The sequence below is a fragment of the Beta vulgaris genome, chromosome 5 (assembly GCF_026745355.1).
Source record: "Beta vulgaris subsp. vulgaris cultivar EL10 chromosome 5, EL10.2, whole genome shotgun sequence".
Lineage (NCBI taxonomy): Eukaryota > Viridiplantae > Streptophyta > Magnoliopsida > Caryophyllales > Amaranthaceae > Beta > Beta vulgaris.
The window spans coordinates 66052662-66111796 of NC_079206.1; the positions used below are offsets into that span (position 1 = coordinate 66052662).

A 59135-nucleotide genomic window follows, 5' to 3' on the forward strand; every position below is an offset into this window, starting at 1 on the left:
GCAACAAAAATGTGTGTTTCCTTCATAAGCAATGTAATATATAGTTTTTCAAGTTGTTTAAGAGAAAGCGTATATGTGCCAAGGTATGCACTCGAGTGAGTGTATTCGTGATCTTGAAATCAAGAAGTTTTCACTTCCTCCAGATGAAATTGAAGACAACAAACAAGCCTTAGATGCTGCCATTCGATTTGAAGTTGCAATTATGGACTCGCTGCTTGATGAAATTCGTAACCGGAATCGATTTACGGTAACGAATTTCGAAGAATTCGGCTTTCTACAGCAATGTACTACATCCGAAATCGGTGTAAGAATTGGATATGGAACTACAAGATCAGATATGGACTTGATATACAGCAATCTAGAGGAGGGTCGAGAATGTATTGTGGAGGAGGTATAGGAAGGAGTGATTGAGAAGAATGAAGAGAAAAGGGAGGATGTTTGATGGATGTATATAGATAGATTTTAAACAATTGTTGATTCTTGAGATTTTTTCCCCAAATTTTAGGGTTCTTCGAAAAATCGCAAATCTGATTCAATCACTTGATTAGATCAATTAGATTGGTTTGTTGATAATTGAAGACTTAAATACAATTTTCGTGTTCAATTTTGTGGGTATTCAAGATTCAAGATTCAAGATTCTCCAATTCAAGACTTTCGTTTTTTGCAAATTTTTTTCTGGGTTGTACGTCATTTGGTTCATGCTTGTGTTTTTCGGTATTCGTGTTAGTTTTCGGCTTCGATCAAGTTGGACAAAAGATTTTCTGAGGTGGTTTTCTTGAATTTTCGCTCATATACTCTTCTTTGATTAGTTCACCTGTAAATTGTAATGCTTAGAAAGAGGAAATTTAGCTTACATGGAAACATTTTTGAAGACATGAAACATGAGTTGATGAGTAGTATAAATGTTACATAGTTCGCGGTACAAAGAATGGGTATGGCCATGATTTGCTATCCAATTTTGTTAACCACTGTAATATAGGAGTGTATCACTTGCACTCATCGATTTGCCTTTTTCTAGAATCTGGATTGCGGTTGGAAACACCAATGTGCGTAACTGTAAGTGACAACATAAGCTGTTTTCTTGATATATAGTTTCTTTTTTTCCTCGAAATCATCTATCTAGCTGTTTTGTCATTTCTATGTTTGATTAGTTAATGTGGACTTGTGGACTGTGGTAGACTTGTTTATGTTGTTCATGTTTGAATAGGATATTGAGTTGTTGATAGACTTGTACGTGCATGAACGCAAAGTTCATGCATTATCAATTAATGCGGTGCAAATGTTAATTATATCTAATCTTCTAAAAAAGGACAAAGAAATAGAGATATTATATTCACAAATTCTTGAAAAAGACAGTCTCACGTTAATCTTAACGCGAGATCTGTCTAAATTCAAGAGATATATGTTTTTCATCTAAGAGGTAAGATGGTAGGAGAAGTTAGTCTGCAACCACTCTAAACAAGATGCCACTCGAAACAAGATGCTTTTAGTGAGGAAGGATTAATGATTTAAAAAACTACGTTTACCATTATTTTTGTTCTTCCTATTTGATATTTTGACATTACTCACTAAAAATAATTTTCTAAATTATTCTCATATATAAGAAAAAATTATAGTCATGTGAAATCTTGTTTGATTTGTTTTGATGAGTCAGTATAATAAATTTTTATAGTTTTTACAATTTCATTAGCAAAGAATTGCATTAGCAAATGCACACAATCACACAAGAAAAACAAAAGGAAACAAACGGAGACTAAAACAACCACCATTATTTTAATGCTTTACTTTTTTTTAACGCAAAATGAGGCATATATTACTTAATAAATTAGTACATTACAATATCCTCCATTAGTAAATACTTCAAAATAAGGATAATAAAGCAAACTACAACTTCTTGCCCAAAAAACCATCCGTATATTCATACACATTGTCCATGAGATGTTCTACGCCATTGGATTCACCAGCTCCTGCATATACTCCTTCATCACACATTGCGGTGGAGCTGTCTGCGTGCGTGGTCTTATCAACATCCATGACCATTCCAAATCTTGCTAAGTTATGAGCAACCATGTTGGCATCCCTCTTTGCATGAAGGAAGATCACTACCCAGTTGGTTTTGATAAGTTTAACAATATCACATATTATTGCACTAAGCTGATGATGAGGATGATGTTCCGCCCTATCCAGCATGATCTTCAGTGCTTGAGCATCAGTCTCGATCTCCAATCTTGAAATATTATGATCCTTGGCCATAGAAAGTCCCTCCCTTATGGTAATAAGTTATGCTGCTTCCGGATTGACAGCCCGAAACTTAATGGAGAAGCCCATAAACCAAGATCCATCAGTTATTCTAATCACCCCTCCACCACTAGCTTTATCATTTGCTTTCCAAGATCCATCAGTGTTGAGCTTTAAATATCCATGAACAGGTGGTTTCCAAATAGAGATTCGATGCGCATTCGGAGCTACTTTGTCTTGATTTTGAAAAGCATTTTTGTTATGTATATAATCAAGGAAGAAATGATTAAATTGAGATGAAGATCGTGCCATTGCTCTTTCAAATACCACCTTATTTCGGTTTTTCCAAATATGTCATAATGCTATTACAAACATTTGTAACCATTCCAAGGGTTGATCAAGATTCAAAGTGATCCAATCTTCCCAATCATTATTGAAAAAACGATGCACATCTAATGCCTTAGCTAAATGGCAATTTTGAAAAATTCTTTTCCAAAGTATATTAGCATGAAAACAGTTCCTGAACAAATGAAGATGTGTTTCAGAAGCAAGAAGACAACATTGACAAGTTGTATCAAAAGCGTGGATTATTTTTTTTGAAGATTGAAAGCAGTTGGTAAAATTTCATGCACTACATTCCAAAAAAGCATTCTATACTTAAAAGGAACTTTAATCCTCCAAAGTTTAGACCATTTTTTGGGAGAATGAGTTCTTCTAGTGTTAGAAGGATTAAGATTTCTATAAGCAGATTTGATCGTAAAGTCCCCTTCTGGAGTGAAGATCCATCTTAACCCATCCTTACAACATCAAATTTGGTTAATGGAATGGCACGGATTTCATCAATAATCTCCTGAGGAAGCAAGTTAGCTATATGAGTAAGATTCCATTCCTTATTTCGAATAATGTGTGCTACCCTCCAATGCGCTATTGCTTCTGGAATCACTAGATCCTTGAGTTTATACAGAGGCTCTTTACCAACCCAATGGTGAAACCAAAGAGATATGTCTTCCCCATTACCAACATTTAAAATTAAACCCTGCCCAAACAAATCCCTCCCCTTTAAGAATGTCTCGCCAGATAGTGGAGTGGGAAACATTAGGAATGGCATCCATAAAATTAGAACCTTTACAGTATTTATTTTTTAAAATTTTAACCCAAAGCTTTGAAGGTTGCGTTAAAAAAGTCCAACCTAATTTAGCCATAAAACAAAGATTCCAATGTCTAAGATCCCTAATACCAAGTCCTCCTTCTATCATTGGTTTACACACTTGGTCCCATGAAGGTCTTGAGATGTAATGACGTTGACCTACTTTATTCCAAAGGAAACGTTTAACATTTTTCTGAAGATCATTAAGAACCCCTATTGGCAAAATATTAGTCTGCATGACATGCAATGGATAGGAGTTCAAAACTGATTTAATTAGTGTACATCTACCAGCCATGTTCAATAATTTTGCTTGCCAGCCTCTAATCCTATCAGTGGTCTTATCCAATAAATCCAAATAATCTGACTTTCTAAGCTTATTGGGAGAAATGTGAACTCCTAAGTACTTCCCAAAATCCGAAGAGATAGCCAAACCACTAAAAGAAGAGAGAGATTGACGAACATTATGATCCATTTTTTTTAGGACAATAATAGTAAATTTAAGTCTGTTAAGAAACAATCCTAATTGCAAGCCAAAATCATTAAGAACGTCCATCATTAAAGCTAAATTATCACAAGAGGCTTTCCCAAATAAAAAAACATCATCAGCATAGAATAAGTGAGATAAGCCAATATCTTTAGTTATCATAAGAGGCTTCCACAATTTTAAATCAAGTTTTTGTTGTATAAGTAAGGAGAGTCGTTCCATACATATAAGACAAAGATATATGGAGACAACGGATCACCCTGTCTTATACCTCTCGAGGGATTAAATTCTGGAGTTATCTCACCATTCCAAAGGACCGAGATGGAAGGAGTGGTGATAACACTCATAATTACCTCTACCAATTTTTTTGGGAATTTGAATCCAATGAGAGTTTCCCTAATAAAAGACCATTCTAGGCAATCAAAAGCTTTTGTAAGGTCAATTTTAAGGGACATTATGCTTTTTTTCCTTTTAATCCGTTTAAACAAGTGTGCCACCTCTTTTAAAATAATGATATTTTCATCAATGGTTCGATCTTTGACAAAACTGGTTTGAAGAGGGCTAGTCAGATTTATCATGTAAGGTCTTAGGCGCATCGCAATGGTTTTAGTTAAAATTTTCAGAATAGTGTTGCATAACCCAATAGGCCTAAAATCATTGATGGTAATTGGAGCAGTCTTTTTCGGGATCAAACAAATGAAAGATTTGTTAATACTCTCGGGGATAAAACCATCCGCAAGACATTTATTAACAAAAGCATCAATGGAATGATGAAGATCAGCCCAACATTGTTGATAAAAAACCGGTTGAATACCATCAGGGCCAGGGCTTTTGATGGGGGACATGGATTTAACTACAATGCTTAACTCCTCAATCAAAACAGGAGAGACTAAAGACATTGCTTCCTCAGTTGATAAAGTCATTAAAGGATCAAAGGAACAAATCAACAAAGAAAAGGAATGATTAATAGAGAGAATATTCCTAAAAGTTAAGCGAGCCAAATCCTTTAAAACCAGATCATCAAACTCAAAAGTATTTTGTAGGTAAAATGTGTTATTTTTGGATAATACAATTTCTGAAGAAAATATATTCTTTATTTTTGTTTTTCTATTACAACAATTAAATTTTCACGCTTTTCAAACACAACTTTAAAAGTTAACATCTTTAATTAATTTTTAATAAAAAATATAAAATTTGATGTTTTAGAAGTATATATTGAGATGAATCTAACAAGATCTCACATGATTACAGTTTTCATTGCGTAAAAATCACAAGAGATAGTGAAAGGATGACAGATGAATAGTGTAGTGTAAAAATCCAATTGTTGCAATAAGAAAACAGAGGTACTAATTTGGATGTTCTTCATGAATATAGATTGTTGCATTCGATTAACTCCGATGAATTTTTTTGGTGAAAACTGTGTTGTTGGATGTGAACTAAGTTGGGACGATTTATAAGTTGGATTGGATAAAAGATTCTCTGTGACTATTTTCTTGAAAAGATTTATTATCAATGTCACTCATATTAACAGTGATAATATTTTGTTGGTTCATTTGGTTGTATTTTTTGGATGAAATTGTTGTAGTTGATGATAATTGGTGATGGTTATTGTTGTGTTGGTTGTATTGGTTAATGATAGTGGAGGATGGTTAATGATTTGGATCACTTTATTGGTGATGTTTGGTGCTGAATTTGTTCTTAACCAATTATTTTTTTCTTCAGTGCACTTTTTCGTGAAATCTTTACGGCCTTCTTCTATAAACACATTCATTCTTTTGTTCCTTTTCGAAATCTCAATCATTTTTTCCCCTCTAATTTCTAAGCCTTCATTGTTAGGTTCCTAAAATTCTGATCTCTTGAATGTAAATTTCAGACAAGTTGAAAGTAGAGTAAAAAAACTAGCACATGACATCACCAATAAATGAACTCACTTGACACAGGAAATCATGTAGCTCTTGTAGCTATCATAGGAGAAAATCTAACCAAGGATGTCTTGGCCTAGTGGTTAAGATTGAGGTGCTGTGAACAATAGATCACACACGTGTTCGAATTCTCTTACCCTTCTTTGTACTTTGTACTGCTTTCGTGGCTCATATGACTAAAAAAATAGGAGAAAATCTAAAGACAAGATACATAACTTATTGTGCGAATAGGTATTGCATTATTATAAATAGAAAATCTACAATTAGCAACAAAGTTGGGATATTCTAGTAAATTTACTTGACAATTAACCTTGCACCTCGAGGTAGCTTCGTTTTCAGCTCCACAAGATGTTCTTGCACACCTTTGTGATGTGGTGGTGCGAAGTCAATAATCACCTCTTCAAGAGCAATAGCATTCTCAAGCACAAAAGTTGCAAACTCAAGGTCAATCGGCTGTCCTATAAAGCCAACAAGCTCTAGCGTCTTCAAGCATTTGAGAGGGCACGCGCTGTGTTTGACAATGGGCCTTGCACGTTTGATGTCATACACGAGTAACTGCAAGAAGAACAGATACCTACTAGTGTTAACAGCAGCGTAGGAAAATCCCTTTTAAGATAAAATTACGAAAGCAAAAGGATTGTTTAGAAGAATTAAAAGAAGCAGGGGTGCTTGCCTTCAGTGTCAGCTTCTGCATAACTGGCGCTGCCACAATCAAGGACGTCCATCCAAGGAGTGTTTTATTGCGAGATGCAACAACACACAGTTCTAGATGCTTAAGATTTGTCAAAGCAGGAGGATTAATCATCTGGATATTCGACTGCATGAGAGAAGACATTATCAAACATACACATCTGAAATTTGATTGATAAAAGTACCAATTATCAGTAATGATTTGGAAAGAGGTAACTTACACAAAAACCTCACATGTTAAGTTCATCGTCAAACTTAGATACTCCAATTGCGAAGAATATTGTATAAGTGAGTCAAATGCATAGGATATGGAGGCATTGTAATCTCGTGAACCAACAGCAACCTTCTAGAGCGAAGAGGCATGCCTGATATGCAGCTCTATAGCTCGGCCACAATGTGTAAAAGATGCAAGATTCGGGGTAGAAATATCAATAACTTTCAAGTGCAGGCAAGAAGTTACCTTCAAATTTTTCAGCCGTTGTAATGAACTAGAGACTATGAGTTTGGTAAGATAGGCCGAATTTACTATGCACAGGTTCTCAAGGAATATGCAGGAACAAAGAAGGCAATCAATGAATTCATCAGTGACATCGACGGATATAAGACTCAAAGATGTTAAGGAAGACTTGATGCTAGCCACTTTAAGAGGCAAAGTACAGTGTGCAGTCTCTGTATTTTCGAGATTCAATTTTGAAGTAAAGTCGAGGTCAAGTGTTTTGACTTGTTTTTCTGATGCAAAAACCACCCACTTATCTACATGAGATTGAAAAGTTCTGGTGAGACAAAACTTGATTCTAAGTTCATCTATAGCTGCACCAAAATGCTGGTCGACAACACGACTAATTCATGTCACAAAGTCGGATCTTTCACGAAACATTACTTTGGGACTTTCGAATATCCTTTCCATTGCCCTCGAATCTTCAAAGTGCAAGCGCGGAAAAGTTTCCCATATGTATTTCCATCGGTGCGAAACAACACTAAGCCTAGCGACTTCCTTCATGGTGAAGGAGGACAGGATTGAAAACAGAATTTCATCTGGCAACGCACACAACCCACTAGTCACTCCCTCTTTCCGCTGGCACTGGCAAACGCAACACATATCAAATTCAGTAATTGATTCATCAAACATACACAAGATTACTGGTTAAAGCTAGCTAAATGAAGCAAGATCAAACCTATACCTTAACCTTGTCATCGCAAGATTTTAGAGCAGGCCATGACTTCGTCATCATTAATACTTCCTCCGTGTCTTTTTACTTGCAACGGTTTGACTTTTACACTATTCACCAACTCTACTTAGTTTATGTTTGGTGATTTATAGTTAAGGAAAAACATATTCATGTGAGATCTTGTTAGATTCGTCTAAATGTATACTTTTCGAATATATACTTTTATAATTTTATTTATCGGTAATTAAACTTATTGATGGTTGAAATTATACATTGGCAAGCGTGAAAGTCAAACCGTTGCAAGTAAAAAGAAACCGAGCAAGTATTACATATCAAATTCAGTAAATCTAGCTTAATCAACACATAACTAGTGATGTTGTGTACTCATCAAAAATACACAACATCACTAATTAAATCTAGCTCAGGAATCAAGAATTCAAGATCAAAACTTTTACCTTAACCTTGTTATTGCAAGATTGTAGAGCAGGCCATGACTTCGTCATCATTAATTTATTAATATTAGTCTAAACCTGGAAAAATCCGCTGAGTATGTTAAAACAATAGTTTTGGGGAACACAGTCACTACTATTGAATGATAACAACCATACATATAACTTGGTTAATTCATGAGTTTATATAGGAAACAGTAACCTAAGTATACTACGGAAAAAATTTGGTTAACCCACAGGGTAGACTACCCACCCCATAATATAAGATTGTGGTAATTATGACAGTGGAATCTAACTAGACTTAAATACTAATATTTTAATTGTCTATTAGTAGCGGGTAGTCTACCCGGTGGATTACTCAAGCAATGTCCGTATACTACAAATATGACACTAAAACATTAATTATCTGAACTCAAACATACTTTAGTTTCCTAAACATTCTCAAATTCTAAACAGCACATAATTCTATCTTATCTCTAACTTACTGGTAATTAATTTAGATGGAAGATATTGAAACATAAGAATTCACTTAACTCACCCAAATAATTAGATCTTCAAAATCGAAAAGATACCATATTGCACAAGAGAAAATAGGAGTAGTATACCTTCAAAATCGAAAAAGCTGCAATCTTTGTAATTTACATATGCCCTTCAAATTTCAGAATCTTATTCTAACAAAAAGAGCTAACGGGGCGTTTGGTATGAGGGATTGGGAATTTGGGGATTAGAAGATGGGATTGAGAATGGGAGTTAGAAGGTGGGAATTCATTAAATATATCTCAATCCCTTGTTTGGTATGTTAGTGGGATTAAGTAGGGAATATATTGCTAAATTACAAATTTACCCATTTTAATGAAGGATAGCAAAAGAAGAGCAAGCAATATTGGTGAAGTATATTTTAATGAAGGGTAAATTTGTCTTTAACATAACAAAAATAATCCCCCTCCCTAATACCTGCCCCCCTGTCTTATTTTGGTGGGATTAGAGGGGGTTTAATCCCATTCCCCTTCTCATGGGAATTTAGATATCCCCTCAAACAAACATGGGATATCTACCCATAGGGATATAATATCCCATTTCCACCCCCTAATCCCCCTAAACAAACACCCCGTAAGTTTCCTTATCTCAATTTAATTTCCTGAACTCATCGGATTTATTTGAAGGGAAGAGGGAACACAAGGGATGGGTAATATAAGATTTATTTGGGCTCGAGTGTTGGCTCGACTCTCGAGTTGGTATTCTGTTTCCGAACTTGATATGTATTTTTTTTCATTCTCACTAAAATGTACTCCCTCTGTTTTTTTTTTTATCTTTCCTACTTTCTATTTACACATCTTCCAATGCACATTTTTGAACTTAAATATCTTTCATCATATATTAGTAAAAATTATAATGATTGAATATTAATAATATACTAATTGAGACGAATCAAACAAGATCCCACATGATTATATTTTTTCTTATAAATTGAAAAAAATTGAGAAGATTCTCTCTAAGTATGAATAGTGTCAAGATTCTAAGTGAGAACGATAAAAAAAAACAGAGGGAGTATTAAGGAAAACTCAATATTTAAAAGGTACTCCCTCTGTTTTTTTTTATCATTCCTACTTTGACTTTGCACGTTTGCCAATGCACGTTTTAAAACTTAAATATCTTTCATTATATATTAGTAAAAATTATAACGATTGAATATTAATAAAGTACTAATTGAGACGAATCAAACAAGACCCCACATAACTATGTTTTTTCTTATAAATTGAGAACATTTGAGAAGATTCTCTCTATGCATGAATAGTGTCAAGATTCTAAGTGAGAAAGATAAAAAAAAACAGAGGGAGTACAAATATAATAATGTGGATGCTTAGAGCATGATTAAAAGTTAGACAATTCTTTACCTCAAAAAAAAAAAGTTGAACAATTCTAGTGAAATAACGGAGGTGTCGCGTGGAGTGTATTCATTGTCACGCACGTCAATATATTTGTATAGATGTTTATGGTAATCTAAGTGAAGTAAAGCTTTTTTTTTATGATAAGAAAGTAATACAATCTTTTGTATTATATTAATGATGTTTTTCTTTCTTTTAATAAGAATTTAAGAATATGTAATATCTAACACATAATTAAGCTCTACACAATTTGTTATCTACGGAGTACAAAGTTAAATAGTAGATGGGGTAGAAAGAATTTTTGAAGGACAAATAAGATTAACAACTTAGTTCTCCTTAAAAAAAGATTAACAACTTAGTTCTATAAAATTAGGGGATCATTTTTTGGACCCTTTTTTAAAAACATTTCATTAGTAGTATTCAATTAATCTATAAACTAGTTATTAGGCCCGAGCTATGTTCCGGGTAAAATAAAATTTCATTTATTAATATACTACTTTATGATAATAACACTGAATACAACTTAGCTTAGTGGTTGAAACTTTAGTAAATGTACTTGAGGTCCTAGGATCAAATCCTATACTATGCAATTTCTTAATTTTTTTATTGTACATGGATTGCATGAACTAAAACTCCCTAGGAAGAGCGCCACGTGGCACATTTTCTTGTTTTCGCACGCCTTTTAATATATTAGTATAGATTATGTATTAGTTTCACTAATTTGAGATTCTAAATTATATCCGTATATTTGTACTAAGGACGATTAAAAGTGAGTGATATAATTTATCTATCTCTATTTGTCTGGTTTTCATGTGAATTTCTTAAAAAATGTGCCATAGGGTCGGGTATGTTGCAATAAACACACCATGTTCTAATATATTAATGTAAAGACAAACCAGGTCAAATAAATGCAGTTCAATTAAAAAAAAGGTTTGACACACTCACAAAATAAGGTATAATAAGTTCAATAAAATTTAGATAAGTTCAAAATAATTCAAATAGTTATAGATAAGTTGACAAAAAACAGGGCCAAATTATACATACCACAAGGATTTAAACTCTATAAAGGTTATTCAGAAACAACTAAAATTCCAAGTCTATATATAGGAGTAATAAAATAATGTGGGTAATGGGTAGTGATTGTACATTCAAATCTATTACTCCTATTATTATTTGGGTAACGGGGTAATCGGAGTAACATGTAATTTCAACCGTACTTACATCGCAATTCGCAAGTGTATAATAGGAGTAATTCGCAAGTATATCGTACTTAATTAGATGTTTACATTTTTTTTGATATAAAATGTACAAAGGGAGATGTTGTACATGAAATTGCAAGTGTTAGTACATAACAACTCATCATCTTACATAACTAAGTAGCTTGCTTTTGGATTAATTTAAGTTTTTGTTTAAAAAGTAGTTTGCTTTTGGATTTGTGCAAAATGAACGGAAAATTTTTATTTTATCAATATCAAGTGGTATGTGTTAAATTTTCAATTTATATGACGGTAAGTGCTAAGTATATGCCGATTAGTATTACTAATATTATGTTGTATGGGTTAAAAATAATAAGCCATGATTTTCCTTATTTTAACATTTTTTTAACAAAATATATTACGACTTAATATTTGACACCCACAACTTAATATGAGTAACATGTAATCTATGATATAACTATTTCATATAAATACTTTTCGATAAGTTCACGATTTGAAAATATAAAAAAATTACATATAAGTACTTTATGAGAAAATTTCTATGAATTTATGATTTTATAGTACGTCCCTTGAAATATGAGTGCTTTTCAATATTCTAAATTTTTCGTATAATTATAGATATTAGCAGATTCTGTAGATAAAGTAGGAGATACATAATAGATCGTTTGGGTAACATTATATGTATTACATATGAACTCATAATAATTATTTTAAATTCATGATAGAATAATGTATAAACAACCGAGTATACTTAAATCGGTACGCTCTATACGATGTAGGGAGATATTTGCAATATTTTCAGAAATAAAATATAATAAGATTTTAAAATTAGGAGCAAAATTGACAATAAATTAGCCTTAATTCATGTTAGGCATTAGGACATAATATGACTTTCTACTTATATGATTAAAAACTAAATCTAACAAAAAGTAATAATCTTAGTTATATTATTATACACGAGATCTCGCTTATAGTACTTGGGGTAAATTATTCAAAATTATGTTATAATTTATATAATGACTAGGACGTAGCATATTAGTTAATAAAATACTCAAGAATCAAAATGTACTACTTAATGGGAGGATTCAAGTGTGGACGGATGTATATACATACAAGGCATTGCTAAAGACATGTTTCAAATCTGGGAGGATGCAAAGTCATGTGGCAGCCACAAATCAAAAATTGTTTCAGCATATTCCTAATAGCGTGTATTTTAGCATATCCTTAAAAGTGCATGTCATATCTTAGCAGAAAAACTATTACTTTCCGCTATTTTTTAAAATGAGAATATGAGAATTATCATTAATAAAACGTGACTGCATCTACAACAATACTAACCCCTACATTAAAGATAATCTAAACCATTAATGTGAATGTTCAGTTAAACTAGTAATATAGATGCTTCGCGAGCGTTGTCGTCATATGATAATATTCCTTATAGTTCTTTTCTGAGAAGATAAGGGGAGTAGGGGAGGGAGTAAGTGCGAACCAAACAAAGGGTGAATCAAAATCGAGCAAGTGAGAAAGGGGATTTACAAAAAATAAAAGAATAAACTCACCTTAAAGAATGAATTAAGTGCCATATAATGTTTTTGTTAAATAGATTTTTTTAAGTCATTGGATCAATTTTTGTTAATAAAAGAACGAAAAATAAAGATCAATAGTCAACACGAGTTCCATATGGCCATCTGGGTGTACCATAAACCATGTGCATATGGTACACCTAAGACAATTTCTTGATAAATTGAAGCTTTTCCTAATACGTGAATTGTGTTCATTTGAAGATTTCAAACGAGTAGTGATCTAATATTAGCCTTGGATATACTATACTCATAGTACATTCGAGACTCGAGTGTATAATAAAAATTTTATTAACTTAAGCGGCACTTATTAAACACCAATCCAACCACATGAACTCGAATCGACCCAACTCTCAATGATCCACTTGTCATACCATTGACAAGGAGATCACATTAGGAGTAGAGCTGATCATTTTGGCCCGACCCGGATCAATTTTTTTTGGCTTTAGGCAACAAAACAACTTTCTAGTATATTTTTTTAGACCCGACCCAATTTTGATCTGAAATAGTGGGTTTTGGGCACACAAATCGATCCGATCCGACCAATGAGCATTTTTTTTGCCGTGGCCCTGCCCGGCCATGATCACCTCTAATTAGAGACTAAACCATAACATGGATTAGTTGATTAAGGAAGACCAAAGTTCACTAGGGTAAAACAAAATTTCCTAGAAGAACTCTCTGAACGTGAAAAGGTAAAGTGCTGTGTAAAACCCCACTTCCTTCAAATCGGCAGGAACATAGTTACTGTAACAACGTTTCCTCTTTTCTTCTAGTTAGAGAACTTTGGAATTTTTGTTCAACTCATCAACTATATTAGAAGAAAAAAAAAAGGAGAAAGATAAGAACAATTTCATCAATTAAAAAATCCCCATTAAAATAAAACTCTTTCTTCCTCAAAGTTTTGAAGAAGGAGAGAAGAAAAAAGAGAATAACCCATTATTCCTTCATCTTCTTCATTACTTCCACGCAATCCAAATTTCTCTCTTTCCAAATTCTTCTTCTTTGTACTTCTTTTACCCTCTTATTTTCGCCCTTTTGCAAAGTTCCTTTTTCCTGTGTTGGTTTAATCGGTTGATTTTTACTGTACTTTTGTTGTTCTGTTTCATCAATTGATCATTACAATTGCTGGGTTTCAGGTAATTTTGTTGTTAAATATGGAAATTATTGTTTCTTGTTTAATTTCTAAATTTGGTTTGGGGGTAGAAGAATATGGTAATTATTGGGTGGAATTTGGAAGTATTGTTTGATTACCCTTTTGTTGGGATTTTTTTAGTGGGATGTTAAATGGACTAGATTAGTAATTGTTTTGAGAATATTTGATGATTGATAGTAAAGATTGCAACATGTATGATTAATATGCTTGATGGGTGTCTTTATGTTGCATTTGGCAGCCCTTTTTTTGGGTTATCAAATGTTTTCAATTTTCATATGTGTGATTTTGATTTTTGGTTTTATGGGTCATCTTATTGTAATTTGGGTGGGTTCTATGATTTTGATGTCATTTTATAATGCAATTTGGGGAAGTAGGTCTGTTGATTTTGGCATTGTGGGTCTTTGTTTTGATGCAGGAATTCAGTCAGCTTTAATTGGTTGTTGCTGAAACAGATTCATTTTGGCAGAACTCAAAAGTTGTAGTTGTTTCCTTATGCCAATTTGGTAAAGTAGAACTCAAAATTGTAGTTTTCAATGTTTGTTTTATGGTGGAAATTTTGGAATGATGATTGATGATACCATATTTTTGCTTACTTTGACTAATGAGATGAAGGAAGAGGGGTATGACTTGATGTGTTGAAAGTGTTGACTAGGATGAAAAAGCTTTAACTTTGATAGCCTTGAACAGCTTGGATAAAGGGATAACATGCTATGTTCAGCAAATAGTAGAATTATTTTTTGCTACTGGTTGCATGAAGACTTTGGTTTCTTGGTTCTGTTTCTTTTTTCGCTCTCTATGAGATCCTTACACGGATTCTGCTCAGTGAGCACTTATTAGCTTTGCTCCACTTCTAGACAATGAACATAGGTCACACCATTGCTTTCTCTATATGGCTTATAATTTAGGGCCACAAAAAATTTCCGATTCCATGGTTTAGTCTTAAATGTAAATGTTATAGCTTCAATTATAGCTCTTTTGTACACTAATAGATGGTTGGTTACGTAGTTTGCTGCTGTAGAAAGTTAGTGAAAATGTCAAAATTGGACTGTATTGGGAGTTTATTTTTGAAGACCTAGAATATTAAATGGAACTTTAAAGTTCTGCCTCATAGTGTTGCAAATAAGGTCAGTAGTTGTGTTAGTACCCTGACAAACTATATACAGTTGGTTTTCCTGGCTGCTATGCCTTCACATACATCTTTGTTTTGCCTCTATACGCCCTGGGATTTGTCTGAAATTTACTGTCTTATCTATGTCCATATTGACCCAACAACCTCATTTGAGCGAGTTTGGGTTTCCTTCAATGCTCTTACTGTTGTGACCTTAATTTTTTCCTCTTTTGTTTCCTTGTAGGTTCTGTGGCCTTAATTTCTACAAGTCAAACTCTTTCTTTTGTCCTTCTCTTCTTTAATCTTCTCTTATCTTGTGCTGACCCTTGCTCTACCTTTCTTCCATCATGTGTTGTAACTTTCTCTTGCTCAGACTGAAATTGGAAGTTTTCACAATGCTTTTATCTTCATATCGATTTTCCTTTGGTAAACTCAATTTTCATTGGTGTCGGCTCTCTGTTCCCTTATTTTGCTCATGTATTCGTATAAAATTCCAAATTGGGCAAATGCCAGCCATTATATGTAATTAAGTCATATTGCGTGATTGCAGCCTGCCTGACTAGAAAATGTAGTGTGTCTAGATCTTTGTGGTTTTAGCTTGGGTATTGAGATAAGTATTGCTGCTTTTGTTCCCAGGACCTTCATATGATCAGCTAAGCATCTTTGGGGAATGGACTTACCATATAAGCCTACTGCAGTTGCTTGCAAATAATGTCCAGTTGGCAAGGGGGTAGAAATGCTCTGAGCATATTCAAGTGGAGAAGACCTGGTGATCCTTCTCTATCCACAGGCCTACTTAATGATGTTCCTCCCGAGATCGAATTATCTGGCTATGGAAGGGTACCGAGTCCTGGTAGCGAAAGCCCCTCTGGGCTACTTAATGGGGAGAGCCTGAAAGTTGAACCTATTTCTGATTTGGATCTGTTTTTTGAAAGGCTTTACAGCTACTATTGCGAAAAAGGGATTTGGTGTATTATAGTGAAGTGGATATGCGAACTCCTTACTCTTGCTTTCACAATATGCTTTGCCGGATTTCTCTTACTATTTGTTGACTGGAATGGGCTTCTCAATGCTAAGTGTGGAATGGATGCTGTTGAATCTGGCACCAAGCTGTGTGACCTAGGAAAAGAAGCTTTCCGTGATCACCCTTTAACCCAGCTTACAACTCTCAAAGCGACTTTTCTTGGGTATTTGGGACTATTTTCCATATATTGGGTCTTCTGTTTTTTGAGATTTTTCACGCAGCTGAAAGAGACACTCAGGATACGACACTTCTATTACAACTGGTAAGCCTATAAATACCACTCTCTCTTTTTTTATATATATATATATATATATATATATATATATATTACATTCTTTCTTTGATCTTCCTCGCCCTTGCTCCTTTTTGTTGGGATTTGATGGTGATGTGCTAGTGCCTCAAAGAACGGCTTGGCATTTTAGAAACACTCTAATATAGAAGTGATGTTCTTTGCAGTCTCCATGTTACAGATAATGAGTTGAAGACTATGCCATGGCCATCTATTCTTGAGAAAGTGGTTCGTGCTCAGAATTCACAGAAGCTATGTGTGGTTAAGGATCTGTCTGCTCATGATATTGTAATGCGATTGATGCGGAAGGAAAATTACTTGATTGGCATGATCAACAAGGGGATTCTTTCTTTTGAAATCTCTAAGTGGTTCCCTGGTGCTGGTCCAACTGTGAAGTTTGGCCTTAATAGGGGTCGTGAACGCCTCATATTGACAAGGACGCTTGAGTGGACCTTAAATTGGTGCATATTGCATAGCATGTTTGACAGGTGCATTGTCCCTAGATCTAGTTTTATTTTTACTCTAGTTTCCATTTTTTTGTGTGTGGAACACTATGTTATTATGCCTGTTACTTTTCCACTTGATTTCCCTTGATTATCGTAGGATCTTCTTCTTGTTGCCTGGTATAGAAGTTCGTCTATTAGTCACAGATCATTCTTATGTATGTTGGTCCTAGTCGATGATGATTTTACTTTTTTTTGGGTGTTAATGAGGGGATTGCGCCAAACGATGAATGACTTCAATTCTACCTTAGAGTGGACAATTTTGATTGCCCTCCTCCTATCAGAGTTTTCATTCCCCCATTTCTCTACTTTGTGCTAGTTGGTGGTGATTTATTGTTGTTTTAGACTTTGGTCATCTTCCTCATCTTCTTTGTTCTAGTACAGCATCAAGCCTTAAGTTTATGACAAATGTGACTAATGAGCGTGCAAGCCGTGCAATTGATTGTTAATTTTTTTAGTTGCTATGATAAGCTGTTTCCAGGATATCAGTACTAACTTGGAGCCTGAAAACTTTACTCATACTGTTTCTATTTTGCTCATGATAGCAGTTTGCTTTTGTGAAAATTATAGATGATACGAGAGCATAACTAAGAGTGAAATTCAAAAGATTTTTATTAAAAGATGGATACTGTGCAAATATAAGTAGAATTGTATATGCTTCTATTAATGTTTTCCTTTACGGGGGATGCTTTTGACTAGGTTGCTCTTAGTTGTTCAGTGGCTGATATATCTTTTATGCCTGCAGAAAATTCTGTATCAGGGAGGATTTTGTCTCGAATCCTGGTACATTGAGGAAAAGACTCGTAATAGTTGGAATTGTGATGCTTCTTCTAGCTCCATGTTCAGTGATATTCATGCTGTTTTTTCTCTTCTTGAGACATGCTGAACAGTTCTATAACCACCCGACAACAGCATCATCTCGAAGATGGTCAAATTTGTCAAAGTGGATGTTTAGGGAATACAATGAGGCAAGTCCTTCATTTTGTGGCTTTTGCTTTGTGGCATGGTTTTCTTGTCTCCTTTTATGAACTTAAGTTTGATTCTGCTACTAGCTTAGCACATACTTGCTCCATCCTATATTAATTGTCAACTTTAGGGAAAGAGAAATAACAAGGGAACATTGTTTAATATATTGCTTCCCTGAAACTTCCTTAATAAAAACTCCTCCGAGTTGCATTTAACTTTACAGAAGTTTCATCTAAATAACTGTGTAATAATGGAAACTTCCACCAGGTTAGCATTTATGTTTATGGAAGTTTCAAATACATCACTCTGTAATAACAGAAACTTGGATTTATTTTTGGGACAATCTGAATGACAAATAGTATAGGACAGAGGGAGTACTAACCAAGAACCAAGGGGAGCAGTTTGAAGCAATCCATCCAGCAATAAACACCCACAGCATCACAGTTTTCATTTGCAAATAGCTGATACTTATTTTCGTTTGTTTCTTTCAATTTATATATATCAATCTTTAGCGTACCTTCATGGTACAGTAACTTGATTGTTGTTGATCGAATTCTTGTTGGATCTATGCTATTTTGAGAGTATGTAGTGAGGGCTAATGGCAAGCATAGGTGGGTTTGATATCTCACTTGCTATCCTTCTATAGTTTTTTTTTTGGAGGGGAAAAGACTATCTTTTTATAGTTAATTATAAACTGAAATGCAGTTACAGAACTGCAGATTGTTCAGTACATAAAGTGTGGTGTGGGATGGGGTTTTATGGTAAAACAAAAAATATTCCATTTCCTTTGGGCTACAGGTTTTTGTCGGTAAAAAATCCATATATAATAAATGGATTAAAATGGAAAATTCTAAAACGTATCCTTTTACCTAGTAGCTCAGTCACAACATAGTAGCATTTCGCAACATAGAGATATTCCTCCTGTGAATAGGGATTCCATTTGGTTCAGCAACTAGAGATGTAGAGAGTAACAGGAGAATTGCAGTCTAGCAATGAAGGAGGTGCTTTGACAGTAAGGAGAAGAGAGAAACTGAAGAAGAAAAAATGAAGAAGTGTGACAGGGGCAGGGTCGCAGGGGTCATCCCAAGGAGGAATGCTTTAAGTTGGTTGGTCATTTTTATTGATTGATTGTTCCTATACCTGTGAAACTTGAATGATCTCATTTATAAGTTTTTCAAACAACTAGCACGTATTTCTCTTTTCTTCTACCTTTCATAGTTGTTTATGATAAGTGTTTCTATTTTCATTGACAAACCAAACAAGATATAAAAGTGTTGATAATTTTTACTTTTACACCACCTTAACCGATTCCAATCCATTCTGTTTCCATCAATCATACCAAACATGCCATAATTGGTACCTCGACCTTACAAGAGTTGTTATGTCCTATGCAAGCAAGAGGATCAAAACTTTTCACAAATTTCACATCACAAGAGGACCAAAATTTTTCAACAAATATCACCAATTCACATCAAACCCTATAGAGGAAAAGGTCCTTAGCAAACCTCAGATGATCAAGTATTGAAAATCTAAGATAAAAAACTACAATATTATCTGATCTACCCTTGAACTTAAAACATTTATCTAGTGCATAAATTCACAGTATTTCTTTGAGCTTGCACCCCTTTCTCCTCCATTCCCATTAAGATCTTCAACGTAGCGACCTTCACCTCATACATTGCGGGAATAGGCACTTCCTCCTTAAACTTCTCAATAGAAAGTCAATCCAATTTCTCTAACACATATGTTAGGGTCATCCTTAGACCGTAATGTCATGACTTATGAAGCAGCTTCTCAACCAGCCATTTCATTCCAGCTATTGATGTACTAAACAATATCTCGCAAGTATGAGTCTTCTGTCATAATTTTAATACCCCAAGTTATCTCATCCCGAAGGAGAGATGCGTATAATCTCCAATTACAGTTAGCATCAACACATTTCACTATGTATATTCTTTTTAGATTAAATTTCTCTTGCACACAAAAATCCATCAAAATCGCAAGGAAATGCTCACTGTTTTGGGAGTTCATCCCTACACCTATTGTAATGGCAGAATCAGAATCGGATAGGACAATAGGAGGACTTAGGTCTGTTTTGAGCTGATGTGGGGCAACATGGAAATCCATTAACAACAACAACATCATCATCATCATCATCATCAAGAACAACCACTAGTTACTTCTTAGCAAGAGGCCCCACTTCAATAATTTCAGGCATCCAATGTCTCGAGATCTCAAGATTCAAAATCCAATTTTTTCTCACTAGCTTCCTCTTCCCTATCCCTCCTTATTCTTTCCTTTTCTCTTTCATTTTCCAACTGTATGTCTTTCACTTTCCTTACCTTTTCTCATTCCTTAAGTTCTTTTTGTTCCCGATACATTAACGCTAGTCTGTTGTGCACAAGAGCATTTTCTAGATAAAGATGAATATCTCCTGACAGATCTATAAAATGAAAAAACATTATTTGCAAATCTGCATGATCTCCCAATTCAACCACAATCTCCTAAGGAGCCAAAGATTTCAAAACTACATTAGGAAGAGGAAGAGCACCATTCTTTTCCACCTCTTTTTCCAGACTCTCCAATAGAGTAATCATAGTATAAATACTTTGGTTTCGTACAATGATGTCAAATACAAACTGAGACCATAATGAACAGTCAACCACTGAGGACTGTCAACCACTGAGGAGGATACATAGTTAGTTATCAATAACAACTTAACCCAAAATAAAGGCAAGAAAAACAATAAAAGTTGAAATCACATATTTATTTTGCAAATTATCCTTTAAATGATCCAATGCAAGTTAGCAATCAGATTTGAAGGGATTGATTGTTAGAAGCTAATTTACCAGCAAACTCACTTCATGTAAAGTGAGAAGGAGGTGCCTGGTTGGTGGCGTTACAGCTGAGTGACTTTGCTTCATGCTGTGTTAATCAAATAGGACTCAAAATCATTCTCTTAGAACTTCTATTACACACTATTGATGTTTGCATTTTTTTAAATTAAATAGTGAATTCTAATATCGTTTAGTTATGATAAACTACAGTGTGAAGAGTAAATGAACACAGTTTAGCAGCTGATTAAAGAAATAGTCTTGAATAGAACTCTGTTCATCATCTATGATGTATATAAAAGTTGAATCGTGATGTTTGAATTTCATATTTGGGGCCAAGCTAGATGATGAAGCTTAAATTGGAGAGAACGAGAAATTGTGTGTCCTGATCCAATATGATTTACCAAAATATTTAGGAGAATATATGTTGCTTCACTTCATTCTTGTCCCATATTTTCCAGCATAGGGACCCTTGATTTCGCCACTGACTCTATTCTTTGTGCGTTCCAGGTGGAGCACTTCTTCAGGCACCGTATGACCAGCAGTGTACCACATGCTTCAGATTACTTGAAGCAATTTCCATCTCCCATACTGTCCATTGTTGCTAAATTTATCTCCTTCATATCTGGTGGCCTTGCCGCAGTGTTGATCATCATTGGATTCGTGGAAGAGTCTCTGCTGGAGGGCCATGTAATGTCTCTTATTTTATTTTACTTTCTTATTTACCTCAGAAGATGAACCCTGCTGTATGTTGCCCTAGTGGCAAACATCTAATTATATCGGGCATATTGGCTCTAAATTTTGCAGATATTTGGCCGTAATTTGTTCTGGTACGCTGCTGTATTTGGAACTATAACGGCTATCAGCCGGGCTGCTGTGACCGATGAGCTTCTCGTTCTTGACCCTGAGGGTGCAATGTCCTTGGTTGTTCAGCACAGTCACTACATGCCAAAGAGATGGCGGGGTAAAGAAAACACAGAGATAGTCCGAATGGAGTTTGAAACTTTATTTCAGGTGATTGTAAATGCTGGAAATTTGATGGTCTATTTATGTTTTCTTCTTTGGCTATCTATTAGCTTGGGGTTTCCAATGCTTGATAAATTGTGCATTCTCGCAGTATACAGCAATGATGTGGCTGGAGGAGATGGCATCTATTTTACTAACTCCTGTTTTGCTCATATTTGTTGTTCCGAAGGTTATTTCTTATTCATTTTTTACTCGACTTATAGTTGGTTTTGGATGATTAATAGCTTATTCTATTGTATGTCTTCATTGCAGCAAGTGAATGAGGTCCTGCAGTTCATCAGTGAATTTACGGTATACGTTGATGGTGTTGGTGATGTTTGCAGGTTTTTGCTTAAACAACTGATGTTCTGTTTGACCTTTTGAGAAATGCTATCACTTCCAACTTTACCAATTGCATTTCCTTTTCCTGCAGCTTTAGTGTCTTTGATTTTCAAAAGCATGGCAATGCAAATTATGCTTCTCCATATAATTCACTTCCCTCCCAGAGGAGCTCCCAAGGCAAAATGGAAAAATCCTTTTTGAGGCATGGAATTTCTTTTCCTTTACTCTTTTGCATAATTTTTATGTTTTCACAAATTCTTGTATCAGCCGTTTTTACCCAATTAGAAGACTATTCGTTATAAACAATACAGTAAAAGTTACAATAGGTAGATAAAAAGTTGGTCTATGAAAAAGCTATACCAAAAAACCTTTTTATGTTAAATAATTGCACGAAGTACTAAAAAGTTCAGCAATATACATGTAAAACCCAGTCTACCAGGTAATTAAACATCAACTGGTTTTTGCAAATTTAAGATGCGTTCTCTGCACCTTGTTGTTATATGTTTTTTTTTTGACGTGGTTGTTATGTTAAAAAGGTTTTGTTCATATGTTCTATTCTCTTTTACTGCAGCTTTCAGACCAGCTATCCATCTTGGCAACCAGATTCTCAAGGAATGCAATTTCTGACCACACTCAGAAAATTCCGGAATGAAAAATTGCGAGGGCCTATGTCTGGGTACACGTATTCACCACCCAGAAGATGGCAGCAGAGTCCGCGTATCAGAGATCAAAGCACTAGAAACAGCTACTTCAGAAGGGAATCGCCTTACAACAGTCCTGGACCGGGCTATCATTTGGGTTCTCTTTGGCTCATTGAGACAGATCCAAAAAGTTACCCTTATCTTCTGGACTGGTTTTATGTGTCCGGCGCTCGCCGAGTACTTGGTAATATTACCAATGTCCCCACAGTTTCTCTGGACGACGATGTGCAAGGCAAAGATTCTTGGCTGGCATCCTTACATAATGAAGGTGATCATGGAGATAGGTTGCCTGATTTCTTTGACAATCGGTCGACGCCCCATCTAGAAGCTTCCACTTCATCTTCTGTCTTCCTAGAGGAACAAAGTGTCTTTCGGCATCATGACTCGAGCACCATGCTGCCTCCAGGCAGGAGCCTTTGGTGGGCTCGTGGTGGACCTAGCACTGCGGACCCACAACAAGGCAGCTTTCTTGAGCCTCCCGACTTCAGGCACCATGGTGGGCCCCAGCAAAGCAGCTTTCTTGAGCCTCCCGACTTCCGGCATCATGGCGTGCCCCAACAAGCCAGCTTTCTCGTGCCTCCTGAATTTGACCACCAAAATGCTGGTGATTACTATGAAAGCCATTCAGAGACGAGCATAGACGAGCAAGAACAACAGCTGGATTGGGGCAAGTTCAACAAGTTATCTCGCACGAGTTATCAAGATGAATTTAGTACTAGTGGTGGAGAATTCAAGCTTCATTTTGATGATATCTTTAAACCTTCAGAACCCCCCACCATGAATATAGACCCTAGAGACTTAGCCTGATGTTAACTGATTCTTGTTCCCTTAGAAGGGATTGTTGGTTCATTTCTTTATTTGGGTCTTTTTGGTACATAGTCTTTTTAGGGTGAATATCTCCTTTTTGTTTGGTGCAAGGAGATTAAAAATCAAAATTCTTTGCTGTACATAATTCATGGCATCACAAAAGGTCGAATTTAGAATTGACCTTTCTCCTCTTTTGGGAAATGTACAAAAAACATGTCACTTGTAGGTGGTAGTTGTTCCTTTTTTCATTTGTGCATATGCTATTGCTGCTAGCTAATGTTATTAAGTGGTGAATGGGTCATATTGGCCTAAACAAATAAAATCTATATCTTGACTCCCAAAGAAAGAGGAATTAAAGCAATTGGCTTATCTCGCGGGGATTTCACTTATTTTCCTAAGATGGATCGTTCAAATTTGGACTATTTTTAAAAGGAATTTGTTTCGGTCTTCAACGTTTTTTTCTTTTCAAAATAGGCAATTGTTTTTATTTAAATAACACGTTCAAAACTCAATTGTCTTTCAAATCGATTCCTACTCTCTTATATTGGTCAATTTTTGTTTATTCATTAATGATCATACGTCCTATATGATAAAATACTGTAAATTAATGCAAATTCCTTGTACATTGATTAAAATACACCAAATAGAAGCGATGACGAACTTTTTTTTTGAAAGAGAAATTTCATTAATTGAAAGCCAAACGGCATCTACAATAGTCAATATGTATTAAAGTAAAACAAGATACAATTAAACAAGACTAAATCAAATTCGTCTTCGAAGAACTACAATGAACCAGATCGAACAATACAGCACATCCCCCTTGTATTTGCTGAATCAAGCAGCTATTGATGAGGAAGTCTATCAGTTTGGGATAAACATTTTTGATCGAGTCAGGTTGACCGCATCCGAGATTCTAATACCTTCATGTTGAGTCTCGAACTTCAACCAATGAGAATAATTTCTCATACCTAAAAACAAAAGAACCATGCTCACAACTCCCATAGGGGAGAAGGAGATTTCCAAAACGGAAACTAAAAATCCCATAACAGGGTTTGAGAAAATCTCATAAAGAGAGACTAATTTATTGAACAAAACAAGAAATAATAAAAACTGAAAATAAAAGGAGAGAAGGGGCTTACCATAGATGAAAACATCCATGGCAGCCCCTAATTGATGAAGAAGAGGTAGGGGAGACTAGGGTTTTTTAATATTACTTCTAGTCTTTCTTTCTTTGTTAGAAGCGATGACGAACTAGTTATTGTAAGTATTAGGTGGAAAAAATCGGAGGTGACATAAAATGCAATAAATTTTCCCAATTCAAGAAATAATTACCTAATTCTACTTAGAGTAGCGTACACCAAACGAAGGTAGTAATTTTCATAATTTCCTACTATTACCTATTTTTTCAGGCAGTTCCTTTCTCTATAACTCTACCTCTTACTATTTCAATCTTCCTTATATTCAACATAAGACCCATTTGATAATTCCTCTTATCTCTCATTTTCATCCATTAAATTTTTCGATCCCAACTTTAACATCGTACACTAATAATATTAATTCGAACTTCCAAACTTTTAAGGGTAAAGAAATTGGGCACCCTTGATAATTGATATCTATACTTTATTTCGTTTGAAAATCTTTTATAAATTTTACTTCTATAATTTTTTCCAATGCCTTAAAAACAGGTTTAAAAATATACATTGGACACACTGGTGCTAGGCGGATGTCTCTACGGCTCTACCATTCTGCAGCAAAGCCTCAAAGGGTTTAAGCAAGGGTTTAAGGTAAACCCATAGAAGTATTAGAAATCTTCCAATTTTTCTCACCCAATCATTTCAGCTGCCAAAATGAGAAGAACAACAATCAAATTTCTCTTTAACTCCAAAATCAGATCTTTAACAACACCCATTTCACGCAATTTAACCACCCAGATTTATTCAACCCTAGTTTCAACACAACAATCAACAACACCCACACCAATTTCATCATCTACCCAATTGAAATCTTGCCCCAAATCTAAGGGTTTACTCTTTAAATCTCCCAAAACCCACCAATTTCAGAAAAACCCATCTCAAAATTTCAACACCCATGTTGAAATTCCCCCTCAATTGTCCTCTAGACAGAGGAAAATCAAAGAAAGATCCCAAATTGAGCATGATTTTGAGGCAGCAAAAACAGCTGAAGAAATGCTTGAATCTTTCAAAGAAATGGAGGCAAATTTTGATGAGAGTGATCTTGGATTAGCTTGCTTGAAAATTGGTCTTAAACTTGACCAAGAAGGTGAGGAACCTGAAAAGATTCTATCTTTTGCTTCTAGAGCTTTGGCTGTTTTAGATTGTGATGATAAAAATTCTTTACCTGTTGCTATGACTTTACAGCTTTTAGGTTCTACTAATCTTAGCTTAAATAAGTTTAATGATGCTTTAGGGTATCTTAATAGGGCTAATAAGATTTTGGGAAAGTTAGAGGAAGAGGGTAAATTTGGTGCTGAGGATATAAAACCTATTCTTCATGCTGTTCAGCTTGAGTTAGCTAGTACTAGGAATGCTATGGGTAGGAGAGAGGAGGGTTTGGAGAATTTGAGGAAGTCAGTGGAGATTAAGGAGTTTTTGTTGGGTGAAGATAGTAAAGAAGTTGGTAATGCCTATAGGGACTTGGCGGAATCGTGTGTAGTGATTTTGAATTTTAAGGAAGGCTTGCCATATTGTTTGAAAGCGTTGAAGATACACATGAAACTTTTAGGGGATAATTCGGTGGAGGTTGCTCATGACAGACGGCTCCTTGGGGTCATTTATACTGGGATGGAGGAGCATGAGAAGGCATTAGGGCAGAATCAGTTAGCTCAGAGAGTGTTGAAGAATTGGGGTCGTAGCTCTGATTTGTTTCGTGCTGAGATTGATGCTGCTAATATGCATATTGCTCTTGGGAATTTCGAAGCTGCTATAAACACCTTGAAGGGTGTTGTTCAGCAGACAGAAAAGGATAGTGAGAATAGGGCTCTCATTTTCATTACAATGGCAAAAGCCTTGGTTAGTCAAGAGAATTTTCCTGATGCAAAGAGGTGTCTAGAGGTTGCTTCTGGCATACTTGATAAAAAGGAGAAGTTGAAGCCGTTAGAAGTTTCCGAGGCTTATATGGAGATATCTATGCAATATGAGACAATGAATGAATTTGAAATTGCAATCTCATTGCTGAAGAGAGCACACGCTTTGCTTGAGAAGCTGCCTCAAGAGCAGCATTCTGAAGGAAGTGTTTCTGCTAGGATTGGGTGGTTACTATTACTGACGGGTAAGGTTACTCAGGCTATTCCTTACCTGGAGAGTGCTGCTGAAACTTTGAAAGAGAGCTTTGGTTCAAAGCATTTTGGAGTTGGTTATATCTATAACAACTTGGGAGCAGCTTATTTGGAGTTGGAAAGAGCGCAGTCAGCAGCACAGATGTTTGCTGTTGCAAAGGATATCATGGATGTCTCACTTGGCCCTCATCATAATGATTCCATCGAGGCATGTCAAAACCTCTCAAAAGCATATGCTGCCATGGGAAGGTACATTGAATCTCTGCAGCTATAAGCTTTCCTTATCTTTGTAATAATGTATTATATATGACAGACAAATATGTCAATTGCTATTGCTTTATTGCGCAAAACTTTGGTGCATAACATAACACATTAAGGCTCTGTTTGGTTGGAAACATTTTTAACAGAAAATAATATTTAGAAGGGAAAAAATAATTTTAGACTACTTTTCCTTTGTTTGATTCCTTGCTTGAAAAATTGGAGAGAACAAAAAGAAAATTATTTGGATGGGGGAGGATGGAAGGGAGGAGGAAAAGAGGAAGGTAAGAAATAGGGAGGAAAACGGAAAAACCATATTTTCAGGAAAATGTTTCCGCCCAACCAAACACTCTTTAAGTAAATGATATGTAGTGATTTATATGGAGGAGTCAGGTTCCATTTATGAACGTCATGTTCTGAATTGACTGAAAATTTCCTTTTCCCTGTTGCACTCATGGATTGTTTTTTTGAATTGCAGTTATGCCCTTGCTATAGAATTTCAGCAAAAAGCAGTTGATGCTTGGAGGGGTCATGGGCGAAATGCAGAAGATCAGCTTAGAGAAGCGTGCAGAATACTGGAGCAGCTAAAGATGAAAGCGTTTGGTGAATCCTCATCCAAAGTGTTACCGACAAAGGCCTTGCCCTTGCCTCACAGTAGAAATCCTACCAGGAGCTTGCAGCCTAAAAATTCACCAAGTACTCCTAAGAGACAATGAGGTGCAATTTTAGATAAATTATATATCAAGTCAAATTTGTTTTCTTCTTTTGATCGGTTCTTTCCCTCTTTGGTAACTTTATATGTTGCATTACTTGATATATTGCAATGAGTTCTGCTTGATGCTTGCTTAAAACTGCCTGGAAAGCAAATTAATGTATTTTGACAACAATTGATGTAAATACATGTGACATGTCACCCTCTTCCCTGTTTGAAATAAATCAGGAGATGTTGGTCATTTCAGTAATAGGATTTTGCCAGCTTTGTATGCGTTCAAACAGCCGAAACTAATTATGGTGAATGGCTTGTCGATTAGCCTAGAAACTAATTGAAGCTATCTTTCTTTGTTTTGATTGTTTCGCCCAATAATCCGCACTTAAACAGCTAATGATCAACAACTAATTTTACCAAACATCTTGTAAATTGCTAATATGAAAGATGACTCAGAACAATCAACACAAATAATTTACAACACTAGTTGGCCGTACAAGTTAAATGAACCAGCCAACAATTAACAAGCAAGGCATGACAACTGATTGTCAAACAAAGCCATAGTATCACTCTTACAGTCATCAACTGTACATTGATTTAAGATTTGATTTTAAAATCAAAATCTTCTAGTATAGCATGTCTCTCCCCATCGTGAGTTGTGTAAACTTTAAAGAAGTCCTTGTATTTGAATGCCTTATAAAGTGGAGGTTCATTTTCTGCTTGAAGCAGCTCTGTTGCTGGCTCCACAATGCATTCCTTCGATGGATTAATAAAGAAGGCAGCACTCGTTCGTGCTTCACTGGCATTTATCACTCTGTGCACTGCAGCTTTCAGCTTCCCATTACTAACAACCTGCATCAAGTTCTAATTACTAGAGCTGGCAATTTCTAACACAACACGAGTATAAATGACTTGAAGTTACTGAGAGAAATCAAACATGAACATGACCTGATTAGCCGAATTGTTAACTTTAGTAATGATATTACCTCTAGTTGATTGCCGACAAAGACCATAAATGCATCAGGAGCAGTACCAAAACTCAACCACTTCTCCTCCTTGATGAGTTCAAGTCCAGGAACTTCGACCGGCACGGCTTGAAGTATGGTTATAAGGTTGGGATCTGTATGCTTAGTTAATCCGAGAGTTAAACTTGGGTTAGGGGATGGTGGGTAGTGATTAACGGTCAAGATGTTATCTTCACTTAGCTCACATGCAAAGTAATCTTTTTCTAGTCCAATCCCTTGTGATATGCACCCTAGAACCCTTGAACCCAGGTCCTTCAATGCTGTAGCATATGCTCCCACTATCTCCCTGAAAAAACAACAAAAAGTTTGATATAATTGTGATCAATTATATAGATTTTTACTTCCTCCGACCAATATTAATAGTCACATATACTATTTTTGAACGTTCGAAAATAAGATGTACCTTTCGTAGAATAGTAATGTTTAATTATCGGATTTTTTTAATATGCTAGACTCGTATTAAATAACGGGGATAGGGTATGATAAGGCAATATTATAAAAGATCGATCTTTATAAAATTAAAAAAGATCAAGTGCCTGTATTTTTCAGGTTGTTGAGGCCAAAATTTGATACACTCTTCCAAAGGGCTACAATGGTGCTTCAAAACATCCCTCCAATAGTGGATCTTTTCATTCTCAAAATTGTAGCTGCTTGAGTACATTCTGCAGAATTCATTTAGGTCCTCTTTCATGTTTATTTTTGATTTTTCTTCTGGAGACAAATTGAATACTTCCTTGAAGACATCAAATGCTTCATCAATTAAGTCCTTAGAAACTCCATGATTTATTACCTGTTCCGAAAAAAAGGGGAAAAATAGGGCTATAATATTATTTTATACAGATTCATTTTGCTTCATATGAACCCCAAATAAAAATAACTTATAGTATATATTAATATTCTATATTGAAATATGAACCTGAAATAATCCAAAATCTTGAATAGCCTTCATAATATGCTTGACTGAGTTCTCTTCATCATAAAGATCAATGATGGGAATCTCAACTTTCCCCGAAAGGCCTGAAAACAAAAATAAGAGCCAAGCTATTGGTCTAACAATCTATACTTATATATTAAAAGACGTTCCTAAACAAGGAACTGTGTTACGTGGTGCTATCTCTTAAAGTGTTTACTTAATGTACTTCACGTAGAATAAAAAATTAGAAAGAGCATGGTAGAAGATTTAATCATGTGATTTCAAATTACTATATTAATATCTTAACCACCAAACTAAGTAATGTTTGGTGTTATAATTTCAAAATAAGATATTAATAAATAAATATTATAACTATCCGGGGCATAGCTCGGGCCTAAAAACTAGTTAAGCTACTAATAGGAGGCAAAATGTCGATAGTGCTTTAGTTAAACTGCCTTTTGCAACTCTCCACAATTGTTCACTAGATGAGTGTAAGAGTGTTTGGTCCAGAAGAATTTTTTTTTTCCCGATATTAATGTTATTTTAATTTCCTTTGTTTGGTTTGTAAAGCGTGTTTTTCATTTCTCCCCAATGAGAAAAAAAATCCCTGTATATGAAGAAATGCAATCACTTCCTCCCTAGTTCTCACCTTACCTTGTTCTTTGTTATCTCCATTCTCCCATATATGATATATCCTCTCCACTCCTTCATTCTTCCTTTTCACTTTCACTTTCACTTTCTTACCTAAAAAGAAAATGAAGAAACACTATCTTATAATGTTGTTCTTTATTTTTTGGAAAGATGTTTTTCATGAAAATCATTTTAGATTAAACATGTTTTCCTCCTGACCAAATAGTACCTAAATATTTTTAGGACATTGTGTAATTGTACTGTACTAGAGCAACAAACTTACATGGTCTGCTTTTTGGTGGAAACACATAGTTTTCTGGAGTTTCGCCATTTGCAAAACTGCAGTCTGAGAGGAGGTTCACCATTGATGAGGACGTAAATGCAACTTGTGGAAAGTGAATATGGTGCAAGTTTAGTCTAGGAGATGAAGCAGCTTATAATACTTTTTTCAGAAAACTATCTTTTATATTGAAAGGAACTTGGCTTTTTTTTTTTGACAGAAGGAACTTGTTATATATGGTAGTTTTATGAAAGAATCTTTTAAAAGGTAGTCTTTTGAAAGAGTTTTTTTGGAAAAAAATGATTTTTTTTTGATCCATATGAGCCACGAAGGCGGTACAAAGTACAAAGAAGGGGAGGGGGGATTCGAACCTGTGACCTATTGCTCACAGCACCTCAATCTTAACCACTAGGCCAAGACATCCTTGGTTGAAAAAGTTTGAGTATAAAAGGTAGTTCTATGAAACTTTTCCTACTTATATTGGGAACCTGTATCTGTTTTAAAATCTTTTCATTATTATTAGTAATAAGGGAATTTACTATTGTTATGAACATAATCCTTGTTGAGACCAATTACTTTCTATATGAATTATGAAGCAACCGAGTTTTAAGGAAGGATATACTCAATACTCCCTCCGTTTCTTTTAACTTGCACCATTTTTGTAGTTCCTCTGTTTTCTAATACTTGCAACATATTTTTTTTGGTAGCTTTTTACTTAAAGAACCTTTTTTTATTATTCTAGCACATGTGCCATGTTTCATTATCTTTACTCCTCAGTTCATGTTTCATTTGCATATGTTGCAAGTATTATAAAACGGAGGACCCACAAAAATAGGGGAAGGGAGAGATAAAAAGAAATAAAAAGGACTCTACAAATTATATGTAATTTTCTAAAATGAGAAACATTGCAAGTAAAAAGAAATTGAGGAAATAAAACGCAAATTTGACGAGTCTTGTAATTATATGCTTGATGTGTTTTCAGATATTTTTCAAAAAATAATAAAAGCAATGTTCTTATAAATTTGAAGAGTTATCCCCATTTATTGCCCATTTATTTTGGGATGAAACTTTACCTCAACTTTTACATGGTCCAACTTTTATTGTTTTCCATGCTTGGGTGAGATTTCCAAATATGGATATTATTCTATGAGATTGATCAAGTATTAACTGTAGAAAAACATTGAAGTTAAGGAAATTAGAAGGTTTGATATCAGATGGCATGACAGCTAGACAAAAGATATTAAAAGTGTAATAGTTTCCAAAAGAATTATCTTTTCCATTTAAAGCTTGATATACAATAAATAACACTTATCACCCCCACCAAAAACATCAAATGCTAAGGTTAAACATTTCTACTTATGAGCAATGGCTAGGTTGGGGAGACTTTCGTACTTAAAATTTGATTATATGGAGCATCAAGTGATAGTGGTAGGTGGCAGGTAATTTAATTAAGCCTCTTTTTTTTTAGGTTGATAGAGGTGACTTTGATGGGTTGGGTTGGGTTGGGTTGAGTTAGTTAATAGTTAGCATTTTCGAAATGAATAGTTTTGATATATGAAAAATCCGTATATTCCAAAAGTTTTCGTGCTTCATAAATTGTGGTGTCCTTTTGGATCAAATAAAATCACCTTCAAGTTAGAACATAATCATAATCCCGAGTTTCATATAACAATACATCTTGATCTTGATAACATTTAGAAAAAACAATAATTTTGGCATGATTCAATATTTGATCTTAAAATTATAATTTTCAAGTATAGTAGATCTATCCACATCATGGCCTGCTTGAATGTCAAAATATTCCTTGTATCGAAATGCCTTGTAAAGTGGCGCACAATTTTCTGCTTCGAGAAGAACTTTTGCTGGCTCAACCATGCATTCCATCGATGGATTAATGAAGAAGACTGCAGTTGTTACTGCTTTGTGCACTATGGCTTTCAGCTTCCCATTGCTAATAACCTGCAATTTACTTACCTTAAATCCCGTGTAAAACAGAATCAGGACTTATATTATGGGACAGAGGGAGCATATAATAGAGCATGATCCGATCTCAAAATTTCAACACCCATGTTGAAATTCCTCGTCAGTCCTCTAGACAGGGAAATCAAAGAAAGATCCCAAATTGAGCATGATTTTGAGGCAGCAAAAACAGCTGAAGAAATGCTTGAATCTTTCAAAGAAATGGAGGCAAAATTTGATGAGAGTGATCTTAGATTAGCTTGCTTAAAAATTGGTACTTAAAACTTGACCAAGAAGGTGAGGAACCTGAAAAGATTCTATCTTTTGCTTCTAGAGCTTTGGCTGTTTTAGATTGTGATAATAAAAATTCTTTACCTGTTGCTATGACTTTACAGCTTTTGGTTCTACTAATTTTAGCTTAAATAAGTTTAATGATGGTTTAGGGTATCTTAATAGGGCTAATAAGATATTGGGTAAGTTAGAGGTAAGTTAGAGGAAGAGGGTAAATTTGTGCTGAGGATATAAAACCTATTCTTCATGCTGTAGCTTGAGTTAGCTAGTACTAAGAGTGCTATGGGTAGGAGAAAGGAGGGTTTGGAGAATTTGAGGAAGTCAGTGGAGATTAAGGAGTTTTTGTTTGGTGAAGATAGGAAAGAAGTTGGTAATGCCTATAGGGACTTGGCGGAATCGTGTGTTGCGATTTTGAATTTTGTGGAAGGCTTGCCGTATTGTTTTAAAGCGTTGGAGATACACACAAAAGTTTTGGGGGATAACCTGGTGGAGGTTGCTCATGATAGACGGCTCCTTGGGGTCATTTATACTGGGATGGAGGAGCATGAGAAGGCATTAGGGCAGGATGCCAGGATCAGTTAGCTCAGAGAGTGTTGAAGAATTGGGGTCGTAGCTCTGATTTGCTTCGTGCTGAGATTGATGCTGCTAATATGCATATTGCTCTTGGGAAGTTCGAAGCTGCTATAAACACCTTGAAGGGTGTTGTTCAGCAGACAGAAAAGGATAGTGAGAATAGGGCTCTCATTTTCATTACAATGGCAAAAGCCTTGGTTAGTCAAGAGAATTTTCCTGATGCAAAGAGGTGTCTAGAGGTTGCTTCTGGCATACTTGATAAAAAGGAGAAGTTGAAGCCGTTAGAAGTTTCCGAGGCTTATATGGAGATATCTATGCAATATGAGACAATGAATGAATTTGAAATTGCAATCTCATTGCTGAAGAGAGCACACGCTTTGCTCGAGAAGCTGCCTCAAGAGCAGCATTCTGAAGGAAGTATTTCTGCTAGGATTGGGTGGTTACTATTACTGACGGGTAAGGTTACTCAGGCTATTCCTTACCTGGAGAGTGATGCTGAAACTTTGAAAGAGAGCTTTGGTTCAAAGCATTTTGGAGTTGGTTATATCTACAACAACTTGGGAGCAGCTTATTTGGAGTTGGAAAGAGCGCAGTCAGCAGCACAGATGTTTGCTGTTGCAAAGGATATCATGGATGTCTCACTTGGCCCTCATCATAATGATTCCATCTGTGGCATGTCAAAACCTCTCAAAAGCATATGCTGCCATGGGAAGGTACAGTGAATCTCTGCAGCTATAAGCTTCCCTTATCTTTGTAATAACCGTATTATATATGACAGACAAATATGTCAATTGCTATTGCTTTATTGCACAAAACTTTGGTGCATAACATAACACATTAAGGCTTCGTCTGGTTGGACATAAAACATTTATAACAGAAAATAATATTTAGAAGGGAAAAAATAATTTTAGACCAGTTTTCCTTTGTTTGGTTCCTTGCTCGAAAAATTAGAGAGAACAAAAAGAAAAATAGGATGGGAGAGGATGAAAGGGAGGAAGAAAAGACGAAGGTAAGGAATGGGGAGGAAAACGCATTCTTTCATTACATAATGAAAATGTTATGAACTCTTGGGAGAATTATTTATCGTCCAAACAAAGGAGGAAAAACAACATTTTCAGGAAAATGTTTCTGCCCAACCAAACACTCTTTAAATAGTTAATATGTAGTGGTTTATATGGAGGAGTCGGGTTCCCATTTATGAATGTGATGTTCTGAATTGACTGAAAATTTCCTTTTCCCTGCTGCACTCATGGATTGTTTTGTTGAATTGCAGTTACGCCCTTGCGATAGAATTTCAGCAAAAAGCAGTTGATGCTTGGGGGGGTCATGGGCGAAATGCAGAAGATGAGCTTAGAGAAGCATGCAGAATTCTGGAGCAGCGAAAGATGAAAGCGCTTGGCGAGTCTTCATCCAAAGTGTTACGGACAAAGGCCTTGCCCTTGCCTCACAGTAGCAATCCTACCAGGAGCTTGCAGCCTAAACATTCACCAAGTACTCCTAAGAGACAATGAGGTGCAGTTTTAGATAAATTATATATTAAGTCGAATTTATTTTCTTCTTTTAATCGGTTCTTACCCTCTTTGGTAACTTCATATATTGCAATGAGCTCTGCTTGATGTTTGCTTAAAACTGCCTAAAAAGCATATCAATGTATTTTGATAGCAATTGATGTAAATACATTTCACCCTCTTCCCTGCTTAAAATAAATCAGGTTATGTGGGCCTTTTTCAGTAATACAGCTTCATATGCGGTCAACACAGCCATAAATATTTATTTTGTTTTGATTGTTTCGCCCAAAAGTCCGCAAATAAACAGCTAACGATCAACTACTAATTTTACCAAACATCTTGTGATCTGTGAACTGCTAATATGAAAGATAACTCGAACAATCAACACAAATAACATACAACACTAGTTGGTCGAACAAGTTAAGTGAACCAGCCAACCATTAACAAGCAAGGCAACCAAAACAAAGCCATAATATCTCTTACAGTCATCAACTGTATAGTTCAGATAGTTCTAGCATTGATTTACGATTTGATTTTAAAATCAACATCTAGTATAGCATGTCTCCCCATCATGAGTTGTGTAAACTTTAAAGAAGTCCTTGTATTTGATGCCTTATAAAGTGGAGGTTTATTTTCTGCTTGAACCAGCTCCTTTGCTGGCTCCACAATGCATTCCTTCGATGGATTAATAATGAAGGCAGCACTCGTTCGTGCTTCGCTGGCGTTTGTTACTCTGTGCACTGTAGCTTTCAGCTTCCCGTTGCTAACAACCTGCATCAAGGTATAATGACTGGAGCTGGCAATTTCTGACACAACGCGGCTATAAATTGTAACTCTAGTAATGATATTACCTCTAGTTGATTGACGACGAAGATCAAAATTGCATCAGGAACAGTACCAAAAGTCCAAAACTCAACCATTGCTCCTCCTTGAAGAGTTCAAGTCCAGGAACTTCGACTGGCACGGCTTGAAGTATGGCTATAAGGTTGGGATCTGTATGCTTAGTTAATCCGAGAGTTAAAATTGGATTAGGGGATGGTGGGTAGTGATTAACGGTCAAGATGTTATCTTCACTTAGCTCACATGCAAACTAATCCAAAATCTTGGATAGCCTTCATCATATGCTTGGCTGAGTTCTCTTCATCATAAAGATCAATGATGGGAATCTCAACTTTCCCTGAAAGGCCTGAAAACAAAAGTAAGAGTCAAGCTGTTTGTCTAACGATCTATATTAATATTAATAAATTAAAAGACTTTTCTAAACAAGGAACTGTGTCACGTGGTCTATGCTTCAGAGTATTTACTTCGTGCATACCACATACAATAAAAATTAGAAAGTGCATAGTAGAAGATTTGATTACATGACTTCAAGTTACTATATTAATGTTTTAATCTTAACCACTAAACCAAGTAATGTTTGGTGCGATAATTTCAAAGTAAGATATTAATAAATAAACATTATAATTACCCGATGTATAGTCTGGGACTAAAAATTAGTTAAGCTACTAATAGGAGGCAAAATGTTGATAGTTCCATAGTTAACTTGCCTTTAGCAACTCCGTACAGTTGCTCACTAGATGAGTGTAAGAGTGTTTGGTTGAGAACAAATATTTTTTTCTCGATAATAATTGCTTTTTAATTTCCTTTGTTTGTTTTGTAAAGCGTGTTTTTCATTTCTCCCTAATGATAAAAAATTTCCTCAAGAAATACAATGACTTACTCCCTAGTTCTTACCTTACCCGTTTGTTCGTTTCTTGTGAAACCTAAAATTATCTCCCAATGAACGTAAATGCATCCATATATTCGTTCCAAACCACATGACTCTTTTCCAATGACCTCCCATGTCCCTAGGAGGCATCCCGTGGCGTTCAGAGTTCGGGCCCCGAGAAAATCCGAAACCATGTATTATAACCTTCAATTTTTGCTGTTTTTGCGCATTTTTGGACGTCTTCGGGTCTGGTCATATTTTCTCCCGAAATATTTCTAGGAGTGCTGACGCAACTTATAATGTTGCGTGGATCCTTGTCGCAATTTGCATTACCTCGAAAAGCCTCTAACACCCCATTTGTTCATTTCTCGTGAAACCCGAATTGCCTTGAAATGAACGTAAAAGCATCCAAATATTCGTTCCAAGCCACATGAGTCCTTTCCAATGACCTACCATGTCCCTAGGAGGCATCCCGTGGCGTTCGGAGCTCGAACCCCGGAAAAGTCCGAAAACGTATATTATAACCTTCAATTTTGGCTGTTTTAGAATATTTTTGGACTTTTTTCGAGCCTGGTCATATTTTCTCCCGAAACGTTCATAGGAAGACCGACGTGACTTGTAACGTTGCGCGGGTGCTTGGCACCATTTGCGTTGCCCCGAAAAGCCACTAAACACCCCATTTGTTCGTTTCTCGTGAAACCCAAAATTGCCTAGATTTGAATGTAAATGCATCTATATATTCGTTCCAAGTCACATGACTCATTTGCAATGACCTACCATGATCCTAGGAGACATCCCTTGGCATTCCGAGTTCGGGCCCCGAAAAAGTCCGAAATCGTGCATTATAACCTTCAAATTTTGCTGTTTTTGCGACGTTTTAGGAATTCTCCGACCCTGGTCATATTTTCTTCCGCAACATTCATAGGAGTGCCGACGTGATTGTAACGTTGCGCATGTGTTTGACACCATTTGCATTGCCTCGAAAAGCCTCTGAACAACCCATTTGTTTATTTCTCGTGAAATCCAAAATTATTTCGAAATGAACGTAAAGACATCCATATATTCATTTCAAGCCACATGACTCATTTCCAATGAAATCCCATATCCCTAGGAGGCATCCCGTAGAGTTCAGAGTTCCGGCCCGGAAAAGTCCGAAAGCGTGTATTATAACCTTCAATTTTTGCAACATTTTTTTGACTTTTTCGGGCCTGGTCATATTTTTTCCCGAAACATTTCTAAGAGTGCTGACGTGACTTGTAATGTTGCGTGGGTCCTTTTCACAATTTGCATTGCCTCGAAAAACCTCTAACACCCCATTTGTTCATTTCTCGTGAAACCCAAATTGCCTCAAAATGAACGTAAAGGCACCCAAATATTCGTTCCAAACCACGTGAGTCCTCTCTAATGACCTACCATGTCTCTAGGAGGCATTCCGCGACGTTTGGAGCTCGGACCTCGGGAAAGTCCGAAAGCGTGTATTATAACCTTCAATTTTGGCTGTTTTTAGGACATTTTTGGACTTTTTCGGGTATGGTCATATTTTCTCCTAAAACTTTCCTAGGGAGACCGACGTGACGTGTAAGGTTGCGCGGGTGCTTGACACCATTTGCGTTGCCTCCAAAAGCCACTAAACACCTCATTTGTTCGTTTCTCGTGAAACCCAAAATTGCCTAGATTTGAATATAAATGCATCGATATATTCGTTTCAAACCAAATGACTCCTTTCCAATGACCTCCCATGGCCTTAGGAGGCATCCCATGGCGTTCGGAGCTCGAGCCCTCGGGAAGTCCGAAAGCGTGTATTATAACCTTCAATTTTGGCTGTTTTTGGGACATTTTTGGACTTCTCCGAGCCTGGTCAGATTTTTTCCCGAAACGTTCCTAGGAAAGCTGAAATGAGTTGTACCGTTGCGCGTGCTTGACACCATTTGCATTGCCTCGAAAAAACCTTTAAATACCCCATTTGTTAATTTTTCGTGAAATCTAAAACTGCCTCAAAATGACCGTAAAAGCATCTTCATATTTGTTCAAAGCCACATGACTCCTTTCCAATGACCTCCGATGGCCCCAGGAGTCATCCCGTGGCGTTCGGAGTTTGGGCCCCGGAAAAGTCTGAAACTGTGTATTATAACCTTCAATTTTAGCTCTTTTTGGGACATTTTTTTGACTTCTCTGGGCATGGTCATATTTTCTCCCGAAACATTCCTAGGAAGCTATGAGTGCCGATGTGACTTGTAACGTTGCGCGAGTGCTTGACACAATTTGCATTGTCTCGAAAAGCCTATGAACGTATACCCGATTTGTTCATTTTTTGTGAAACCCAAAATTACTCGAAATGAACGTAAAAACATCCACATATTCGTTCCAAGCCACATGACTCCTTTTAATGACATCCCATGTCCCTAGGAGGCATCCCGTTGCGTCCTTAACTCGGTCCCGAGAAAAGTCCGAAAGCGTGTATTATAACCTTCAAATTTGGTTGTTTTTGGGAAATGGTTGGACTTCTCCGGGCCTGACCATATTTTTCCGAAATGAGCGTAGGAAAGCCGACGTGATTTGTAACGTTGCGCGGGTGCTTGGCATTATTTGTGTCTTATCGAAAAGCCTCTGAACACCCCATTTGTTCGTTTCTCATGAAACCCAAAATTGTCTCGAAATGAACATAAAGACATCCACATATTCGTTCCAAGACACATGATTCCTTTGCAATGACCTCCCATGTCTCTAGGAGACATCCCGTGTCGTTCGGAGCTCGGACCCGGGAGAATCCAAAAGCGTGTATTATAACCTTTAGTATTGGTTGTTTTGAGACATTTTTGGAAATCTCCGGGTATGGTCATATTTTCTCCCAAAATGTTCCTAGGAAAGCCGATGTGACTTGTTACGTTGCGCGAGTATTTCGCACCATTTTCATTGCCTCGAAAAGCCTTTGAACACTGTTCATTTCTAATGAAACCCAAAATTGTCTCAAAATGGACGTAAATGCATCCATATATTCGTTCCGAGCCACTTGACTCATTTCCAATGACATCCCATGTCCCTAGAGGCACCCCGTGACTTGTAACATTGCGTAGGTGAACGACACATTTGTGTTGTCTCGAAAAAGCCTCTGAACACCTCATTTGTTCATTTCTCGTGAAATCCAAAATTTTTGATTAAATAACTATTGTTGCATAGAAATATGTTGTAGTTTTGTTTATTAACGACAAAAAATGTATATAATAGGGCATAGATTATAGAGTTAGCTAAGAGATTTTTAGTGGGGAAAATATCATTTTGTGGCTGAAGATCATTGAGACAGTAAACTCGCTGGTCTTTCAAAGAAATTTTGTTCTCTCGAGTTTCGGAAATGGGAAACATGATCTTCATGAGAGTTTCCATGCTAAATAGATTTTTAGATTATTTTTAATGTATATTAATTTACACATCCTTACTTCCACTTCTATAGTTCTATAAGTGGGTTTTTTTTTCATGATGCAAAGCAATGGCCTCCGATCCGGGTTTATTTTTACCAAGAGGGTTGATCATCTGGTGGCTTCTTATTGTATTATGTCTTTTCTTAGATGGTAAATTTTTATTGTGGACACTTAAGGGTATTATTAAAAGTTGGTTGAGATGGTTTTTGTGACATGTTATAATAGCAAGAGGTCACAGATTCAAATCTCGTGTACACAATAAACAATTCTAGTAGAGTAACAGAGATGATACGATATATCTTGATAACATTAATTAATAGTACTGAGTACATGTAACTTTATCACTATCTATAAGAGCTGTAACATTAAAAAAAAACAATACTTTTGGCATATTTCAATATTTGATCTTAAAATTATAATTTTCGAGTATAGCAGATCTATCCACATCATGGCCTGTGTGAATGTCAAAATACTCCTTGTATCGAAATGCCTTGTAAAGTGGTGCACAATTTTCTGCTTCAAGAATAACTTTTGCTGGCTCAACCATGCATTCCATCGATGGATTAATGAAGAAGACTGCAGTTGTTCGTGCTTTACTAGCATTTGTTACTGCTCTATGCACTGCAGCTTTCAGCTTTCCATTGCTAATAACCTGCAATTTACACTTCAAATTATCGACCTAATGCAAAAGGATTTTACAAGAATCAAGTTCGGCCTAATTGGTTGGAGGCGGCCCCAGCTCTTTCCACTTTCGTAACATGCTAATAGGACTATAAGAGTTGATTTTTGCCCTTTACAAAGTGGAATCTCCGAATTCTCTCCCACTTAGAAGGAATCTTTCTCTTATCTTTATGAAAAAGAAAATGCAAAAGGATTTTATGGAGAGCATTTGGCTTAGTTATGTGAATTATTAGTTAGTTAATTAAGTTAGATAAAATCTTTACTAAAAAAAAGAGGTTTTGTGTAAATTTTGTATTACCATATGATAGGATTATTATATACCATCATACAAATTAAATACCAATATATTATTTCATCTACTAGTTAAATCTAGTAACGGATATATTTCAAACATTAATTATACTTACGAAAAGGATTTCACAAAGGGTGATCGATATATCAATCATAAAATTATTAGTTAGTTTTTTTAGGAGATTAAAATATGAGAATTCTTGTTGGAGTATATAATTTGATTTTCGATATGATCATAGGAGTATTATCCACCATAAATCAAACCAGAATTATTACATCTACTGATCGACGCTGATTATAGATAATTTATCTCTTACTATCTACCAAATGAGCAATTAAAAAGTTATTAATTGACAAACAATGCATTATTTCAAAAAAAAAAAAATCATAATATGTTAATTAATTATTACCTCAAGTTGATTGCCTATGAAAACCAAAATTGCATTAGGAGCCATCTCAAATTCAAGCCATTTCCCATCCTTTAAGAGTTGGAGCCCTGGAACATCAACTGGTGTTGCTTGAACTGTGTTTATAAGGGTCGGATCTTTATGCTGTGGTAGTCCCATTGTCACACTTGGGTCTGGGCATGGTGGATACTGATTTATTGTTAAGACGTTACCTTCACTTAGCTCATTTGCAAAGTATCCTGGCTCTAGCCCAAGCCCTTCAGAGATGTGTTCTAGGATCATCATTGACATCTTCTTTAAAGCTATAACATATGCTCCAACTATCTCCCTGAACATATGAGAAATCGACATTTTTTATCATATATTCGGGTGTATGTATGCTCGTGCAATAAGCATTGTATACGAGTATACATATGTTACTACTTCCTCGATGTTAATGGTCGTAGCAAATTTATTAGTCCATTTGTTCTCTTCTGATGTTCCTAGTTTGACTTTTTTTGAGTTTGAAAAAAATTCTAATAAGGAAAATAAAAAGGGAACTGAAGGAGTATTAAAATCGTATCCCTCCGTTCTTGCCAATTATTGTTTATGTGATCAGGTTCATAATATTGGAGAATAATTGATGATCTCTATTATCTCTATTGTATAAGTCAAGGGGGGGTTAAGGTGTCCTACTTTGAATAGATTTTTTAACCCTTCATTCAATAAAAAATATTACCTATTAAGATTTCGAGATTTTCCTCAATCATAGCCCTTCCTAATTTAAAATATGTATAGAGGAAGTTCAATGTAGCTAAAATAAACTTTTATAAAAATATGTGTAGTGAAAGAAAAAGTTTATGATTGAAAAATAAATTAACATAACTAAAACAATTTTCAAGTCAATTACAAAACCAAAGACATAAAATTTTCATTTTACCTAAACTTTGAAATGCAATAACAATACCAACATCCATTAACAAGTAATAAAAATACCAAGAAAACAACTTCTTCATCAAGTAATTTTTATATTTTGTATTTACATCACATAATATTTAATTAGAACTAATTAATGATAATTGTAAATTATATCCTTCAAAATTACATTTAGATGAAATTTAATAAATATTGCCAAAATAATTCACGCATGCATCGCGTGCAGAAGAAGGCTAGTACAAAGAAAGGGATGAGCTATGGTGTCCCCTATAAATTTACTTAGATGCCCATTAGTACATCAACTACCACCATGAAATTTTTCTTTCAAAAAAAAAAAATCAACTACTACCAAAAAAAAAGGGAAAAAAAAGTTAAACTCAAATATAGCATTAAAAAATTAACTTAAATGTTGAAAACAATCATGTTATAATTGAGCCACCAAAAAATAAACATTGACTAAAATTTAGTATATTGATGCTGAAAAAAGTAAAAAGAAGTATTACATCAATCAAATATCTTATAAATCAATTCACAAATAGAATCAAGTATTACATCAGAACAAAAATTCAATCAATTAACAAAGTGAAATAAATTATTTAATACAAAAGACTATGTTAATACTCCATCCGTTTCAATTTAATCTACACACTTTGACATTTTACACTATTCACAAATTTCACTTTGACCATCATTTGTGATTTATACGCGGATGAAAATATAGTCATGTGAGATCTTGTTAGATTCATCATAACATGTATTTTATTAATATGTATTTTTTATAATTTTTACAAATACAAAACTAAAGATATATGTCCTCAAAGTTTTGCATTGGCATGCGTGAAAAGTGTAAGTGTGTAGATTAAAATGAAACGGATGGAGTATAACATAAGAAATCCTAAATAAATTCACTTAACATTCTTCTATCATTCATCACGTTTAATTTTAAACACCTAAAAGAAAGAATAAGTAAAAAAAATAAAAATAATAGAAGGATTAAGTGATACACTGATGTTGGCTTAACCTACCAAATTTAGCCAAAAAAATATCTAATGTTTAAATTTTTATCCCGGTTCATGTCCAAAAAGGCTAGAATTTATGTTTGAAAAAAAAAATCAAGCACACATCGCATGCATAATTCATTAATTTACTAGTTTATATATAAGAAAACATTTGTAAGATTTTTATAGATTTCTTATATGTATTTTTCAGAATACGAATATTTCATATATATTACTTATATTTCGTTAAAGAATATTAATAGTCAAAGGCTAACATCAAGATTTTGAAGGAATAGGGGGATTAGAATACGAGACATTAAGTCCAAAGCAGATTCATTTTCTTGGTGTTTTCTTTTAAAGGTGAATCGTCAACAAGTTCAATGAGTGCATGATAATGCGCAAATGTATGTGTGCTAGAACTTGTTTGCAATTCACCATATAAATTTGTTTAGTTTTGGTGTTTTCCCCTTTGTCAAAAAAAAAAAAAGATTTCAATTAGAAATTACCTATAATTTTCTGGCTTTTGAGGCCAATATTTTATGCATTCCTCCAGAGGGTTACAACTGTGCCTCAAAATATCCCTCCATAAGTGAAATTCCTCATTATCATAATTTAAGCTACTTGAATACATTCTGCAAACTTGATTTAGGTCCTCTTTCATGTTTATTTGTGATCTTTCTTCTGGAGCCAAATTAAATACCTCCTTGAATACTTTCATTGCATCATTCATCAACTCGCTTGAAATACCATGGTTTATAACCTAACAAGGGAAAAAAATATTGTGCAATTACAAAAATTATCATGCTTTGGATTTAAAAAAGTATATAGTATACTTAAGCCATTGTTAGTTGTTACATAAGATTTTGAAATATATTATGCACCTGGAATAGTCCAAAATCTTGGCTAGCATTCATAATGTGTCGAACTAAATTCGATTTGTCGTGAAGATCAACTACTGGAATATCAATTTTTCCTTCAAGAGCTGCAAAAAGGAGAGTTCAAAAATATATTATAGTATAAATTATAAATTAAACCACATTCGGGTGGGGATTTAGGGTTTGAGGGGAACGATTGAGGGTGGAGAGAGGGGTCGGGGGTCGTTTTGAGGTGGTGGAATGGGAGGGGGGCGTTCAGGGGTGGGTAGGGGCTAGGGTAGTCAACGCTTGAAAACAAAGTCAATGGTCTTTTTCCGGCCAAAATGTTTAATGCTACAAAAAAAAAAATGGTTTAAAAGTTTGTCTTGACAAAAAAAAAAAATTATTTTTGACGAAAAGTGGCTTATAAAATGTTTTTGCCAAATTTTCCTAAATTATAAATTATAAATCATGCATGCATATCTTTTAAATTAATAGGTCAGCATGTAAAGGTTATTAAATGAGTATTGAATTCTTTTTGTTAAGTACTACTTTCTTTTTGTTTTTGGTTTAGTGTTATAAAGCTAAGTGCGGAATTACAGACTTAATTCAATCCCAAATTATGGATATCATTTCTCACAAAATTTTACCAACTAAGCTAGATGAGATCTACATGAAACCGTTGAAGCTTATTAAAAAGCTCATGAGCATTGATGTTACTACCTTTAAACACAAATACTACATACTTATATTAATTTCTCCTTCTAGATAATTATTCGATTAGAAAATATTTTTCTAAACAAAACCTTTTTATTTTCTTTTAATCAACACAAAAGTATAGTACAAAATATTGAGAACCAAATTAACTTAGAGCAAGGGGAGAGACCCTAAAAGCATCCACAATGATAAGCCACAAGGCCTCAAACACTTTTAGCTTGCTATGCTACATTAAAATTTCCAAACAAAAACAATTTTAAGCTACAATCTCTTCAATAGAAAACCACAATCACTTGTAGTTTTTATAGGTCTTACTTATCAAAATGTGGGCAAATAATAGTAATAAAAACGAATAACATGTCTAGATTATTGCGAAACTATATAACTTTGTCTAGCTATACCAAAGTTATTTCACGTAACAACTGCTTGTAAGCGTTGTAGCTCCACAATGGTAGAGCTAGTAACTTTTGGGAGGGTGCGTGGGGCATGTTATCTTCGACATAAACAGTTGAACTGAACTGAATTGAATTAAACTGAAAATAAGTTGGAAGAACAAGCCCTAAATAATTCTTTTAGTAGTTGATTAATAAATTTTGGAACAAGCTAAGATTAAAGAGAGCAAGCTCACCAGGTCTTCTTCCAGGGGGAAGAACGTATTTTTGAGGAACTTTGTTATTTGCAATAATGCCACTTGAAAGGAGATTCGCCATTAGAATATAGATGCAATTTCTCAGTAATTGTCTAATTGAATATGGAATTTGTCTATGGATTATGTCAATTTAGATGTGTAAGGCACCATATCTCACTTTATAGAGTACTAATAACAAGGAAGAAGAACAAAAAATAATTTTTTTATTTGACTATAATATATATTATTATTATTATTGGTGTAACGTTTATCCTTGTATTTTTTTAATAGTAGGTGTAATGTTTAACTAATAAATCCTTGTTTACACACAAAAACAATTATTGTAGTAGTATGAATTGAAGGATAAATTACCTTTTTGATTGATTTATTTCCATACAATAGTGCATTGATACAAAGTACTACTAGATACTAATATACACATTGACTATTAATATTTTTAGTTTTGTACTATATTGTTGATATTTCAAATAATATGTGTAAATATATAACCTAATAAGATTCTCGAATTATATAGATATAGAAAGAGCAATAAGCCATGTAGCTCTATGATCTTCTGTCGTAAGGTTTTTCTAATTATAACCTATACTCTTATTATAAGGCATAGGTGTGGTATAGGTTAAGAGAACCAAAATTCCTATACAAGGAATATATCATTATATAAAAAGTTTGCATTTCAAAATACAATAAAATTAAAAAACTTACATGATTTTCTCTATCTTAAATATAAATTCTTATTTATTATTCCCAAATATAATCTTGTTGTATTATAATTTTTTTAATGAAATCTTGAAATTGTTAATCTATACCTTGTTGCATAGGTCAGAAAAGTTCCTTAAAAGTGGGATCAATAGCGCCCGAAAAATAGAAACAATATATATTTGTTTGAAGAAAACGAAAATTACTAAAAGAAAGTTTGAAAAATTATAATTTATAGTAGGTTTTAATTTTTGCTAAGGAATCCTTGTTTATTCACATTCTTTTAAAGACAATTGTTTATTTAATATATAAATCAATTGATATATTTCCATCTTGATAGATTTATTCATAAAAAATAGTGCATATAGGAAAATCATATAGAGCACAAAGTCCTCTTTGTTGCCATATAAAAATTGTTCTAGTTACTTTGTTTTTTTAACAAAAGATTGATATTTGAAAATTACACAATAAAATATAGTATTTATTTAACAAGTCCAATTCATATTTCTTGTCGCTTTTCTTATTGTTTTTTGGTATAGCTAGAAATTACAAGGACAAATGATGTACGTACGTACACGAATTTGATTTCAGGTTTTGAGTACCACCCACCAATACTTCAACCAACTAAGCTAATTGACATTCACACTTTATTGATCGTGGACGTTAAGTGTAAGAATAGAATTTTAAAGTAGACAAGTCGAGAAAAAGATGGTTGAATCAAAATAATTTTTTTTTAAGTTATATTTATGTCAGAGGACAATATGAATGTTCTATCATATTCAATCAACGCACTAAAGGCCTTAAAAGTGGAGAAACAAAAACAACAAAACACAATTAATTATATTCTCTATGTTTTCAAAATAATGCTCTATTTTGACTTGTATATTTTCTAACTCACAATTTTTATCATTAATATATGCAATTATCCATTACTAAACATTTATTATTTTGAAAATGTACGTCAAGACAAATTCAACAACATTTTGTATGCTAACATTGAAATTTTGTATACATATAAAAAAGTATGGTAAAAATAGAGTATATATACAAACAGTATAAAAGTCAAAATAAAACATCTATCTAAAAACAGAGAGTAAAAGTTAGAGACTCATTTTACACCTAATTTGACTAGACTTAAAGTCCGTTTCATATCCGACCTAATTCATATCTTCGTCCAGTTAGATAGATGCCTAAAAATTTATCAACTTTCACGTGACGAGACCTTTGATTTTGTGTTGGAGCATTGTGATTTGTGAGATAAGTTCCTTAAAATTGTGTTGCTTCAAGGAATAAAAAAGAGTTTTACATCAGAAAATTCCAGTTTCTTACTTGATAAGTATTGGTTAAAGCAAAAAAGTATTGCTTAAGAGAGGAAAACATGGTGGGCAGACTTCTAGTATACATTTACCAGCAACAACTAGCAAGTCAACCATATTTTAATGTGGCATTTCCAAATATATTGCCGGAAGTATTGCCGTATCTTATGGGGTGAGAGATGTTTGTAAAATGTATAAAAATGAAACAAACTAAAACAACTCACAACATTTATTAAGGCACATGCATGCTTACAAGATTCAAAACTTACAAGATATATGTGATACTTCACTTATTAAAAGACATTGTTATTACAATCTTTGTTTTGGGTGCTAAAGATATTGTTATACCTTTTGTTTTGTATTCACTTGCATCAATATTTCCCAAAGATTACAATAATATTGTTTTATCCATCATATACTGGGGTGCCTATTAGTACACCGAAGACTAATTTTTGATCATTTGCTTATTTGAAACTCTACTTTTTTTTTAAGTACATTTTGCTCATGCTCACGGTAAATCCGGATGTATGATAAATTTTATTTTATTTTAAATGACCTTATTTTGGGCCACATCACAAAACAATGAATTGTGGAAGCATTAATTGGTACTTGATGGTTGATGCTCTACTATGTATTTCTTTTAATAATAAAAAACAGTAGCTATTTGAAAACTTTTTTTATATGAGTAAATCTGATGTAAGGCTATTTTTTGAAATGATAATTATATATATCTCTATTATAAGTCACCATTTTAATTGAAATAGTATTGAGAATTATTAAACTTCTATTTTAATTGGAGCGATTTTAAGTAATTTAGAGACGACGTTTAACCATCCCCGAAAATTATTTCTTTCCAGCTGCCAAAACATACATTTGTGAGAGCACTGATGTGTTTCTGAACTTGACAAATAGGCATCAACATCATTAGTTTCTTAAGTGATCATTTCTGAGGGGGCTCACTAGAATTTTCAGGGCCCTTTCTCCTTATCTAGAATGCTTTAAATATTTAATTATACAACCACAATCATTTCTATTAACCAAGAACAATATAGAAGCTCATAACTTGACCAAAATTCTAACCAATATAATTATTTTTTTTTTTGAGGGGAACCAATATAATTAGTTGGAAAACAATGATTTTAGATTCTCATGCTTGCAACTCCTTACAATCATGTAGACTGTAGTATTATAAACATAACCGTGTAATATTCTCTCATCGAATAAAAACCCTATATATTGTAAAAGTATCCTTTTTTCAAGGTGATCGACCTAAAACGTCATTGACATCAATGACTAATTTGCCCTTATAATTGTTACGCATTTGTCGTCCCTAAAAAATCTCGCAATGAAAAAATAAAAAGGTTAAAACTTTAAGAAAAATGAACAATTGAATGAATATAATCTTAAAGATTAGAAGTACAAACTTGAACAAAATTTGTTCATGGATCATCATCATTGATCACATTCAATAGGTATAATAGAAGAACTTCTAGATCTACGAGCATGCCCAAAAGAAAAAAAAGATGATTTTCTAACCCTTCCATTACTAACATTATTATTACACTCTTCATGTGTAATACTACTACTACTAGTACTAGTACTACTAACCTCATTGTTATTAGCACATAATTGCATATGATTTTGCCTTACAATCTCTTGCACTTGCAAGATTAACCCACGATCAGCAGCTGAATCCATGGAAAACGATCTCCTAATCGGCTTTTCGACTTCGAATTGCTCATCTTTATGCCTTAAGTTGATGCATTCATCTCCCATAATAGAGAAATTGTGCAACTTCCTAGCCAACAACTTATTCTTGTGTTGTTGTTGTTCTGTTTTCCTCTGTAAAGTAATACTACTACTAATATCTGTTTCATCTTCTCCTATCTCAATGACTAAATAATCTTGATGATCTCCATTAACATTAATCATGCTTAATCTTCCACTATACAAAGGTGAGATTAATTCTTGTGGTGAAGAACTTGGTGCAATGATATGATCAAGAGGGTATTTAGTTCTTCCTGAAATACTTGACCTACATAGTGGACAACTTGCATTGTTTAAGAGCCAAACATCAATACAATCTAAATGAAATGTGTGATTACATCTAGGAAGAACTCTAAGCATTTCTTTCTCTTCAAATTCATTTAAACACACTGCACAACCTCTAAAGCTTTTGCTTCCTTCAATACTTATTAAGGCATTGTTGTTGTTGTTGTTGTTAGACTTGTATTGTATTGCCGGGATGTTGTTGATGAGAAACTCATTAAGTCCTCGATGGTGGATCGGATCCACCATCGGGGAGAAGGAGATGATGGAGGTTTCGTCGTTTCGTCGAGTGGCCCTAGAAAGGGAGAACCTTCTTAAGGGATCAAGGTTTTGCCAATTCAAGCAACACTTGATCACAAAGATGTAGTAGCTTACTAGTAAAATGGCTATTGCCATAATGGCTAATGTTACTATTGCTATTGTGAAGTCGGAGTTGTTTGTAGAAGAAGTGTGGTAATTCATAGATGATGGTTGTTGTTGTTGTTGTTGCAATTGAGAGGTGATTGTGTTAGTTTCTTGTTGGATTTTAAGGTGTTTGGCTAATGTATCCATAGTGGTGAGGAAAGAAAATAGAAGTTTTGGGTTTTATGAAGTTTAGTTTTGTTTTGAGTGAGATCTCTTTGTTGAGATCCCCAATAAGGGGAACATAAACGTCTAAAAACTTGAGCTTAGGGAGTAATTTGTTGATTTGTTTAGGGTATGGGGAAAGGTGGGGACCAAATTTGTGAAACATATAAGAAAAATACAACTGTGTTTATAAAAAAAGTATTGTACTTTATGTCAATTGTCAAATGACAAAAAGTCAAAGGTAAAGGGGAAGACTTTATTAAATGAAAGGGAAAATTTTAAGGGAAAAAAATTCATAAGTAGTGTTAAAATTTTTATCATAACTTTCATTATACATATGGATATATTGTGAGCATGGTATATTCAAGACTCGTCTTTTACTCTTTGCTTATTTGAATAATTCAAATGAGCAAAATATACACAAAAGAGAGAGGTTTAAATGAGTCGAGTGTGTACACCTGAATGTATGTTGAATACTATTAGTTTTATTGATCTTAGATGATCTTAATGAAATTTCAAAAAATATCTTTAATCTACTCATCTAGCTTCCATCCTCATCTGTTTTAGTTGTAATTAGGATTGTTAGATGCCTAATAATGTATTAGACAATCATATTGGATTGGAAATAAGTCGGACTCAAGAAATTTAACATCTCAAAAAAATAAAAATGGAGAAAAATCTCCAAAAATTCATAAAATAACTAGAAGATAAATGATAAAATAAAATTAAGAATTTGATTCCCTCAATAAAAAGAAATTAAGAATTTGATAATGTTATTATCTTTAATTAATATAGGGATCTTTTTGGTAATGGTATATGCAAATTGACAAGTAATTAAGGAAAGTGGTAGGAATGTGTTTGTTTTATTTCTCTTCTGTTTTTCTAATCAGAAATTGATTTTGAAATGGTTGTAATGGGATCATATGGTCAAGTTCAAAGGGGAACATATATATTGGTCCCACGCACTGTGTCTTATAGGGGTACAATAATGTGGATTGTGGAGATTATCGAGTTGACCCCTTTATTAGAAGATAGGAGAACATGATTCATCTCAAGTTCTTCCATTTGTTTATTTGTTCATATTTATATATGTTAATTGCATGGAGTGTAGAAGTTGCAAGATTCGACTTGATTTGAGGTTCAACTCAAAACATTATGTGTAATATGGGTATATTTAAGAATCAAGGTTGATTTAGTTGATTGTGATTTGCGAGTCCTTATCTGATCTTGCGGTAAAGGTTTGATATTGGGCTGTAAAGTGAGAATTTCAAGTACCCTCCTTCATTTACAAGGGATATTCATCTCAATTTAATTTGTAGACATACTAAAAGAGTGTTTTCAACTTATTACTACAATGCAAGTTAGAATATTATCTAACATTGTTTTTTCATGTTTAATTTGGAATCAATAGCCAAATTTAAGTATATTTGATGAATAAAATGTTAAATTTCAAATAATAATAATCCGCTTTTATATACTATGGTGCTAAACTGTGTTGTGATTAAGAGTAAGTTGTTTTAGGTGAGATTTTTTCACTCTAATTTACTGAAAGATCGATAATAAGAATTACCTCCAAGCATTTATATTACACTCAAGTATATATGTACATTTTAAATTAGACACGGTGTAAAGAAGCATGTGAGTCTTTAGAACATCTTTGTTTTTTTTTTTTTTTTTTTGATACAGGAAAGAAAAACTAGGAACAAGCCCCTAATCGGGAGGCCAGCCTAAAACATCCTTACGGATGACAAGAGAGAAATCAACAGAGAACGGCGGGAACGAGTAACAGAGATTCTGAGCCGCCTGACCTTGATGAGCCATAAAATCTGCAGCCCTATTCGCTTCCCTGAAACAATGAGTAAAAGAGACACTGTTAAAATTACCCAACTCACACCAAACATCCTGTAATAAAGAGTTGATAACCCAGGGAGGTTTCCAAATTTTAAGAACTGCGTTGATAACCGAGAGATTATCTCCTTCTATGATGATCTGAGGTAGAGAACAAAAAAGGGCAGCCTTAATTGCTTCCCTAAGCCCAAGAGCCTCCGCTTGAATAATAGAACAATCAGAAGACAACGAGTTACAACCTGCAAGAATAACTTCACCCAGGAAATTTCTAATAACAAAACCAAAGGAGGCTCGCCCATCACTATATTTGGAACCATCAAAATTTACTTTAAAAACACCCTCAGGAGGGGGAACCCAAACAGCACACCGACGGGCTAAAGCGTTATGACTCAAAGGCTTACTAATAGAGCAAGGCTGAGAGCTAGGAGCAAACTCATCACTCAATTTATTTTCCTCAACAAATTTATGAACTAGGAAGCTGATTTGACGGACAGAAAAAGCTTCGGAGGAAAAAATGAGTTTATTCCGGGTGAACCAAACAAACCACCAAACAACAGCTAGTTGACAAGTCTTCAGTCTTCCAAGCGAGTCTACACAAACCTGCAAATTGGCTCTAAAAGAATCCAAATTCGCAGCTGCCGGAACTTGAGGCCACCCATAATCAGCATCAAGCTGATGCATAATGTCACGAGTAACTTGGCATTGAAAGAAAAGATGCGACGCGGTTTCCACTGAGCAAGAGCAGAATTCACACTGCTGAGGAGTGAAAACATGCACCTGTTCCAGCCTGGCCTTTGTTGGAGGCCATCATTACAAGCTTTCCATAAGAAATTTTTAATCTTAGGAGAAAGCTTAGACTTCCAGATCCACTGAAAATCAACCTGGGTGAGACCACCAACTTTCTGGTTAATAATCAGCTGGCCCAGATTTAACAGAATAAATACCATCAGGGGAGAGGCCCAAAAGACCTCGTCATCAACATTATTTTTAGGGATAAAAATATTGGAAATCTTGAGACAAACATCCGAAGGAAGTAAAGAGCTTAAAAGCGGAACATTCCACGTCCTATTTTCCAAAATAAACTCACTTACCCTAGTTAAATTATTCATCCTGGGATGTTGAATCAATTTGACTCAAAGAGTGAGGGAAAACCCAGTTATCATGCCCAGAAATTAATGGTATCGCCCATTACCCACTTGCAACGGGACCAGATTTAAAAATCAGGCGTAAAGACATCAGCTTTTTCCATTGCCAAGAGGCAGAAGAAGAACCTTGCTCACCGAAGAAATCCTTATTTTTACAATATTTTCTTTTTGTCAAAGCACACCCAGAGATTATTTTCATTTCTGAGAAAGCTTCCAGAGCAATTTCATTTGGTTTAGCGCATTTATTGTTCACACTAGCTTTACGAAAACCTAAACCACCTACCACCTTCGGGGAGCAAATACGGTCCCACCCAATCAAATTAGGAGCTGACGAGTTGGGAGCTTTATTCCAAAAAAAGTTGCGATAGCAGCAATCTAGCTTGGAGAGGATGGTCTGAGGCAGCAGGAAACTCTGCATTTGATAATTTGCTTTCGAGGCGAGATTAGCTTGAAGGAGAACAGCTCTACCTGCCTGAGAGAGAGAGAGTTTGCTTTCCATTTTGGGAGTTGGGCCTGAACTTTATGCACAATGGGCGCGAAAGTCTCCTTTGTCACACGACTATCAATAATAGGGCATCCCAGATAATTCTCTAGCGAATGAGAATAGGACATCCCTAAAATATTCTTAAACTCTTCACACTTTACTTGATCAACGTTATCAGTACACTTAAAAGCTGATTTACTATAATTGACTAACTGACCAGACATAGAACAATACTTATCTAAAATAGAACGAATAGCCCTGCAAGCTATCTACATTTGCTTTTTGCAAAAATCATAGTACATCAGCAAAAGTGAGGAAAGGAACTTTCACTCCAGATTTGCCCACTACAACTCCAACCAACTTTCCATTAGAGACACTATGATAGTGCAGATTGCGAGCTAACAATTCTGCACAGAGAATAAATAGATAAGGAGACAGAGGATCCCCTTGACGAATCCCACGAGAAGGAAAGAAACGGTCCCCAGGAACACCATTAGCTAAAACCGAAAACGAGACAGATGAAAGACAGGCGCGGATCCAATCAAACCACACTTGACTGAATCCCAAATGATGTAACATAGCAAAAATGAAACCCCATTCCAATCGATCATAAGCTTTTTCCATATCAAGTTTAATGGCAATCCAGCCTTCTTTACCCGATTTTTTCCGGAAAGAATGAAAAACTTCATGCGCTATAAGAATATTGTCCTGGATAAGACGATCGGGGACAAAAGCTCCTTGGAGAGGATGAATAATCCGCCCAAGAACAACTTTTAATCTATTTGCAAGAATTTTGGCGATCACTTTATAAATAGTTGAACATAAGCTAATAGGGCGGAAATGCGATGCTATCTCCGGATTGTCAATTTTAGGGATGAGAGCCAAAAAAGTGTGGTTGATTTCAGATAATAGATGCCCAGAGTGGAAAAAAGCTTTAATCGCTCGGTTAACAGACGGACCAACAAGGGTCCAATATTTCTGAAAGAAAAAAGGGGGGTAACCGTCAGGGCCTGGAGCTTTATCGGGTGCTAAATCAAACAAAGCGCATTTGATTTCTTCGTCCGTCACCAGACCCGTAAGCAGAGAATTATCCTCCTCCGTAATAATAGGGGAAATAAGCGAGAAATCCAAAGGGTTCCCGAACTGGCATTGAGAATCAGAAGTAAATCTATCCTGAAAGGATTGGGTAAGCAAACGAGAAATCTCATCCGGGTGAGAGCAGGAGGAACCCGAAACATCTTTAAGGGATTTAATTTGATTGCGATTACGTCTGATTGAAGCAAACGCATGATAGTACTTAGTATTTTGATCCCCTAAAGAGAGATGTTGGCCCCTATACTTTTGCTTCCAATACTTATGATGATAATTAAATAATTGTTGTTTTTTGTCTAATAGTCGCTTTTGCTTTTGTTGGAGCCCATCACTACTTGGATCGGCAAATAATCGAGCTTGAATTTGGCCTAAATCTTTATCAACCTTACGCTGTTGTGTGAAGATATTACCAAACCGAGTCTTATTCCAGATTTTAATATTAGCTTTAAGTTGTTTACATTTTTGCACTAGACAAAACATATATGAGCCATGAAATTTATGACACCACGTTTTTTTAATGAGTGTGTCAAAGTCTTTTCGCTGACACCACATTTTTTCAAAACGAAACGGAGTAGATTTAAGCGAAAAAGATAAGCCCAAAGATAGGGATATAGGGCAGTGATCCGAGGAAGAGAATATGTGGTTCATAATAGTTGCATTAGGAAACATTGATAGCCAATCTATGCTAGCATAGCCATGGTCCAGCTTTTCATGAATATTGTCCACTCCATACGCTTTTTTCCTCCAAGTAAAAGCAGACCCTTGAGAAGGGAGAGCTTTACAAGGAACTAAGGAAGTGAAGTTCAGAAGGCGTTCAAACCTCTTGGAGGAGGGAGGAGCACCACCATTTTTGTCACTAGCATTACGAATCTCATTGTAATCCCCCATAACCACAAAAGGAATACTAAGCGAATTACAATACATAGTCAGCTCATGCCAGAATTCATTTTTAAACAAAGAATTAGCAGGAGCATAAATAAATATAATCAAAAACTGTAAAGAAGACTTAGAGAGAGTAATTTGACACGAAATAAAACGATCACTTTTATACATTACATCCAAAGAGAAAGGATTAAATGAGCATTGCTTCCACATGATCCATAAACCACCAGACATACCAATGGTGGGAATGAAATCCAAAAACTTAAAACCACACTTTAAAGCATAGAGGTTCAAAGGAGGAGACTTACACTTCGTCTCACATAACATACATATACTAATGGAATTAGCTTTACAAAAGTCCTTAACCTCATCAAAGGCATTTTTCCTACGGCATCCTCGAATATTCCAGCAAGCAATCTTCATTTAAAACTTAGCAAAAAACCATCGCAAAAAACTTTGAATACCTTTAGAGCTGTAGAGATCAGGTTCTTGGCCTCTTCAGGGAAGAGGAGGCACTTTCTTCCTCTGGTTCCTCAACCTTTCTCTTCGAGGACTCAGATTGAGAGGTGTGCTCCATAGGGGAAACCTGCTCAACCCCCAACTGTTCAATTTGCTGCACAATAGAGTTATCGGAGTGGAGGGACTGAAAGGAGTTCTCAGTAATAGTCTTAACATCTTCATCCTCATTGAGAGGCATATCCAGAAAGAATGCCCCACTTCCAGACCTTTCATCACTATCATGAGGGGATCTGACAGCAGCAAACTCATCCTCACACAGCATATCATCATAATAACTCTCAGAGAAAAGATGAGAGGTATGGAACACTTTGATTGGGGGGAGAGCAGGGACCAGAGGTAAATCTAGACACCCTATGTCTCCATCACCAGGCTCAATCTGAGGAGGGCCCACAATAGAGAGAGGGAGCACAGAGGAGAGCCTCCCTGAATCCTCATCATCAGAGGAGATCTCAACAGTAGGAGAAGCTATAAAAAGCTTACCCTTACCTTTATCAAGAATAGCATCTGAACTTAGCTTACTTACACCATGAAGAGAAGAAAGATTAGCACTTGCACCAGCATTACCAACAGCCCTTGGAACCTCAGCAGGTTCCTTAAGAACAATACCAGGACTACCTTTCAAGGGAGCAGTTTCAGGAATACCCAAAAGAGGGTGAGAATCATCAAAACCTTCAGACAACACAGACTTTTTCTTAGAGGCAGCTCTAACAGGGTTAAAGCGCTTCTTAGGAGGGACCACCTTCTTATCAGCTTTACTCAATGACTGGTTAGCTAAGTGCTTAGCCTGAGCTTGAACTACATTTGCTTGCTCAGCAGTAGTATCAAGGTTAGCTTGGCCAGCTTTAGCTAGATTGTCATAGAGACACTTTTGCTTTGGATTTTTCATTAAACGAACTTTCATTTCCTTTTTAGGGGAGGTTAGCAAAGGACAACAATCAATAACATGGTTTTCAGACCCACAAAATGAACAACCGGAAGAAAAATCTTCATACCATATAACATAGCCTTGGACAAGATCACCATGCCTACAAACCTCAGCAAACTCTAACAAAGGAGCTTTAATATCCACACGCACACATGCACGAGCAAATCGGATTTTATGCCTTAACAAAGACCTAGGATCAAGCTTTATCAGAGCACCAATGCCATTAGCAGATAAAAGACTAGCAACAGAATCAAAATTGAGGAGCTCAGCAGGGAGCCTAGGGATACGAATCCACAGGTCAACCCACTTAATCTCCTCAAGATAAGGATCAAAAGAAGGGCGCCAAGGGTAGATCACAAAAATATCTCCCTGAACATGCCATGGCCTCTCACTCCAGACAAGTGAGAGGTCACCAGGGTTAGAAAACTTAAGCATCAACCACCCATTCCCCATTTCAAGATATTCCACCTCCCCTTTGACAAATTTCCAATCAGCCTTAGTACGAGAGATAATAGTACGAGTATCAATATTAGAGCTAAGCATTTTACCTATTAAACAAGATTTTGTGAGCTCCACAATATCTTGTTTTACCTGAGGCAGTTCATCCAGAACCACATTAGCCTGAGCAAACTGGGGAACAACAGGGTCCGCCACTAAAGAATCGCCCTTATCCGGCAACTCAGCAAGGACAGAACCAGAATCAACATTCAGAATGTTTTCAGCAAGGTTAGAGCTATGAGGAACAACAGAAGAAGAAATAAGAGCTTCCTTAAAAGAAGAAGGAGGATCCATTAGGAGACTACCAATAAAGCAAAAAGAATTTGTATAATTGAAGTTAGAAGTAAGAGAGTGAAAACACAATCCAGTAATGCTAGATTTAGATAACCAAGGTTTATTTATATAGGAGTTTAGATACTTACCAACCCCTCTACAAGAGGGAAAGGGATTCTGAAACAGCAGAAGTGAATCCACTTTCGCATTAAATGCACAATCCTTTAAGAACGCTTCCTTCTCCTGAACACGCATTGAATTACCAGACGACAGCATAATACACTCCACTCCAAAGGCGATTAAAGACCGAGCATTAAATGCACCCAACTCAAAATCCCCAACTTTACCCTTCCTTTTGTACTTGAAAGATAGAAACCCTAGATCATAAATCTTGCGAACCTTTGATCTGTGATGAGTAGGTAAGAAGCAGCTTACCCAGAGATGATTAGACTGAACCAAAAGCAGTTGAGATGAATGATTTTGAGAATCGGAAAGGACGATTTCTCTCCCAACTTTAAACTCGCCTGAAATACACCCAACAGGCTGTAACTTCGAATAGAAAACAACTAAGACAACGATTATACTTTCGAGAATCGTAATCAATAGGTTTGCATTATGATATCTAGACCTGCCAAACGGATTAGGTGAAGCAGGAGAAGATTTCAGAGGAGAAGATCTAGGGTTTTTTGATTTTGGGTAGAGGATTTGGGAAAGTTTCTTTTCGCCTTCTCTCTCTTCTTTTTTCTCTTTCTCTCTCATCTCTTTTTTTTTAATTGTCTGTTCACTAAGGTCCATGGTTCACACATCATTGCCGAGTGCCGACCAAGGACAATAGCAAAAATTATGAGGACAAAAAAAGCATCATGCTTCGTGTTCTCACTTCTCATACTCTATCCTTATGCTTGACTGATAGAGTATAAATCTATTCCTGGGGTCTCAACCGTCAGCTTAAGCTGATGGTTGAGGCCCCAGGAATAGATTTATACTCTATCATTGACAAAAAAACAAATCTCAAATTTGCAATTTTCTTTTGGGGTATCCATGAATAATATTTATAGTACATCTGGGTGTACCATACCATGAGTATGGTACATCCAAGACTATTTTCTCCAAAATGAGCAAAATGAGCGAATGAGCAAATGAACAAACATTTCAACTCATTTAAGAAAATGAGCAAACACTTTTATTACAAAATTATCAAAATAAACAAATGAGTAAATTTGGTGTCATATGAGCACCTGAAGTTTTATTTA

General features: G+C 35.2%; 7 protein-coding genes and 1 pseudogene across 14 annotated transcripts; 3 read left to right on the forward strand and 5 right to left on the reverse strand.

Annotated features, from left to right (window-relative positions):
* Nucleotides 1-5723: 5723 nt before the first annotated feature.
* LOC125497968 (uncharacterized) lies at nt 5724-6841 on the reverse strand. Its single transcript, XM_048645707.2, has 3 exons — nt 6703-6841; nt 6465-6608; nt 5724-6346 (listed from the first exon to the last, which is right to left on the reverse strand). Exons 2-3 carry the CDS (start codon nt 6594-6596, stop codon nt 6086-6088), a joined length of 393 nt encoding a protein of 130 aa, XP_048501664.1. The 5' UTR covers nt 6597-6608; nt 6703-6841; the 3' UTR covers nt 5724-6085.
* LOC130591489 (F-box/LRR-repeat protein At3g58900-like) lies at nt 6699-8817 on the reverse strand (annotated as a pseudogene).
* A 4721-nt stretch (nt 8818-13538) lies between these two features.
* On the forward strand, nt 13539-23786 carry LOC104894647 (autophagy-related protein 9). Of its 2 annotated transcripts, XM_010680929.3 has the most exons (11): nt 13539-13918; nt 14351-14438; nt 15680-16329; nt 16524-16844; nt 17605-17827; nt 21170-21349; nt 21467-21673; nt 21777-21854; nt 21938-22008; nt 22098-22208; nt 22578-23786. In XM_010680929.3, exons 3-11 carry the CDS (start codon nt 15755-15757, stop codon nt 23512-23514), a joined length of 2703 nt encoding a protein of 900 aa, XP_010679231.2. In that variant the 5' UTR covers nt 13539-13918; nt 14351-14438; nt 15680-15754; the 3' UTR covers nt 23515-23786. The 2 variants fall into 2 exon arrangements, with proteins under 2 accessions (XP_010679231.2, XP_010679232.2); XM_010680930.4 differs by lacking the exon at nt 14351-14438 and having other exon boundaries at nt 13540-13918.
* Nucleotides 23787-25203: 1417 nt separating this feature from the next.
* LOC104894649 (protein KINESIN LIGHT CHAIN-RELATED 1) lies at nt 25204-36072 on the forward strand. Of its 7 annotated transcripts, none has more exons than XR_007273987.2 (5): nt 25204-27058; nt 27546-27784; nt 32617-34157; nt 34718-34956; nt 35601-36072. XR_007273987.2 is itself a non-coding variant. In XM_048643918.2 (3 exons), the coding sequence occupies exons 1-2, from the start codon at nt 25362-25364 to the stop codon at nt 27781-27783; spliced, it is 1935 nt and encodes a 644-aa protein (XP_048499875.1). In that variant the 5' UTR covers nt 25204-25361; the 3' UTR covers nt 27784; nt 29348-32610. The 7 variants fall into 7 exon arrangements, 3 of the variants coding, with proteins under 3 accessions (XP_048499875.1, XP_048499874.1, XP_010679234.2); XR_007273988.2 differs by lacking the exon at nt 32617-34157 and having other exon boundaries at nt 25205-27058; nt 35601-35733; nt 35842-36072; XR_007273989.2 differs by lacking the exon at nt 32617-34157 and having other exon boundaries at nt 25205-27058; nt 35601-35733; nt 35848-36072.
* Nucleotides 28371-30706, reverse strand: LOC104894648 (protein DOWNY MILDEW RESISTANCE 6-like). The gene is made up of 6 exons (XM_048644203.1): nt 30625-30706; nt 30366-30455; nt 29715-29815; nt 29458-29588; nt 28760-29084; nt 28371-28625 (listed from the first exon to the last, which is right to left on the reverse strand). Exons 1-6 carry the CDS (start codon nt 30704-30706, stop codon nt 28371-28373), a joined length of 984 nt encoding a protein of 327 aa, XP_048500160.1.
* Nucleotides 32682-36072, forward strand: LOC104894697 (protein KINESIN LIGHT CHAIN-RELATED 3). The gene is given in 9 exon segments (XM_048643919.2): nt 32682-32856; nt 32859-32976; nt 32979-33070; nt 33072-33124; nt 33126-33432; nt 33435-34112; nt 34114-34157; nt 34718-34956; nt 35601-36072. Coding segments are annotated over 8 exon segments (1698 nt in total). The 5' UTR covers nt 32682-32688; the 3' UTR covers nt 34956; nt 35601-36072.
* A 4342-nt stretch (nt 36073-40414) lies between these two features.
* LOC125497410 (hyoscyamine 6-dioxygenase-like) lies at nt 40415-45671 on the reverse strand. The gene is made up of 5 exons (XM_048644200.2): nt 45568-45671; nt 44250-44350; nt 43875-44128; nt 41459-41783; nt 40415-40728 (listed from the first exon to the last, which is right to left on the reverse strand). The coding sequence occupies exons 1-5, from the start codon at nt 45647-45649 to the stop codon at nt 40471-40473; spliced, it is 1020 nt and encodes a 339-aa protein (XP_048500157.2). The 5' UTR covers nt 45650-45671; the 3' UTR covers nt 40415-40470.
* A 3353-nt stretch (nt 45672-49024) lies between these two features.
* On the reverse strand, nt 49025-50357 carry LOC104894699 (RING-H2 finger protein ATL16). The gene has a single exon (XM_010680991.3). The coding sequence runs from the start codon at nt 50199-50201 to the stop codon at nt 49053-49055; it is 1149 nt and encodes a 382-aa protein (XP_010679293.2). The 5' UTR covers nt 50202-50357; the 3' UTR covers nt 49025-49052.
* Nucleotides 50358-59135: the final 8778 nt, after the last annotated feature.

Coding starts and splice junctions, on each gene's coding strand:
- LOC104894649 (XM_048643918.2), top strand. CDS start 25,362: ATGAGAAGAACAACAATCAAATTTCTCTTTAACTCCAAAATCAGATCT. Junction 27,059..27,545: donor GCATATGCTGCCATGGGAAG/GTACATTGAATC, acceptor TTTGAATTGCAG/TTATGCCCTTGCTATAGAAT.
- LOC125497410 (XM_048644200.2), bottom strand. CDS start 45,649: ATGGCGAATCTCCTTTCAAGTGGCATTATTGCAAATAACAAAGTTCCT. Junction 41,784..43,874: donor CAAAAGCCAGAAAATTATAG/GTAATTTCTAAT, acceptor TCATATGTTCAG/GGAGATAGTTGGAGCATATG. Junction 40,729..41,458: donor TCATAGGCAATCAACTTGAG/GTAATAATTAAT, acceptor TGTAAATTGCAG/GTTATTAGCAATGGAAAGCT.
- LOC104894647 (XM_010680929.3), top strand. CDS start 15,755: ATGTCCAGTTGGCAAGGGGGTAGAAATGCTCTGAGCATATTCAAGTGG. Junction 16,330..16,523: donor CGACACTTCTATTACAACTG/GTAAGCCTATAA, acceptor TGTTCTTTGCAG/TCTCCATGTTACAGATAATG. Junction 22,209..22,577: donor ATGGAAAAATCCTTTTTGAG/GCATGGAATTTC, acceptor CTTTTACTGCAG/CTTTCAGACCAGCTATCCAT.
- LOC104894648 (XM_048644203.1), bottom strand. CDS start 30,706: ATGGTGAACCTCCTCTCAGACTGCAGTTTTGCAAATGGCGAAACTCCA. Junction 30,456..30,624: donor TCCACCAAAAAGCAGACCAT/GTAAGTTTGTTG, acceptor TTTTCTTTTTAG/GTAAGAAAGTGAAAGTGAAA. Junction 29,589..29,714: donor AAGATTTTGGATTATTTCAG/GTTCATATTTCA, acceptor TTTTCGGAACAG/GTAATAAATCATGGAGTTTC.
- LOC125497968 (XM_048645707.2), bottom strand. CDS start 6,596: ATGATTAATCCTCCTGCTTTGACAAATCTTAAGCATCTAGAACTGTGT. Junction 6,347..6,464: donor TGCAGAAGCTGACACTGAAG/GCAAGCACCCCT, acceptor TTCTTCTTGCAG/TTACTCGTGTATGACATCAA.
- LOC104894699 (XM_010680991.3), bottom strand. CDS start 50,201: ATGGATACATTAGCCAAACACCTTAAAATCCAACAAGAAACTAACACA.